We start from the raw sequence: 71,079 nt of genomic DNA on the forward strand, positions 1-71,079 counted from the left end.
TGACTATTTTCTATTTTAAAAAATAATAAAGAACATGTAATCACTTACAAAGTAAAATTTATTTTGAATCCATTTGAAAAAAAACGAATTTATTTTCCGGAAAATGATATACCTCATTAATGGGCTAGAATTGTGTACGGCTATGTATAACTTCTCTAGGATTTTTTAAAATATCGTTCTAAAATCTTTTGAATTTTGAGATTTTAAGCCAGAATACAGAATTCAAGCCACAATTCCAATCTCATTATGATGCAACAATTAGGCTAGATTCCTTGGCTAAATATTAAAACCCTAGAATGTTACAACAAAGAGAAGAACCAACGAAAAAAGCGTAATCATTCACTAAACCATAACTTAATTGTATACTTTTTGTAATTGGACAAAATTTTCAGAGGTGAGACTGAATATGGAGAATGAATCCCACCAACAGCTGGTCAGAAAACAAAATTACAATGTGTAAAGAAAATTCTGGCTTTTAAGTAAATCAGTAAAAGTAGGTCTACCCTCTAGCATTTACTAGATTATACCAATTACCCTGAGGGTAACTGAAGTTTGAAATCTGGCATGGTCAGACAGTTTTAATAAAAAATAACTACTACTGTCACGGCCGTCGTAAGAAGTGGACCAAAGCGCAGCGTGGTGAGCGTACATATTCCTTTTATTTAGAAATAACGGCAACAATAAACAATACAAAAACAACCGTGAAGCTTAAGGGCTATGTGCCACAAACAAAGTTATCTTCCCACACTGAAAGGAGGGAAAAGGGATACCTAAGTATGGTTCCCAATCAGAGACAACGATAGACAGCTGTCCCTGATTGAGAACCATACCCGGCCAAAACATAGAAATACAAAATCATAGAAAACAAAAACATAGAGTGCACACCCCAAATCTCACCCTGACCAAACCAAATAGAGACATAAAAAGGCTCTCTAAGGTCAGGGCGTGACAACTACATGTTTCTCCATATATCAATGCAGAGATGGGTTGGTACACTGGAGAAATAATTGACTGAAAGTGAGGAGATGGAGAAAGGCAACACAATGAGGGAGGAATAAGAGAAAGAAAGACAAAGAGAAATGGAAGGGCTGCTGACAATGAGAAAGGAGATTGAGACTTGTAACAAGGTAGAACACAACCGATGTTGTGTTGGAGAAAGTCAACAAGGTGAGGATGGAACCAGAGCAAGCAAAGAGAAAGGCTAATTGAAGAGTTGCTGAGGCAGATAAGGGAGACTGAGGCTCCTATTGAGGTACACCACTACCAATGGAAGCTAGAGAGAGAGTTGTTTAAGAAACAGAGAGAAAGCGTAGTGTCAGACAGAAAGAAGATGGAGCTCAAGATGGCAAAGCTGAAGGTGCAGAACATACTGAACTTGGCCAAAAGAGGAGAGGTGGCAGTGAAGAGTACTAAGCTGTTAGCTGAGAATGAAAGGGAGAGAGAAATGTTGAAGAAACAGAAAAAGCTTAGTGGCAGACAAAGAAAAAATAGAAGTCAAGATGACAAAGGTGACGATGCAGAACATACTGCACTTGGCCAAGATAGGGAAGTTGACCGTGGAGAACACGAGGCTGTTAGCAGAGAATGAAATCCAGCGAGAGGTGTTGGACAAACACAGAGAAAGTGCAGCAGCCGACACACAAACGTTGATGGGCAAGGTATCAAAGGTGAAGATGTCCTTGGCCAAGTTATGGAAGTTGAGAGTGGAGAACAAGAAGAGACTGTTAGCTGAGAATGAAAGGGCGGTGAAGGAGAGGGTGAGCGAGAGGAATGGATGGAACCTCATAAGAAATGGTTTGAAGACAGATTTGGCCAAAGCAGACCTGGAGAGGAATTAGACGCCAGTAGGCTGCAAGGAGGGCAGGTGGAGATGGCCCAAGGCCAAGGCTGGCCTACGAAGAATCTGGGATCAACAGGGGGAAAGATGGATGACGGAGAAGGAGGAGATTAATAGAAGGAGCACACAGGCAGCAGAGGAGTGGATGATTGAGTTGAGAGAAAAGGAAAGAGCGATAGAGGCTCTGGAAGGAGAAAAGATGAGGATTCTTTGCCTGCCTGTACAAGAGAAGAAGGGATGGGAGATGGAAAAGGAGAGGTTGGCACTTACAGGGTAGTGGGAAAGAAAGAATGGTGAAATTGAGAAAATGCAAAGGGAGAAAGACAGATGTGAAATAGAGAAGAAAGATATGGTGGAGAGGATGAAAGAGGCATACATAAAGCTGTACCAGATGCAGACTGCCCTGAGGTTCGGAGAGCAAGAGCAGCCCCAGGTACAGTACTCCATTTAACCAGTCACACTTCAGGGAGGTCACAAGTCACCTCCTAATGGTTATACTATCAGATTCAATAGATTAAGTTGACTGCATGCTGGAGAATGATTAATAATAATAATATCTCAGATCACTGATTAACATTTCTCTTTCTGAAGGAAGCTAAATCTGCCCAGAGAGTCAGGGCAAAGCTAGAGAAGAAGAAGAGGAAAGAAAGGGAGATGTTGGAGAAGAACAACGTGAAAGAGCTGCTCAGAGCTAGAAAAGCAGAGAGTAAGGAAGAAGTGAAGAAGAAAAAGGAGAGGGTGAAAGCCCACCTGGACGAGGTGACAAGGAACTATAACGAAAAGAAACAGAGGGAGAAAGAAAGAGAAAAGCTGTTGAAAAAGGCACATGGCAAAGAAGATCACATGGCGTACATCCCAGACAACTGAAGAAGATGTCAGAATGCAACACAGATGGAAAAGTAAATACTGTCAGCTGGCATTGGTTAAAATTTAAATTCTGTCTTTTTTCATTTAGTGGAATTCTTCATCAATAAAATATTATGAGCATTTGAGTTATTTGTTAGTATTTATTTCAAAATGTGGTTACTGAATAATGCAATGAAAGTTAACTTTACTGACATACTGAATCTATTTGAAAGACTGTACTTCCAAGTGCGTGTGCGTGTGCGTGTGCGTGTGCGTGTGAAGTTCTTATCACAGAAGGGAGGACTGAACTTTACCTCCTCCACCTGTTTGATCAAAACATTACTCTGCTTCATCCTATCTGTCTCATCTGCACCCCGAGGCACTAGTTTGTCCCACAAAGCTAATTTTTAACAACATCTATTACATGATGTTGCCAACAGTAGGATACACACAGTCTCCCGGAATGATCAGTCTGCCTGGCGGCCTGTTTGCCTATCGAGGCCTGTTACAGGCTCTCATTATAAAATATTTATATGCCCACAGAGTGTGTTGGAATTATTTAGAGAAATCTCAAAATCAGCAGCAGCTTCACACCTAGTGCACCTGCTGCCGTTCTCCATAGTGTGTCCTTTTCCATTGCGGAACACTGCCGTCAAACATAACCCGTCATAGCTGCCAAATTAGTAATAACATTTGGGTAGCTCTGTTTTGCCTCTGCAGCATTCTGTTTACCTTTCACCTTTCAAGCAGTCATTTTCTGGACTGTAATGCATTGAATGGTAGACCAATTCTTCACCCAATGGTTGTTGGGTTGTGGTAAGAGTTTGTTTCTATAACCTATGTCCCGTCATGCAGCTAACCGTGTGTCATTTGAATGGGCTGGTCCTGCTTCTTAGTTGTGTGACACAGCATTTCGCTTGAGCTACTGGCCCGAAAAGATGCAGTGAAATGTCACAATAAGGGCCTGCACTTTGAAATGCCCGAACACATGCAGTACCTTTGACGTCACAACAAGACTGTACCAAAATGTTTGATGTGGAGCATTTTCCTCATGTCGGCCATGTTCTCTTATCAAACATATGAGCAGGGCATGCAATAAAGAAAAGCTAACACATGCAGAAATGCCCAAACACATGCAGTACGTTTGATGTCGCAACAAGACTGTACCAAAATGTTTGATGTGGAGCATTTTCCTCATGTCGGCCATGTTCTCTTATCAAACATATGAGCAGGGCATGCAATAAAGAAAAGCTAAGGCCTCTACCCCTTTCCCCTGATCTGTCCATCCCGTCTTTCTATCGTTCCATGCTCCCTGGCACCATGAGAGGGGAAAAAGCCCTCACAGATTATCACTGAGAGGAGTGTTTACAAGTCTACTGCCCATAAAACAAAACACAGTGGCATCTTTTAAATAAACACCACCCAGGCAAAGCCAGAGAGAAGGGCATGGGCCATGGAGAGAATAGGCATGCAGAACCAGGGAGACTAGCATAAATATACCAACCACACCACCGATGTCATAACTCTCATGTTATTTACATAGCCCCATATTGAGATAGATGGTTGCAGACAGTTGGAGCTATATGTTGATTCATTGCAGAGCCTCTGTGTTCGTTGGAGTCCTGGGTCTAAAATTAAGTAATATGCTCGAGAAGCCAGTGTTTGGAAGAGATATGGGCACGGGTGTTGTTAGCAAATCGGCAAACCGTGCCAATATTAGCAAACTGGCAAACCGTGCCAATATATCCTCCAAACACTGGCTTTGAGGGCATTATAACTTTTATACAACGGGTTACCAACATATTGAAATAACGGTTGACATATTTTCATAAAAAATTGTATTTTGATTAATTTATTCATACTACAGTATTTAATCCTTCCTCAAGATATAGCCCCGACACAAATCTAGGGTTGCTACCCTAGATTCTAAATGTTCCATTGGCATACTGGCTGGAAATGTTCTTATCCCTTGCTTGCTAGCTAGCCAACTACGGTTAACTTACAGTCACGTCAACCAGTGCAGCCAGAATAACAACAGTAGCTGCATTTGTATTTGTTTAAGCTGTTTTCTAGTGGCATTTATTTGGATACATCCATAACAATGAGCTAATGAGGCGCGATTTTGCCTGGCATAGAAAATGTGCTCTCTCGTCAAGACACCGGTGTTCAGAGGAGCTAGCCAACAACACAGCTAACACAATCACTTCAAACTGAAGCTGGAAAGACTGCAAACTAGCTGCACTTCGTTTGAACTTTTTTCAATTTACATTTCTTTGTATATATCCGTAAAAATTCTGCCAGCTGGTTCATGATTTCGACTGGCTGAGGAAAGCTGCCTGCCTGCCTGTCTCGTCCCGACTCCTGACACATTCATTGCTATGGGACAGCTGGAGAAAGATTTTAAATATTGAAACAATGTTGCAAATGTCTGTGTGAGAGACACACAGCAAGGTTTATGCAAATGTCCTCTGTTGAAAACTAATTGCTAGTTTAAAAGAAATGTGAGATAATGTCTAGATGCATTTTATAGTGGAGATCAAGTTTATAAATTGCCTGGCTGGGCTGATGAGACAGTGGATTGCGCAGTCAGATGGAACAGAGTAAATAGGCGTTTTAACGTCACAGATTTAGCCGGTGGTAACTTGTGGAATAGACACCGGCTGGAATGCGGTTTTAACCATTCAGCATTCAGGATTAGACGCACCTGTTTTATGATGTACAGTAGCTTATGAGTAAGCTCAGGATAATGGTAGAGGTAGAGCATGTTAAACCTATGCCTGTTGCCCCAGGATCATAGGGTTTACTCTCGGTGAGGAACATGTTTGAAGAACATACTGTACATTATTGATTGGTAACTATTGATGTCTTTGGTTATTGCTGTTATGCTTCATTGGTTGAAGAACAAACAGGTTAGGTTAGTGGTCCGATGGCATGATAACAACCTTCAGCCAACATAATGTGACCGTGTGAACTATTATTTGAATTGAATCAATGCATCATGGCGACAAACCACTATGAAGTCCCTTTTGTCTTGAATTTCATCAAGTTTCACTGTTACAGCTGCCCTGGTCTGTAATGGGTTCAGTGCCTGTTTGGATACTTCACCAGAGACCAGAGGAGAAACAGAAATAGAAACGTGAAGTGGACTATTGGAAATAAACTGCGGAATTGAAGCCTTTGACAGCCATATTTTTACATTACTGACGTTAAATATCTCTCTGAAATGATTTAACAAGAGACCTGGCCTGGGATGTCAGTACTGACGGTAATAGCGTAAACACCAAAGCACTCTGTGTGCATCTCCGGTTTGGCAGCACCGCGATGATGCTCATGCTTAGCCTGGGAAAAATCTAACTCCAGAAGAATGCTGCTGTTTCTTTGAAGTCTGCTCAGTGCTCTGCTCTGCTCACTCACAGACGGTAACATCTCACCTGTGATCTGTTCTAGTATATTAAGACTGGTTTGTCATGTCCGTCAGAGAGTAGAGGTAGAAGCTAGTCGAGGTTCGCAGCAGCAATAAATACAGCAGGTCTGAGACATCTGGTGATGTCGTGCACTCTCTTATGCATGCAAGCCCACACAAGCACACACACAGGCATGCAAATTTGCGAGTACACACACACACACACACACACAAAGACAGATGTTGGTGAGCCATTCAGCCATTAACCACAACAGGAGTGTGCATTCTAATGGTATGATGCAGACACAAATGCACGGCAAGAAGTCTCTATCTCCTATCTGGCCAAGGAGAGAGCATTGGACTAGTATTGTTTATAAAGGCAGTCATCAGTCGTCAGTCCTTAACAGTCGAAATTGAGGTTGGCAATTGAGGCTAAAAAGGAATATTAGAAAGGATGTGGGAATGTGACTCAAACTGCTCCAGATGATCGCAGAGTTGTTTATGCCCTCAAACATACCTGACTGACTGGAGCTGCTTCGACCACAGACTGAAAGTCCTCTAAAGAACTGTAATTGGATTTACGTATTGTTTCAGTGACATCAGCCCAGGTCCCTTTAAGTGTGTGATGTCCCTCTATGAAATTGTTCAGTCAGAATTGATTAATTTACTTTCTAATGGATATTACAGTGGTTTCAGGGCACAACTCTCAAACGAATTAACTTTTTGGCCCAATACCTCTTTGTTTGCCACACAACCTGACCGTTCAGTACATCTGAGTTGAGTTAGATGATGAATCTAACAAGTAGCTCTAAAGGTATCACTGTTCATCATAAAGTCATGAACATCAAGTCAATTGCTTTGTCTTGGCTCAGGCATAAGCAGTGGCTGTGTTTGTTTTCTGGCCCCTGTGTTTGTTCCGTCTGTGTTGTGGTTGAGTTTAAGATAGATCCCCCGGTCTGCTAAACATTGTTTCCGTGCCTCGGCTGTGTCAGAATCAATACAGGCCCTCAGTCAAGATGGATTATGTGGCACATGATGAGATTGATTTATGAAAGGTTGACCACCTCCTATCACAGACAGACAGACAGACAGACAGACAGACAGACAGACAGACAGACAGACACACAGACACACAGACACACAGACACACAGACACACAGACACACAGACAGACAGAGACAAGTCATGAGTTTAAGATCCTTCATGGAGATGACTGGAAATTGGTTTGTTTTACAGTTTATCGTCAGTGGTCTGGATTTACTTTACCTCTCTGTGATTTTGTCACGCCCTGGCCTTAGTATTCTTTGTTTTTCTTTATTATTTTAGTTAGGTCAGGGTGTGACATGGGGAATGTTTATGTTTTGTTAGTTTTGGGTGTTTATATGGTAAATATTTATATGGTAAAGGGGTTATGGGGTGTAGTATATGGGTTTGTGTTGAGTGTAGATGTCTAGCGTTGTCTATGTAGAACGTTTGTAGCCTGTATGTATGTGCACAACGTTTGTAGCTTCACGGTCGTTTTGTTGTTTTGTTCGTTTTGTTAAAGTGTTTCGTGTTTATTTTTGTCATCTTTTAAAATAAAAGAAGATGGCTTATTTTCCAACTGCTGCGTTTTGGTCCGTCAATCCCCCACACGATCGTGACAGAATTACTCACCATAGGACCAAGCGGCATGGAAGGCGGCAACAGGACCTACCTACACAGGATTTCTGGAGTTGGGAGGACGAATTGGAAGGAGATGGACCTTGGGATCAACCTGGAGAATATCGCCTCCCTCGTGAAGAGCTGGAGGCAGCGAAAGCCGAGAGGAGGCGATATGAGGAGGCAGCACGGAGACAAGGCTGGAGACCCGTGAGTACAACCCAAAAATTTCTTGGGGGGGGCCTTAAAGGGAGTGTGGCGAAGTCAGGTAGGAAACCTGCGCCTACTCCCTGTACTTACCGTGGAGAGCGGGAGTACGGGCAGACACCGTGTTACGCAGTAGAGCGCACGGTGTCTCCTGTACGCGTGCATAGCCCGGTTCGGTACATATCAGCTCCACGTATCGGCCGGGCTAGACTGAGCGTTGAGCCGAATGTCATGAAGCCGGCCCAACGCATCTGGTCACCAGTGCGTCTCCTCGGGCCGGCGTACATGGCACCAGCCTTACGCATGGTGTCCCCGGTTCGCCTACATAGGCCGGTGCGGGTTATTCCACCTCCCCGCACTGGTCAGGCGACGGGGAGCATACAACCAGGTAAGGTTGGGCAGGCTCGGCGTTCAAGGGAGCCAGTACGCCTGCACGGTCCGGTATTTCCGGCGCCACCTCCCCGCCCCAATCCAGTACCACCAGTGCCTCCTCCACGCACTAGCTATATGGTGCGTGTCTCCAGTCCTTTACCACCAGTGTCTAAACCACGCACCAAGCCTCCTGTGTATCCCCAGAGTCCTGTGCGTCCTGTTGCTGCTCCCCGCACTAGCCCTGAGATGCGTGTCCCCAGCCCGATGCCACCAGTCCCGGCACCACGCACCAGGCCTACAGTGCGCCTCAGCCGGCAGGAGTCTGCCGTCTGCACAGCAATGACTGAACTGTCCGTCTGCCAAGCGCCATCTGAGCCATCCGTCTCCCCAGCGCCATCTGAGCCATCCGTCTCCCCAGCGCCATCTGAGCCATCCGTCTGCCATGAGCCTGCAAAGCCGCCCGTCTGCCATGAGCCTGCAAAGCCGCCCGTCTGCCATGAGCCCACTGAGCCGTCCTCCAGACAGGAGCCGCTAGAGCCGCCAGCCAGACAGGAGCCGCTAGAGCCGTCCGTCAGACAGGATCTGCCAGAGCCGCCAACCAGACAGGATCTGCCAGAGCCGCCAACCAGACAGGATCTGCCAGAGCCGCCAACCAGACAGGAGCAGCCAGATCAGTCAGCCAGCCATGAGCAGCCAGATCCGTCAGCCAGCCATGAGCAGCCAGATCCGTCAGCTAGCCATGAGCAGCCAGATCCGTCAGCTAGCCATGAGCAGCCAGATCCGTCAGCTAGCCATGAGCAGCCAGATCCGTCAGCTAGCCATGAGCAGCCAGATCCGTCAGCTAGCCATGAGCAGCCAGATCCGTCAGCTAGCCATGAGCAGCCAGATCCGTCAGCTAGCCATGAGCAGCCAGATCCGTCAGCTAGCCATGAGCAGCCAGATCCGTCAGCTAGCCATGAGCAGCCAGATCCGTCAGCTAGCCATGAGCAGCCAGATCCGTCAGCTAGCCATGAGCAGCCAGATCCGTCAGCTAGCCATGAGCAGCCAGATCCGTCAGCTAGCCATGAGCAGCCAGATCCGTCAGCCAGCCATGAGCAGCCAGATCCGTCAGCCAGCCATGAGCAGCCAGATCAGTCAGCCAGCCATGAGCAGCCAGATCAGTCAGCCAGCCATGAGCAGCCAGATCAGTCAGCCAGCCATGAGCAGCCAGATCCGTTAGCCAGCCATGAGCAGCCAGATCTGTCAGCCAGCCATGGGCCGTCCCTCAGTCCGGAGCTGCAGTCCCTCAGTCCGGAGCTGCAGTCCCTCAGTCCGGAGCTGCCATTCCTCAGTCCGGAGCTGCCATTCCTCAGTCCGGAGCTGCCATTCCTCAGTCCGGAGCTGCCCCTTACCCTGGTGCTGCCCCTTACCCTGGTGCTGCCCCTTACCCTGGTGCTGCCCCTTACCCTGGTACTGCCCCTTACCCTGGTACTGCCCCTTACCCTGGTACTGCCCCTGACCCTGGTACTGCCCCTTACCCTGGTACTGGCCCTTAGTCCGGAGCTGTCCCTTAATGCAATGGGATTAATGTGGAGAGGGGTCATTTTGAAGAAGCTAAGGAGGTGGTTAGGGACTGTGGTGAAGTGGGGACCACGACCAGAGCCGGAGCCGCCACCGTGGAGGGAAGCCCACCCAGACCCTCCCCTAGACTGTGTATGGTGCGCCCGGAGTTCGCGCCTCAAGGGGGGGGTTATGTCACGCCCTGGCCTTAGTATTCTTTGTTTTTCTTTATTATTTTAGTTAGGTCAGGGTGTGACATGGGGAATGTTTATGTTTTGTTAGTTTTGGGTGTTTATATGGTAAAGGGGTTATGGGGTGTAGTATATGGGTTTGTGTTGAGTGTAGATGTCTAGCGTTGTCTATGTAGAACGTTTGTAGCCTGTATGTATGTGCACAACGTTTGTAGCTTCACGGTCGTTTTGTTGTTTTGTTCGTTTTGTTAAAGTGTTTCGTGTTTATTTTTGTCATCTTTTAAAATAAAAGAAGATGGCTTATTTTCCAACTGCTGCGTTTTGGTCCGTCAATCCCCCACACGATCGTGACAGATTTCCATTTATGAATTGAAATGAAAACAGTAAATCAGCTGGTCTGGATCTGGGTCCATGCTTGACAAGCAGTCTTTCGTAACACTTATCTGGAAGTGGGCTTTTATGAAGTGTTATATTACCTGATAAACATATTTGTTAACACTTTATTTGGATAGTCCATCTGTAGATGCTCTACAGACTCAGTAGCGTTTCAACTAACTATCTACTAACCCTTAACCCTAACCTTAACCCTTATCCTGACCCTAAACGTAACCCTTACCCTAACCCAACCTTAACCCCTTACTCTAACCCTTATTCTAAACCTAACCCTTACATTAGCAAGCAGTTGCTTATCAACAGATAGTTTGTTGATAGTATGACCATCTACAGCATCTACAGATGGAACATTCTGACTATCCAAATAAAGTGTGACCACATATTCATAGCATATGAACATCGATTTAGTGAAAGAGTATTATGAAACTGTATGATAAAGCAATAAGGTACTATTAGCTGTGACATATTCACAGTATATTAGAACAGCCCCCAATTACTTGTTCAAGCAAATACTTCCTTGTTGATGACACATCTCTTTTTGGATGTGTACACAACATGTACTGTAGATGAGGTGACCAAGCAAGTCTGACTCAGCGTTAAATGTAATCTAAGTCCCTGGTTTACTGGGCACTTCCCTCAGCTCAATTTATTAGCTAATGTCATAAAGTGTAAGGTTTAATATAAAGAGAATCATGGTATAATATAGAGGTTTAATCATGGTTTTATATCATGGTTTAACATATTTAATATCATGCATTTCCTGATGTCACAACTAGGTAATACATCATTTTGTGAGAATGGATAAAGAACGAGTTATATTTCAACCTTGAAGAGTGTGATAGATAGAACGGAAAATGTGCTGTGTTGTGGTCCCATTGCCTCTTCTGCAATCAAAAGTAGATCGTTATTGGGGACACAGAGATAAATCTCATACAGTAGATACTTAAAGTGTCCATCATTGTGGAATATTCCAATGACAGACATTCCAGTTGGAGAGGACGTAAAGCAGTCTGTTCTTCAGTCTGTCTGGGAACTGCAGTTGGACTATTATGGACAATAATATGTTTTTGTTCAAAGACTTCCAAAAATAAATTTGATCAATATGAAGTAAATGTGGTCTTTCCCATTTCTGTGGTGAAATCGATTCTGCTGTTGAGGCTGTCCTGAAGAAAGGCTATCAGGTTGCTTAATTTGGGGAAAACCACACGATGACGTTGTATATATTTTCTTTCCTCTATTATATTTATTTTCCTGGGTTTGTTATTTGGAAGATAAGAATCAGGTTTAGGTTATAAGTAATGGAAATATTCCGTTTGAGTGTGCACACATGTGTACATGTCTTGTTGTTGCATGCATACCACGTCTCTGTGTTTGTGTTGGTGCATAAGAAAGACATATGGCCAAATGTGCTATCTTGCCAAGCCCAAAGAGAAGTAACTTCCTGTAACTGAGAAACCCCCCCCCCAAAAAAAATATATGAATGGATCTTTACCCCAAAATACATGAATGGATCTTTACGGGAAATGTTATTGCAGGCTGTGCCGCATCAGGATAAGGAGGGGAATTTCCCAAGAAATGAGGGGCAACAAACGTTTTCTGTGGCCCACTACAATAGGAGGATGGCGAAAGGGGAGAGAGTGGAGAGAATATGGCTTGTCTATTCCAAGCAAAACGATGCAGCCTTCTGTTTTTGCTGAAAATATGCTCTGGTCAGGGATGGAACCAGGGACTGAAGGAATCTGCTCTGGTCAGGGATGGAACCAGGGACTGAAGGAATCTGCTCTGGTCAGGGATGGAACCAGGGACTGAAGGAATCTGCTCTGGTCGGGGATGGAACCAGGGACTAAAGGAATCTGCTCTGGTCAGGGATGGAACCAGGGACTGAAGGAATCTGCTCTGGTCAGGGATGGAACCAGGGACTGAAGGAATCTGTTCTGGTCAGGGATGGAACCAGGGACTGAAGGAATCTGCTCTGGTCAGGCATGGAACCAGGGACTGAAGGAATCTGCTCTGGTCAGGGATGGAACCAGGGACTAAAGGAATCTGCTCTGGTCAGGGATGGAACCAGGGACTGAAGGAATCTGCTCTGGTCAGGGATAGAACCAGGGACTAAAGGAATCTGCTCTGGTCAGGGATGGAACCAGGGACTGAAGGAATCTGCTCTGGTCAGGGATGGAACCAGGGACTGAAGGAATCTGCTCTGGTCAGGGATGGAACCAGGGACTAAAGGAATCTGCTCGGGTCAGGGATGGAACCAGGGACTGAAGGAATCTGCTCTGGTCAGGGATGGAACCAGGGACTGAAGGAATCTGCTCTGGTCAGGGATGGAACCAGGGACTGAAGGAATCTGCTCTGGTCAGGGATGGAACCAGGGACTGAAGGAATCTGCTCTGGTCAGGGATGGAACCAGGGACTAAAGGAATCTGCTCTGGTCAGGGATGGAACCAGGGACTGAAGGAATCTGCTCTGGTCAGGGATGGAACCAGGGTCTAAAGGAATCTGCTCTGGTCAGGGATGGAACCAGGGACTGAAGGAATCTGCTCTGGTCAGGGATGGAACCAGGGACTAAAGGAATCTGCTCTGGTCAGGGATGGAATCAGGGACTAAAGGATTCTGCTCTGTTCAGGGATGGAACCAGGGACTGAAGGAATCTGCTCTGGTCAGGGATGGAACCAGGGACTGAAGGAATCTGCTCTGGTCAGGGATGGAACCAGGGACTGAAGGAATCTGTGCCACCTCCTCAGCTCGCATGACAAGTCGCATGACCACCTAGATAGTTTCCAGATGTGGAAGGAGCTGGAGATCAGGCTGGTGTCCAAGCAAATTTAGATGATTTGATTTCAGGACAATGGACAGCTACCGAGAGAAAACATCGCAGACTGCAATGCAGAGGAAAGAGGCGGAGACGAAATAAATAAATGCTGAAACTGATGTTGGACAATAAAATACGATATGTAAATAAACACAATTTGTTAAGGCTGCGTCATTGCCACAAACCTTATTTTACACTGCTCCAGCGAAACGAGGCCCGCCATGCATTTATCAAATCACTTGTTTTCAAAAGCTCAAATGATCTTACATTAAAATACATGTTAAATATGTTATAAAAGTGTTATTTGTATTGTAATTGAAACAATTATGGGGTTGTGCCTTGTGTGATAACAGGTGAGATATTATTAATAAGAAACTCGGTTTCCTTCTATAGGTAGTTGGCTGCATAGCAACATTGTAACTCTCCGATGCAGGGGTTAAAGTAAAATTCCCTAGGGACCTCCTAAAGTTGAAGTCGGACGTTTACATACACCTTAGCCAAATACATTTAAACTCAGTTTTTCACAATTCCTGACATTTAATCCTAGTAAAAATTCCCTGTCTTAGGTCAGTTAGGATCAACACTTCATTTTTAGAATGTGAAATGTCAGAATAATAGTACAGAGAATGTTTATTTCAGCTTATATTTCTTTCATCACATTCCCAGTGGGTCAGAAGTTTACATACACTCAATTAGTATTTGGTAGCATTGCCTTTAAATTGTTTAACTTGGGTCAAAGGTTTCGGGTAGCCTTCCACAAGTTTCCCACAATAAGTTGTCACGAACCGGCTCAAGCCCGTAACAAAAGGGAGACAACGTGGAGAAAAAGAGTAACAAAATATATATTTATTAACCTCTTGGAACTATAGGGGGTGCTGTTCCGCATTAGCATATTTGTGTCTCCAAATTAAACTGCCTCGTGCTAAATTCTTGATCGTACAATATGCATATTATTGTTATTATTGGATAGAAAACACCTTCTAGTTTCTATAGAAGTTGAAATTTTGTCTCTGAGTTGTACAGAACAATTTCTACAGCACTTTTCATGACAGGGTTCAGATTTCAAATTTTTTTACCTCTGATCTGGGGTCTGTTTTTAAGGCGACAGTGAATGCTATGAAGAAACCGACACTGCCTACGTCTTCCTCTGGGTGTCTGTACGTCATCACGCTTTCAATGGAATCGATGGGATTTTCACAGCCATTATAAAAGACCAAAATGTATAGAGACCGCCCTTTCTCGTCGTGCGCCTGAAGCGTCAAGGACATCGGACCTGCCTCGTTCCAAATCGTTTTCTAACCAGCAATATTTCTCCGGTCATGTTTTTACTCGTTCTAGGTGTTAAAAACATCATAATGTAGTTAATTTGAACCGTTTTATAGCAATTTATATCCGTTTAGTGCGATTCTGAGGAATTTATTTGTCGTGCACTCTGAAAGTTTGGACACGTTTTGGGATGTCGGTCGTTGGTGGTGGACATTTCGAAGGACAGAGGACATCTATCGACCAAAAGACGTTTATAACATAGAAAGGATACATTGCCCAAGAATCTGATGGAAGAACAGCTCAAAGTAAGCAATATTTAATATGATAAATCGTGTTTCTGTCGAAATATTTTAAACGCATATTTCGCCATTTTGTTTGGTATAGCTTCACTTGGCGAACCCTGTATTGAAAAGTAAGGATAATTTTAAAAATGTAAATCAGCGGTTGCATTAAGAACTAATTTGTCTTTCGATTCCTGTAAACCCTGTATTTTTTAGTCAAGTATATGATTAGCTATTAATTAAACTAGATCACTCTGAAAGATGGCGACCGACATTTTCAGGCTTGTTTTGCTACTATTTTCATTGTGTAACCACGGTTTTGTATGGCTAAATATGCACCTTTTCGAACAAACTGTATATGTATATTGTAAAATGATGTTACAGGAGTGTCATCGGAAGAATTCTGAGAAGGTTAGTGAAAAAATTAATATCTTTTGGCGATGTTGACTTTTATCGCTCACTTTGGCTAGAATCAATGCTGGGCTGCTATGTGCTATGTGCTATGCTAATATAACGATTTATTGTGTTTTCGCTGTAAGACACTTAGAAAATCTGAAATATTGTCTGTATTCACAGGATCTGTGTCTTTCGATTAGTGTATGCTGTGTATTTTTACGAAATGTTTGATGATTAGTAGTTAGGTAAACACGTTGCTCATTGTAATTATTCTAGTCCATTTGTGACGGTGGGTGCAATTGTAACCTATGGCAGCTACCTGAAATATGCACATTTTTCTAACAAAACCTATCCCATACCATAAATATGTTATCAGACTGTCATCTAATGAGTTTTTTTGTTGGTTAGGGGCTATAAATATCTTAGTTTAGCCGAATTGGTGATGGCTACTGGTGTTGGTGGACAAATAAAAGATGGTGGATTATGCTAATGTGTTTTTAGGTAATAGATGTACATCTTTACATATTGTGTCTTCCCTGTAAAACATTTTAAAAATCGGAAATGGTGGCTTTATTCACAAGATCTGTATCTTTCATCTGGTGTCTTGGACTTGTGATTTAATGATATTTAGATGCTACTATCTACTTGTGAAGCTATGCTAGCTATGCTAAACAGTGTGTGGGGGGTGGGGGGTGCTCCCGGATCCGGGTTTCTGAGGCAGTAGAATTAACTAAAGTAACTAAGTATAATATACAATGGTGTGTGTAATCAGTAATCAGTAGTGTAAGTGGGTGTTTTGCATGCATGAATGTGATAATGCAAGGTGTTGAAAGATGCTAAAACAAACAACCAAAAAAACACCAAAAAAACACCAAGAAACACAAACAAATCTATCAAGGTGTCTGCATGGAGAGTGTCTCCTCCATGAATGGGGAAATGGTGCATTTATCCTATGACAGTGGGCCCAGGTGTTTCCCATGTAGCTGACGACCCTCCCAACTCCGCCCACTGGCATCCTAATAAGGAAACAAGAACAAAGAAAGAATACGGCAGACAGAGTGGGAGGGTCGTCACAAAGTTGGGTGAATTTTGGCCCATTCCTCCTGACAGAGCTGGTGTAACTGAGTCAGGTTCGTAGGCCTCCTTGCTCGCACACACTTTTTCAGTTCTGCCCACAAATGTTCTTTAGGATTGAGGTCAGGGCTTTGTGATGGCCACTCCAATACATTGACTTTGTTGTCCTTAAGCCATTTTGCCACAACTTTGGAAGTATGCTTGGGGTCATTGTACATTTGGAAGACTCATTCGCGACCAAGCTTTAACTTCCTGACTGATGTTTTGAGATGTTGCTTCAATATGTCCACATAATTTTCCTCCTCATGATGCCATCAATATTGTGAAGTGCACCAGTCCCTCCTGCAGCAAAGCACCCCCACAACATGATGCTGCCACCCCCGTGCTTCACAGTTGGGATGTTGTTCTTCAGCTTGCAAGCCTCCGCCTTTTTCCTTCAAACATAATGATGGTCATTATGGCCAAACAGTTCTATTTTTGTTTCATCAGACCAGAGGACATTTCTCCAAAATGTACTACCTTTGTCCCCAGGTGTAGTTGCAAACTGTAGTCTGGCTTTTTTATGGCGGTTTTGGAGCAGCGGCTTCTTCCTTGCTTTGCGGCCTTTCAGGTTATGTCGATATAGGACTCGTTTTCCTGTGGATATAGATACTTTTGTACCTGTTTCCTCCAGCATCTTCACAAGGTCCTTTGCCGTTGTTCTGGGATTGATTTGCACTTTTCGCACCAAAGTACATTCATCTCTAGCAGACAGAACGCGTCTCTTCCTGAGCAGTATGATGGCTGTGTGGACCCATGGTGTTTATACTTGCATACTATTGTTTGTACTGATGAACGTGGTACCTTCAGGCATTTGGAAATTGCTCCCAAGGATGAACCAGACTTGTGGAGATCTACAATTCTTTTTCTGAGGTCTTGGATGATTTCTTTTGATTTTCCCATGATGTCAAGCAAAGAGGCGCTGAGTTTGAAGGTAGGCCTTGAAATACATCCACAAGTACACCTCCAATTGACTCAAATTATGTCGATTAGCCAATCAGAAGCTTCTTAAGCCATGACATTATTTTCTGGAATTTTCCAAGCTGTTTAAAGGCACAGTCAACTTAGTGCATGTAAACTTCTGACCCACTGGAATTGTGATACAATGAATTATAAGTGAAATAATCTGTCTGTAAACAATTGTTGGAAAAATGACTTGTGTCATGCACAAAGTAGATGTCCTCACCGACTTGCCAAAACTATAGTTTGTTAACAAGAAATTTGTGGAGTGGATGAAAACGAGTTTTAATGACTCCAACCTAAGTGTATGTAAACTTCCGACTTCAACTGTATATTTGCATGCGTGCACAAACATTTTTTATGAGCAAAAACATAGAATTGCATAGATATTTGGAGCTTATTTCTTCATGTTCCAAAAAAGAAGTGGTAAGGCTACCTGTTTGACAGACACAATTATGCTATCCATAATCCATGTCGGTATAGCCAAATACTCCAATACTGTCGCATGCACTGATTAAATACCTCCCTGTCTGGGAAGGGCTTGGTGTGTTTGACTAAAACCAGGGCTCGAATTGAGTGAGCGTATCACATACCCTTTGTTAAAGAAAAGGGCAAAAACGATATCTATTGTTTGCTTTATATTTTGAAATAAACACATACAACGTATCCAGATTATATCAAGCTTTCTTATCAGAACTCAGGATAAGACCCAGATGCAGACAGCTAGAGTCACCGATGTTTATTGACCCAAACATGGGGCATGCAAAAGACAGGTTAAAGGCAGGCAGAGGTCCATAATCCAGGGCAGAGTCAATAAGGCACAGAACAGCAGGCAGGCTCGGGGTCAGGACAGACAGCGGTTCGTAAATGGGTCAGAGTCAGGCAGGTACAGAACGGCAGGCAGGCCCGGGGTCAGGGCAGGCGGAATGGTCAGAACCGGAGAAACTAGGCAACAGAACTTGATAAAGCAGGGAGACGGGAAACCACGCTGGTAAGACCTGACAAGACAAGACGAACTGGCAACAGACAAACAGAGAACACAGGTATAAATACACTGGGGATAATGAGGAAGATGGGCGACACCTGGAGGGGGTGGAGACAAGCACAAAGACAGGTCAAACAGATCAGGGTGTGACAGTTCTATAACAATAGTTAACTTGTGATGTTTTATGATAGAAACAAGCTCTAATGCCTGCGAAAGACGTGACTCCGATGCATATGGGGATATATTGATTCCCCTCTATGACAATCTGTTAAACTGCAGCCTATAATATTCCAGGAGATAAAAAAAATTACTTTGCTATTCTGTTCCTATTAATTTACCTTTTCTCTTTCTGAAAATAGATTTTTGTTTAAACCCAGGCAGCTTTTAGGGAAGCACTTTTGTTGTTGGGTTATACAACGGACGAGTAGCCAGCAGTTGAAGCTTACATTTTTCTGTGTAGGTAGAGCCTCTGTCTGGGTGGAAAGGTAACTTTTGAAAGTGCCATGCTTAGATTCATAAGGATGTTTAAGATGCAATTATTTGCAAACAGCATTGCAAACAAGACACTCTGGATTGACATTGAGAAATATGGTAAGAATGTCTATTTCTCTGTCCATTACTCCCTGAAACTTCTACTTTCATTATCCACCTTTCTTTTGAGACTTTCTCAGCTCAACATTATCTTGATTGCAAACTGTTATCCCCCAATTCACACACAAAGAAATATAAAAACGAATTTAATAGAGACATTGGTGATTTTATCAATGTAATCAGATTGAAAATATTAGGCTGTTATATTTACATTGAACTGATTATATAGCCTACTAACCAGATGTGTTAAATATCGGCATATTTCGGTCTCGCCTAGGGTGGCAGAACGCCCAGGGCCGGCCCTGAGACCCATGCTTCTGATGTGTGATGGTACGCAGATTGTGTTCCTCCATTCAATACTGGCATGATTCAGCCAGGCCAGCCTCACTTGGCCATGTCTAATTCAATAGCAAAACATAATGCAATTTTTTAATACAAATGTAGCTTTCCCAACAGGCAGAATGTACAATCAAAATAACATGCCCTGTGTATAACAATGACCTCCTCTGGGAGCGCAGTTTGTTATGGACGACGACGCACAGTGTGACGAATTGGATTCCATATCACATGCTCGCCTGATTTGAAACATGAGAGAGAGAGAGAACAGGCGTGCCATTATGTAAAACCGATCCTTCCTGAGAAATTGAGGTCACAACGGCTGCGTTTACATAAACAGTCACAAATTTTATCCCACCAAAAAAATATTTTGACCAATCACGTAAAATCTTTTCACATTAGATCTTTTTCAGAGCTGATCTGATTGGTCAAAAGACCAATTAGTGAAAAAAGACCAGAATTGGGCTGCCTGTCTGAACACAGCCATAATGACCCCTTGGGTTTATAGGTTTAGGTAGGTATGTGATATGTAAGAACTGTTGGGAAATGCCAGACACATTGGCTGCGTTTACACAGGCAGCCAAATTCTGATTATTTTTCCCACTTATTGGTCTTTTGAAAAAAAAAGATCAGCTATTTTGTTAATAATAACAATGAATCCCACAGTTGTGTCAAATTGGCTGGATGTCCTTTGGGTTGCCCATTCACCCTCTGAATGTCACACATACACAATCCATTTCTCAATTGTCTCAAGGCTTAAAAATCCTTATTTAACCTGTCTCCCCTTCATCTACACTGATTGAAGTGGATTTGACAAGTGACATCAATAAGGGATCATAGCTTTCACCTGGTCAGTCTATGTCGTGGAAAGAGCAGGTGTTCTAAATGTTTTGTATACTCAGTGTATATCTCAATATACAGTTCTAAGGAATTGGAGGGGTTGTGGGTTAGCTGGAACAATATGGTTTTGGGATTTTACTATGTCTGTAGACCTAGTTGGTGATTGGCAAATATTAATTGTACACAGGAAGAGGCAGATATTAATGGAAACCTTGAATATTACTATCTGAGGAATTAAAGGAACTGAGAATTAACAAATTGAGGAGTAATGGTCAGATGAGTGCCAGGTTAAAGGTAAGGGTAAGAATAGTTGGGTTAAAGGTAAGAATAGTTGGGTTTACCGCAGGTAGTTCTTGATCATGTGACTGTATAAGGCTGCATTTACACAGGCATCCTAATGTGGATCTTCCACTAATTGGTCTTTTGACCAATCAGATCAGCTCTTTTGTCAATAACTACACTGTCTAAACGCAGCCTCTTGAAAGCACTCCTACCAGGTTCAACTAATTCATGATGGTTTAGATACTGATATTAAATGAATGGGTTTGGCTTGTTTGAAAATCATTAATGTACCATTAACACGTTATACCCTTGGGGCCACACAACACAAAGTGGAAATACTATGGCAGTGCCCTGACTTGTGCAATAGCATCCCCCGGTGGCTGCTCAACTCACACCAAACACAGTAAAAGACTTCAAGGCAGCAGCTACTCTTCATGGGGTCCAGCCAAATTAAGGCAGTTTATACAAGTTTAAAGACATTACAATACATTCACAGATTTCACAACACACCGTTTGCCCTCAGGCCACTACTCCACATATCTACAGTACAAAACCCATGTATACGTGTGTGTAGTGCGTATGCCATCGTGTGTGCATGCATGTGCCTGTTTGTGCTGCTTCACAGTCCCCTTCCATAAGGTGTTTTATGTTTTTAAAATCTCATTTTACTGCTTGCATGAGTCACTTGATGTGGAATAGCGTCCCACTCTGCGTTTTCCCGTTTCTTACGTAGGCTTGCTACCCCCGTGATCAAGGAAGCCACCTCAAGCCTATAATCCTCGGCAAGTAAACAATTTTTGCATTGGAACTCGGAGTGATCCGGTTTGTCCTGAAACAATACGTAATAAATACAGCTCCTACAGCGCTGGAACCGTTCATTTATTTCTCCAAAGAGCGCTCCATTGCCAAACTCATCTGGTACCAATTTCGTTAGCTTGATGGCTAGCAGTTTAGCGCCTCTGTCAAGTAGAGTTCAACCTGTCTGTTGAACGGGATTCCGGGACAAGAAATAGCGGTCCTAGCTGTTTAAAGTTAACCGCGTCCCGGAATCCACCCAAAAACGAGTACTGTATTAGTTCTTTCAAAACAACTGGGAACTCTGGGGGGTGGTGGGGGGGGGGGGGGGGGGGGGGGCGAGGTCAATTCAGGTCAGAAAGATGCTTCCGACTTGGAATTCCGAGTTGGATGACAGTTCAAAATAATTGATCCTAGTCGGAGCTCGTCTCGGCGTCCCCTGCTCCCAATTCCCAGTTGTTTTGAACGCGGCATATATTCTGAGGTGACACACACTGGAGAAGTGTTATTCCCTTAACCACGGTTTCCCCAAACCCTGTCCTGACCCCCTCAGGATACATTCTTCTGGCCCAGACGTTGCATGTGTCACCCTGAACCCTGGCTGCTGATGCTGTTTGGGAGGCCTATGATTATTTATTTCTAGCTTTCTATCCACAACAAGAATTGGAAGGGATGAGTAGTGCAAAAAGGAAGTGTACGTGTCAGGTTTTGTTTCAGACTGCTTTGCGGCACCAATATATAAATCACTCAAAGCAGTAATGTACAATGGATGAACCAGAAACATGGAGCCCTTCCCACCACTCATTGTGGTTGATTCAGTGATTTACTGTGTGTTTCACCACATTACCCAGCTACATACTTCAGGATACATCATACAATGTTTGTTGTTTCTCAACTGAAAGATGTTGAAATCAACTGTTGGTTACTCATGATAATTTACTGTAAACTGCCCATGTTCATACACAGGCAGCCATATTCTGATATTTTGTCACTAATTTGTCTTCTGACCAATCAGATCAGCTCTGCAAAAGATCTGCTGTTATTGGTCAAAATACCAATTGGTGGAAAACATATCAAATAGGGCTGACTAATCTCAGCCATTGCCTTTAAATTCATCGCCAAGTGTTTGCATTGTAGTCTGAAGTTGACCATGTCATCAGAACAAATGATAAACAATGATTTATTATTTTAAGAACGCTTTGACATTTTGATACAGCCTCAAAAAAAAAAGAGAAAAAAAGGAAAAGATGGCTAAATAGTTACTATTTCTGCCTAGTTATCCTCCCCTGCATCCAGTCCTAGCCCCTCTCACTCTGCCTAATGCCCGACACCACCGTCCCTAGGAGGCGTAGCTGCCAGACTCAAACAGTTTGATGACTATGGCCTCCTCTGGCTGGAGCCTCAGTGTTTCCAGGGAGGTGCCGCCCAGGCGGTTCATCCCTGTGCTGGTCACAAACACCCCAGCAGTGGGAAGGCTGGGAGCCCATGCTGGGTCCAGGGCTTGGGCCTCAGTCCCAAGGTTGAGCAGCACCAGGAAGTGGACACAGCCCCAAGAGCGCAGGAAGGCTAGCACAGGGGCTGACGGGGGGGCCAGGGTGGAGTTGGAAGAGTAGGGGGGGAGGGAGGTGGTGTTAAAGGGAAGAAAGGTGAAGCTCCCATAAAGGAGAGATTCTTCTCTGAGGCGAGAGCCACTGAGGGAGCTGAACAGAGCCAAGGCAGAGCGTTTGAGCTTCCTCTGTTCCTGAAGGAAAGAACAGGTGTCATAAACGGAGAAACAGATCAAGGGAAAAATAGGCCTGTCATTCTGAGAGACTTTGTGGTAAACATCCTTAAACCAGTTGCCAACTTTCCTAGAACCACTGAGCTCAGATATGGTAATACTGTGGGTATATGAAGACTAACAAATGTGATATTATTTGACTCACCCCAACAGAGTCGTTCAGTCCATTGGTCTTGTCTGCCTCACGTTCCCAGCTCATGTCTGCAGACACATTCTTCACCACAGAAAGAAAACGATTTCAATGGTGTTCCACTGTACTAAAGCATGAGCACATCAGATGCAGACTCAGGTCTCTTACCGGTGAATTAACTATTTCTTCTCCGTATTTGACAACAGGTGATCCAGGTAGTGTCATCATCAGAACCAGGAGTATTCTGTGCAACATCGGTGATGCTTCACCGCCCACCTGGCATCACACACACACACACCCTATTGATGTAATTTTGCCAATAAATAAGGAGTTGGACACCATCCTCACTAGCCTATACTTTGTGAAAGAATGTCGGGTCATTACCGTCCAACTGGGCCAAAGTTCGCCGTGGGATGTCGACAGGTGTCTCTCCACGGCAATGGCCACTTCCTGTCCGGACAGGAGGTGATGCTCGTGCGGCAGTAGTGACATCATAACCAGCTCCACCAATGAGCTGTTGACTGACGTGCTAGAGGTATTCAGGGCAGGTAGAGACTCTCCTGTTTGTTTCACCACTACAATCCTGCACAGATGACACAGGTTTCATTCCAACTTCAACCGCAACTACTTTGCAATAAAACATGAACAACATATTCCTCAATCCTAAAACAGATCCCTCACATATATCAACCAATGTTAGTGACTAAAACAAAGATATCCTTTTAACGAACACAAGTGTAACAGTTTGAGAGTTGTGTATCATTTGGTCTGTACTGCATGTTAGAAGTGTCACAGCACCTCTCATCATCTGATGTGCTGAACTCCTTGACCAGACCTCTCCACTCGGTCAGGGTCTAAAACGAACAGACGGCATGAATGGATAACTTTCAGTTAAACATGTGTGCTTATAACGAATTAACTTGAAACAAATTGGTCTGGCTTTGATTGGATGGCAACCAATTTTGAGCATTGCTCAACAGTCTGACCTTTTCTGAATATGCAGCATCTGTGTCACAGATTCCAAATCCTGCCACACCCTGTTCCAACCAAAATCGGAGTGCATCCTGGGGAAACAGAACAATAATTAAAACTCCATTAAAAAGTCTAACATTTGAAACCAAGATTTAGCCATTCTACTCATGGTGTCATGCAAGACCTATCCTACCTGTATTGAGCCAGTGAGGTCAGAGGGCAAAGCAGAGTTGTTGCCCACTGAGTCTTTGGGTCCGAACAGGTCCAGATCACAGAAGTCAAACACTACTTTGATGCCTAAAGGAGGGAGACCATGTGAATAGTGGACCAGAACATACAATAAGTTAAGTGCATCTTTCAAGAACTCTGGAAATGTCAGGCATTAGTCAACTTGTAAGGGCCAGACGCTCAATGTTGGTTTTAGAAGTGTGTGGGGGGGGGGGGGGGGGGATAACTGTTTTTGTATCACATTCTAGTGATAACAAAAAAACTATTTCAGAATGTGGGGGGGGGCATGTTCCCCAACCCCAGTGAAAGTTGTGCCCCTGGTAAGGGCAATGATTTCCTGGGTGCATACCTGCGTTGTGGCTCTCCATGAGCAGTTGTTGGATCTGAGGCACTGTACCCACTCGCTCATCAATCTTTCTGAGGTCCAGTGGGGACGCGTCCTGGTGAAACAGACCCTCCAGAATCAGAGCCTTCACGCCCAGGGACTTCAGGTACGGTAGCTGCTCACACGCCACTGAACAACCAGAAGAATACCACAAAACAACTCAGAAACTAGCTGTACAGATATGACGCTTCGATTCCGCTATGACAAGTGACTTTTTTTGTAGCAGGTAAGGAGAATTTACGCAGCAGCATAGCCACGGGAAGTAGGGGTCCTCAAAAGTAGTGTACTGGGCCTGTAGTCTTGTATTAGCAGACGATATAACTGTCTGGAGTGAGGACAAACAGGTTTTTCCAGCAGGTCTGCAAATTATAATTTTTTTGCAGCACCCCAAACAAAAGTATGTGGACACTTGCTCATCTCATTCCAAAATCATGGGCATTAACATGGAGTTGGTCCCCCCTTTGCTGCTATAACAGCCACCACTTCTGGGAAAGCGTTCCACTAGATGTTGCAACATTGCTGTAGGGACTTGCTTCCATTCAGCCACAAGCGCATTAGTTAGGTCGGGCACTATTGTTGGAGCGATTAGGCCTGGCTCACAGACAGTGTTCCAATTAATCCCAAAGGTGCTCGATGGGGTTGAGGTCAGGGCTCTGTGCAGGCCAGTCAAGTTCTTCCACACCGATCTCAACAAACCATTTCTGTATGGACCTTGCTTCGTGCACGGGGGCATTGTTATGCTGAAACAGGAAAGAGCCTACCCCAAACTGTTGCAACAAAGTTGGAAGCACAGAATCATCTAGAAAGTCATTGTATGCTGTAGGGTTAAGATTTCCCTTCACGGGGCCTAGCCCGAACCATGAAAAACAGAGGCTGTTTGGAACTCAGTCGTGAGTGTTGCAACTGAGGACAGAAATATTTCATGCACTACGCGCTTCAGCACTCGGCAGTCCCGTTCTGTGAGCTTGTGTGACCTACCACTTCATGGCTGAGCAGTTGATGCTCCTGGACATTTCCGCTTCACAATAACTGCACTTACAGTTGACCGGGGAAGCTCTAGCAGGCCAGAAATTTGACAAACTGGCTTGGAAAGCTAGCATCCTATGGACAGTGCCATGTTGAAGGTTACTGAGCTCTTCAGTAAGGCCATTCTACTGCCAATTTTTGTCTATGGGGATTGCATGGGTGTGTGCTCCATTTTATACACGTCAGTAACGGGTGTGGCTGAAATAACCAAATCCACTAATTTGTGTCCACATACACTATTTATACAAAAGTATATCAGTAGGATTAATCAGCGTATATCAATGTGGACACAATGCCTTTTAAAAATGTTTAAGATTGCATTGTAATTTTTAGTGCGTTTTGTGTTTAAAAAAAACATTAAATAAAGTGTTTGTACTAAAGGCGCTACTTTCCCAGCGGATGAACACTTTACATTGTGTAGACAGAGTAGTCTATATAGTGCAGCTATTGTATTCTTGGGTGTTTAGGTCCACTGACCGCACTCTTCCTTTAACTCACCGTCGATACCATCTGGCACCTCGTTCTGGGCGTCCATGAGCAGTATGGGATGTAGGCGGTAAAACAGCGCCCTCTGCCACCACAGTAGCGTCGGTGCGACAGGCCGGGGGCTCTGCACTATGATGGCAATAGAGGCGCCCAGCAAGGCCAGCCAACCCAGCCAGAAGACCACCATCAGGCGGGAGCGTATTTTCCTCCACCCCGGCCCCCCCGCTTCGAGCGCCAGCTGTTCCTTGGACATGGGCTGCCATTTCGGCGTCTCTGGTTCGGTGTCCGTGATCAGCAGTGGGACCGTCTCAGAGCCACCCAGACTGCCCGACATCCCAGAGCCCACTGCCGTGCTGCCATAGCCACCATCCATGTTCAATGGCATTCCAATTCGGCTACTGCAGTTTCAATTACAAATATTTTGAAAAATGCCATAATCCAATATTATTTACATACAACGAAACTATCAAATAATAGTTGAAAGTCCTACATCTAGGCTACAATTCATTACACTTTCAAACATTTGATGACTTTAAATCGAGGGGTTACGCACGTGCGCCATCTACAAAACAGATTTGTTTTAAACTTGCGTAAAACACGCTACACACTTTCTATTTTTGTGCACCTTTCGATAAAATATAGCAAGTTATTTTTTTTAAACAAAAGTACACCCAGGGAACTCGCCTACGAGACATGCGAAAGCTGTCAGCGTTCGGATTGTTGTGATGAGGACAGGTATGTCCTGACAGTGACGTCTCTAACGTGGCGGGTGAGTGCACACACTTGCATGTCATCTTAAAATTCCAACCGTGCGTTTTAAAAACAACCAATTAGCCAATTTACCTTGTCAATTCACTTGAATTCTAACTCCACCCATTAGCTAAATTTACCAACGTTTAATTTAACCAATATTGATCAGATGAAACGAATGACAAAAATAGACAATAGCCTAGGTTTCCTGGACAAAGCAATATTCTGATCACCTGACAAACAAAACGCAATTTCCCTACATCAATGGCAATTTAAAAAAAAGATTAATACATAAAAAATGTACCTTCCCTTGGCTCTCTCATGTCACACCCACATGTTTGTGTGAATAATTTGCTAAATGTCATGTTCAAGGCAAAAAATGCTGAATTATGTTATCTAGAATGTTGATCGATTTTATAGAAAATCTTGGCTTATTTAATTACACTGCATCATTTCTTGTTACAAAAGGAATAAACTTCTAGCAAACATTGTGACAACCAACAGACTGACATCCAACCCTGCGAATGTTTGATGGCTAATAACTCCATGTTGGAATAAGATGATGAATAAAATAAGGGTCCCATTAACACAATACCTTGGTATTTCTATTGCTATTGAAAAGAGTCTTACACAAGATTGGTGCTGAGAAATACACATCAGGGTAAAAAGTGACAAACAGCATCGGTCTCTCCTAATATCTGTCAAATCCAATGCAATCATAAAAGCATCATAACGCACCTGATAACTGGCAACCGTCTGGTCTTTGAGCGTTTGTCTCCCTACCGTTCTTTCAGTCTTTATCCTCTTCTGCTGCATGTGCTTTCTGCAGACCAGTTCTATCCAGTCGGTTGTGTTGTTGGTTTTTGTCCTTTTAATGTTTAAGGGGTATGGAGGTGAGAGGGACACTGTGAATGTCAAATGACATCTTGGCCAGAGCAATTAGGATGGAGGTGTTGAGTCTTGACACACCATGACAACACATTCCGGAGAACCCGTGCTCAAAGGTTCTGAGGTCTTGGTAGGGCTTCATTAGAGCAAGGGCTCCCTACTTCGTTTCGATCACGTGTCAAACTCGTTCCACGGAGGGCTGAGTGTCTGCAGGTTTTTGCCCCTCCGTTGTACTTGTTTGATGAATTAAGGTCACTTATTAGTAAAAAACTCCCCTCACCTGGTTGTCTAGGTCTTAATTGAAAGGAAAAACCAAAAACACGCATTTGACGCCCCTGGTTTAGATGCATGCAACTGGCCAAAAGACAGTTCTGGAATGATATCAATGGTTCGTTATGGAACTGTCTTGTATACTTCTCCCTTGGTCCTTAGTCTAACCCTGTAGTGCTGTATCTATCAAACATTTTAGGAGTAAGAGCCCACTCCGCTCTATCAAAAATCCCAGAATGTCATTTTATTTCATTGATTTATTGCCCCTTAAGGGCTTTAATGTGATGCCCATACAGTCATCAAATCACTGACATTTGTGAAGGTTCTCACGGTAATCTGTTGCGCTGCCGTATCCTCTCGGATCCCACTTCCTCCTGATTTCATAGAATTCAAACAGACATGCTGCAGCAGTGTTTGACCTCGAGTCTAGCTCGTTTTGACCTCTGACCTCTGTCATGGAATACAGCTGCCACGTTCATCCGTTTGGTATGATCCGAAGGAGGAATAAAGTAACCGTACAGCAACAGAGAGCTTTGTAAGGCAGCGCAATGACATGTATTGAAAAGAAGACATGCTAACAGCAGAACCACTTATTTTCAAAAACAGCAGAACAATTTACCTGTAGCTACACTACTCTACCTGTCACACGGGTCTAAATCGTGTCTAACTGTGAGCATCTGTGCTCTAAACTGAAAAAGGTTACAGTGTGTGTGCTAATAATCCCACAGCCCATATTATCCACTCACTAACTCACTCACTCACTCACTCGTACACACATTCACACACACTTGGTCATATGATGTTGTGTCCATCATCGTCATGACACCCATCTATTCACGTCACCTATGCTCCCTCACAGGATTATGCAGATTATCTAGTGTAGGCCATGACATCACAGGACACATGCATATCGGTGCCTTCACTGGTCTGCAATGGTTGAATGGGTGTTTTTTCAATTTAATTTGATGCGGCAGGATGGAGTTGCACACTGCTTAAACATATCAGTTGGATTTTAAATGAAATAACATGATCAGCCTTATTCGTAAGCTTCAAGTCTTGAAGGAAAGGAACTACCCAGGCACCTTAAAGTGTAAAGTAAGAAAGTTAATAAATATTATATCTAATTATCATGTATTTTAAACAATAGTTTGGGAATATGTAATTCTTCCCTTACTGGAGTAATGGTAATTATTTGATATTTTCTAATGGTACAGTAGACTTGTTGATAGACAGTGTAAATGAGGAACAGAGAAGAGATGATTGGCTAAGGGCAGGCCCAGGTCACACCCCCTCCCACCATAGTTCTTTATTTAGCTATTGGCTGATTCCTCAGCTGGAAAGCGGAGGCCCCAATTCTAAATGGTCGCCATGGATACGCGAGGCTGAAGAATACATTTCCATGGATACGACTAGTTGGACTCTTCAGATCCTCCGATGTCCTGGAATGCGACAGGTCAATTACGTGTCAGGGGGAAAAAATAACTTAGTTACTTTGTAGTCCAGTTTGCACTTATGTGTTTAGTGAGACAGAGGGCACACTCTTGCACTATGTTTGGTCATCTCCTACCATTGGTTCCAGAGATCTGAAGGGCGTTACAAACTTCTGATATGCAGAGATGACACAGTCTCTTCTGCAAAGGAAAAAGAGAAGAAGTTATGACAAGTTATGAACATTTAATATGAACAATTACTCATTTATTCACACACATCTAGGCCTCTTGTCACTTTTTGATCTCTGACTGGTGAGTCATGTGATTGAGTGACTTACTTGCTGGTGACTCCTCCCCCTGGTGGCAGGCCAGGTATGTCCTCAGAGACCAGAAACTTCATCACGTACAGCAGGTCCGGTTCCTTGTCCCGCGACTTTAGCAAGTTGACAATCTCTAAACACACAGACAGAGAGAAAGGGAGAGAGTTCCGTAATGATCGTGCCCTGTTGTCAGAGGGGAGAATTAAGCTGCTCTTGTCTCAGAGCTGTTGTTATTGTTATCAAGTTTAATTTTGATGTGGGGTGATGCCATATTACTATGAAAGCCTATTGGGAGTGAGACCAAGCCAAGATGGTTTAGAGTCGCATAGTAAGCTTAATCGCAACTCAAGCCCATCGAAATACCTACCTTCCACTTTGGCCTCGAGGATTGTCTCTAGCTCGGCCTCTTTTTGTAGGGCCTCTTGTGACACCTGGGGTGCACCAGGGAAGGTCACGATGATGATGCTCATGTTGTCCAAACTACCCTGTAGGGGGCGACAAAGAGGCAGATTGATATAGGCACAATTCTATGAGCTCTTGTAAGAGAAGCATAAGCCAATATTTTATATGAATAGGAAACATTGTTGGCGTCTGATTCATTTCAATAATGTCATTTGTTACCCCAAACATTGAAAAACTAAATGAAATGTCATGGGAGCTGTCATATTGCTGCCACTATTGATTGTTTACTTGAGGAATAATGTGATGATGAGGAATATTCTTTGCATGCTCAATGATAATGTGAACAGAAGATAAAATAAGTGTCATTGTGACATCACAATGGAGAACAGGACTATGACGTCTCAGAGTGCACAGTGTCATGTAAAAATCTTCTCAGCTGGGAAGATTTTTATATGGCACTGCAGGTGGAGGGAAATTGTGATGTCATAATGTGTGTACTGACAGAGAGCAGAAATTAGAATTTTGGAAACGGGTCACAATGGAACAGTGGGACGTAGAATTAAGAATTAGAATACCAGAATGGACATAAGTCGCTATGGATACTAAATGGCTAAAATATAATGATGGTCAGCCAATGTTTGCCAGTGCTGTGATAAGATATTGTGTAAAACTATGAATGTGAAGAATTTATCTGCACTGTATGTGTGTTAGCTAGCCAGCCAGTTTTAGAGGAGTTATTCCATTAATAAATTTTCCAATATTCCATTCAAACAATGCAGTCAATCCACAGCCATACACTGGCTCAAATCAGTTGATGATATGTCTTACACAAGTTGTAAATGCAACAAGGACTGATATTGTATCATATAATAGCACTCACAGCTTTCCCCAAAAACTAAATCTGGACATTTATGTCTGTTTACATATATTTTAGAGGCTATTCATACATTTGTATAAACCTGTATAAATGGTATTTATAATTATATGACAATATTTTACGTTGACTATAATTCCATTACACAATTTATGAAACATCACATGCCTTACATTCCAATTAAGTAAAAGCAGGAAATGCATCACCTATGTCTCTACTGCCTTTCATTCCAATTAGATTAGGTTTTGGATTTCTCCCTGATCAAGATGGCTGCCATTTCACCCCATTCTGGAATTGCGAGGGATCATGACATAGCCTCTCTAGTAATTTAATAGGATCTCTATGGGGACTAATTGGTTATTGTGATGTCATGTCACAGAGCTGAGAAGCTAGGTTCACTGTGTGCTACATCAAAACCCACCTAGCTGAAGTACAGACTCCAAAGAGGTAAGCCTGTTCTGTTGCCGTTGATAAAGTGAGGCTCTTCTTGGCCAGGTTAATAGGCCTAGCTCCCAGCTGGTGTGGCCGTGAGACCCTGACAGTCTAACACACACACACACACACACACACACACACACACACACACACACACACACACACACACACACACACACACACACACACACACACACACACACACACACACACACACACACACACACACACACACACACACACACACACACACACACACACACACACACACACACACTCAACCATAATCCACTGTGTGTGTTGCCCTCACCTCTGTCCCTCTCTCCTTCCCTCTATAGCTCCCTCTCATAATCCTGCTATTTAGAGGACAGGTACAGGTTGTGCCATTGTAAGTCCTAACCAGCCTAAGCAGACCTGAATAAGATAACTGCTTACATAATGCTTGGTACATTAGGTATGTAACGATGAGGGCCCTTCAACACACACCCTGTCCAGTGATGAGTGCCATCATGTACTCCCCTTCACAAAGGTGGTGACCCTTGTGACCTAAATCATTAGAGCCCTATTTCTAAACTTTCTTGCCTGGCTAAAATATTAGAACATTAGCACATTTATGGCCTGCTGGAGGTCATTTTGCAGGGCGCTGGCAGTGCACCTCCTTGCACAAAGGCGGAGGTAGCGGTCCTGCTGCTGGGTTGTTGCCCTCCTACGGCCTCCTCCACGTCTCCTGATGTACTCGCCTGTCTCCTGGTAGCGCCTCCATGCTCTGGACACTACGCTGACAGACACAGCAAACCTTTTTGCCACAGCTCGCATTGATGTGCCATCCTGGATGAACTGCACTACCTGAGCTACTTGTGTGGGTTGTAGACTCCATCTCATGCTACCACTAGAGTGAGAGCACCGGCAGCATTCAAACGTGACCAAAACATCAGCCAGGAAGCATAGGAACTGAGAAGTGGTCTGTGATCACCACCTGCAGAATCACTCCTTTTTTGGGGGTGTCTTGCTAATTGCCTATAATTTCCACCTTTTGTCTATACCATTTGCACAACAGCATGTGAAATTTATTGTCAATCAGTGTTGCTTCCTAAGTGGACAGTTTGATTTCACAGAAGTGTGATTGACTTGGAGTTACATTGTGTTGTTTAAGTGTTCCCTTTATTTTTTTGAGCAGTGTATTTTGATGTGTACATTTTCTGTAATTTCTGTAATTCAGGGCTCATCTGTAAAATAGACGTTTGTCTCAGTATGATTCCATGATAAAATAAAGAAAAAATAATCACCTTGAATTAAAGACAATATTTAGACTGTATTTAGAAAATGGCCATTGCCTATCGAGGAGACTCTCTGCAGTGCAGTGTAAGTCACGTTGCTGTACCAACCTGGCTGTGTCCTGCTGTTAAATCCTCTGACTGATCTAAACACTGAGTATTGGAATGGTATTAGTCTCCAGGACTACAGGAGGGGAGAGGACAGCCAAGACCTGGGGATGATATCATTGCCTGAAGATACTGCCAAAGTCCTCTTAATTAAACCTTTCACCCCCGGCACCTTCTGACTTTCCATACAATGTCCAGTTATGGTCATTGTTGCAATTTACTCACTTTGGCAATTATTGAGTGTGAGTATACCCCTTTTGAAGTTTATACTCTGGTCCTGCATATGTACCCAAATAGAGCAGGCAGAGGTTTAGGATCAGTGTGACTCTGCATGTAGTGGGATCTGATCATTTATACACTGACCTTATAGAGGCAGAGGTCAATGACCTGGTTGCAGATCTCCCTCAGGTCATCGCACACCTGCAGGCGACTGTGGACGAACGCACACAGCTCCTCGTTGCCGATGGCGTCCCACACTCCGTCACAAGCCACTATGAGGAACTCGTCTTGCGGGGACCTCTCCAGCTCGTACACCTCTGGCTCTGGGGAGACCAGCTGCTCAGTCTGGGACCTCCAGTCCACCTCCTTAAAGTCAAAGTCTCCCAGGGACCTGGACACGGCCAGGGAGCCGTTCACCCTATGCTGGGTCACCGAGCCGCCCGCGTTCTGTATCCGCTCCTTCTCCCTTGGGTTGAAGGGCTTGTGGTCCTCCGTGTAGAAGATGACCTGGCCGTCACGGCAGAGGAGCGTCCGCGAGTCGCCACAGTTGACGAAGTAGACGTACTGCGGCGAGAGCATGACGGCAGCCGCCGTGGAGCCGCTGCGCTCCCAGCATTCCTGGCGCGTCAGCGTGTGCATGTGGCTGTCAATGGCCAGGAAGCCCTCGACGATCCCCTCCTTCACGTCGTCAGGGTCCTCCTGTGCCTTTACGCGCCCTGGAGGAGAGATCAATACGAGTTAACGACCTGGCCTATATGTGACAAATAAACATAATTAGGTCTCGCTGCCTAAAATCGACATGCAGAAGTTAACTACAGTCTGGCCAACTACAGGATAACTACACATAGTTACAATTCAATTTGACCCCCAGCCTTACCAGCTTGGTTCTAGTGGACAAATGCCCACTGTGCCCTGCCAGAGCCCAAATCTCAGAGCTCAGATTGCGTTGTAGTCCTCTGAGGTGACTGTCTGTCTTGCTCGTGGCATTATTTTTAATTAATGCCATGTAGGTTAGGATTAAACGTTTGTCTTGAGTTAAGTAGCAGACACTGTAGGCTCAAGTGTCAGATTAAGTATCTCATACTTCGGGCCAAGAACAAGGATCAAAAAGTTTTCAACAACAGCTGTCAGCCATGTTGTGCTACCATGTTTAGGTTTAGAAAGTAAAACCAAGAGAGATAATGCCTTTGGTATTCAAGATCAAGATTACACTCTCCCTCATACACCATACACATAGCCTACTGCACAACGGCACCTTGTCATCGCTCAAATTGAAGACACCCATGCCTAAGACAAAGTTGTTCATGGATTTATCAAACAATATCTGTCTGTGGAACACACACTGGAAATAGGTGTTGTAAAATGCTTCCCTACTTGCCCAAATAAATGCTTGCACATATTCCCTTCAAGTGAAAATGAATTAGGCTGCCAACAATGATTATCAATCAGTTAGTCAAAGTGCGTGGCCCAATTTGGTACCTGTAGCGAGGATGTGTTGCAGCAGGTTATGGGAGCAGTACTGTGCCACCGTGTTGCCAGCGTGTCCATCAAACACTGCGTAGTAGCCCCACTCCGCCAGCTCCCCTCCCATCTCCGGCATGCAGGTGTGGGCGTCCTCCATCTGTGCCCTCCAGCCCTGCATGCTGGCCGTTGCATAGTTGACCCCCCACTGAGACCTCCCCTCGGCCGTGTGTTTATCCAGGATGGGCCGGTCCAGGTAGACGCTCGGCCCGTATTCCTCATCACTGAAGTCCTCTTCGTTCCCCTCCTGGCCATCCCTCTGTCCTCCCTTAAAGAAGAAGGTGACCATCTTCTCTGTCTCCTTGGCTAGCTGGCGGAGGAAGGAGGGCACCTCCACGGTGCTGGCCCGCCTGGCCGTCCTCATGGCTCCTCGGAGGCGCCGCTCGAGTCTCTTTCCTGACCTGGCACTGGTCCTCTTGTTCCCCTCTCTCCTCCTTCTCCCAGTCTGTGTCCCCCGCAGCAGGTCCAGGGCAGTGGGTTTAGCTGGACACGCTGAGCAGGTGGACAAAGTGTCAACTCTGGACCGTAGAGTTGTGTTCAGGTGGGCTTCACTAGATACTGGCAGAAATCGTGGTGGCCATCCTTGTCTTTGTAAACCTAGCTTGTGGGCGTAGTTTCTGGATTCCTAGCGTTTGTCTCAATGTGTATGTGCTGTGATGTGTGGAGTGTATGTGTCTGTATGGTGTCCACTCTATCTCCTTCTCTGTCTTTCTACAGTTCTTTCTCTCCTGTCCCTGGCCAGTGTTTGCCCTGTGATGCTATTGGCCTAAATATCTCTCTCTCTCTCTCTCTCTCTCTCTCTTTCTCTACTCTACTCTACTAGATAATCTCCAACATGCGAGGGATCTTAGATTAGCACTGCATGACCGAATGTACAGTATGGATGATGAGCCTGTCAGCGTTTCATAGCAGCACGGTGGACAGATAGAATGAGCTCTCCAACTCTCTGTAACTGGATCCCCGCAGTTTATTTTCAGAACTGTCAGCAATTTATTCACTGAATATAGTCCACCACTCTCTTTTTCCTTTTCTCTTTAACACGATGCCACACACATAACACACACACACACACACACACATTAGAATGGATTAGCCCATCAGTGACTCATCTGGTACGGAGGACCCAGATTATTATCCAGGTGTGTCATGATTAAACCAGTTTAACACAAGTCAGTTCACCTCCTTACTGATATAACTGAAGCATGAGGGAAATCCTCACTCAACAGGTGTGATCCGGGCCCCTAGCTATCGTATAAGTGTAGGCATTCCCCTTCCACCTCTGCTGTTTTTCTTAAGACAATTACCTGGTGTGTATTTGCAGCTTCTGACCTATTTTGGATGCAGTCGTTCTGGCGTGGTCTAGTAGATTACTGGATTTAAAGTTGTGTATACATGAGGTTGGAAGCTGATCACGCTATCTATAGATCACGCCCGTTATAGGTCGAGTTGTATGTTCAGGTTGGGGATGGGACCCGCTATATGGTGGTCAGATACAGAAGTGAATGAGTGAGTAACCTACACAGGCACTCGCCTCTGTATTTATTTGGACAGTGAAGCGAAAATGTGTACATTTGGCTCTATACTCCCACGTTTTGGACTGGAGATCAAATGTTTCAGATGAGGTGACAGTACAGAATGTCACCTTTTATTTGAGGGTATTTCTCATATGTGTTTTACCATTTAGAAATGAATGCACTTTATGTATATATTCCCCCCATTTGAAGACGTGTTTTTTACACAAATTCACTTGTATATTAAAGTAGTCGAAACGTTAATATTTGGTCCCATATTCTTTGCATGTGACTTGTGGTTCATTGTGACTTGTGGCTCTAAAAACTTGTTGGATGTCTTTACAGTTTGTTTTGGTTGTGTTTCGGATTGTACCGATGTACGCTGAGAGTCGGGAAGCAAGTTCTGGGAGGGAATACGTTTAAGAAATAAATGAACAAAACCAGAAACACAAACGCACCGACATGAAACAGCAACAATGACGACTGGGGAAGAAACCAAAGGGAGTCACATATAAAGGGCAGGTAATCAAGGAGGTGATGGAGTCCAGGTGAGTGACATTATGCGCGTAATGGTGGTGACGGGTGTGCTCCCTAACGAGCAGCCTGGTCACCTAGAGGCCGGAGAGGGAGAGGGAGCACACGTGACACGGATGATGTTTTCCCCAATAGGAACTGAATGGTGAATAATGGATTGTGTCATTTTGGAGTCACTTATTGTAAATAAGAAGAGAAGATGTTTCTAAACACTTCTACATTAATGTGGATAATCATGAATTTATTGTGAATAATGATGAGTGAGAAAGTTACAGAAGAAATGCAAATAGCCCGGGTGGCCATTTGATTAATTGTTCAGCAGTCTTATGGCTTGGGGGTAGAAGCTGCTAAGGAGCCTTTTGGACCTAGACTTGGCGCTCTGGTACCGCTTGCCGTGTGATAGCAGAGAGAACAGTCTATGACTTGGGTGATTGAAGTCTTTGACCATTTTTTGGCCTTCCTCTGACACCATGTAGTATATAGGTCCTGGATGGCAGGAAGCTTTGCCCCAGTGATGTACTGGGCCGTACGCACTACCCTCTGTAGCGCCTTACGGTTGGATGCCAAGCAGTTGCCAAACCAGGCAGTGATACAACCGGTCAGGATGCTCTCGATGGTGCAGCTGTGGAACTTTTTGAGGATCTGGGGACCCATGCCTAATCTTTTCTCCTGAGGGGGAAAAGGCATTGTCGTGCCCTCTTCACGACTTTCTTGGTGTGTTTGATATGATCATTTGTTGGTGATGTGGACACCAAGGAACTTGAAACTCTCGACCCGCTCCACTACAGCCCCATCGATGTGAATGTCATGTTCGGCCCTCCTTTTCCTGCAGTCCACGAGCATCTCTTTTGTCCTGCTCTTTTGCCACACTGCCAGGTCTCTGACCTCCTACCTATAGGCTGTCTCATCGTTGTCAGTGAGGCCTTCCACCGTTGTGTCGTCAGCAAACTTAATGATGGTGTTGGACTTGTGCTTGGCCCCGCAGTCGTGGGTGAACAGGGAGTACAGGAGGGGACTAAGCACGCACCCTTGAGGGGCCCGCGTGTTGAGGATCAGCTTGGCAGATGTGTTGTTACCTATCCTTACCACCTGGGGCGGCCCATCAGGAAGTCCAGGATCCAGTTTCAGAGGAAGGTGTTCAGTCCCAGGGTCCTTAGCTTAGTAATGAGCTTCGTGGGCACTATGGTGTTGAACGCTGAGCTGTAGTCAATGAATAGCATTCTCACATAGGTGTTCCTTTTGTCCAGGTGGTAAAGGGCAGTGTGGAATGCGATTAAGGTTGTGTCATGTGTGGGCGGTATGGGAATTGGAGTGGATCTAGGGTTTCTGGGATGAGGGTGTTGATGTGAGCCATAACCAACCTTTCAAAGCACTTCATGGCTCTTCATTTAGGCAGGTTACTTTCACTTTCTTAGGCACAGGGACTATGGTGGTCTGCTTGAAACATGTAGGTATTACAGACTCGGTCAGGGAGAGGTTGAAAATGTCAGTGAAGACACTTGCTAGTTGGTCCGCGTATGCTCGGAGGACACGTCCTGGTAATCCGTTTGGCCCTGCGGCCTTGTGAATGTTGACCTGTTAAAAGGTCTTGCTGACATTGGCTACGGAGAGCGTGATTACAGAGTCGTCCGGAACCGGCTGGTGCTTTCATGCATGCTTCAGTGTTGCTTGCCTCGAAGCGAGCATGAAAGGCATTTAGCCCTTCTGGTAGGCTCGCGTCACTGGGCAGCTCAAGGCTGGGTTTCCTTTTGTAGGTGAAGGGGAGGAGACAAGTTAAAGATTTTTAAGCCTTGAGACAATTGAGACATGGATTGTGTATGTGTGCCATTCAGAGGGTGAATGGGCAAGACAAAATATTTAAGTGCTTTTGAACGGGGTATAGGTAGGTGCCAGGTGCACTGGTTTGAGTGTGTCAAGATATGCAATACTGGTGCACGGTGTTTCCTCCGACACATTGGTGCGGCTGGCTTCCGGGTTGGAGGCGCGCTGTGTTAAAGAAGCAGTGCGGCTTGGTTGCGTTGTGCTTCGGAGGACGCATGGCTTTCGACCTTCGTCTCTCCCGAGCCCGTACGGGAGTTGTAGCGATGAGACAAGATAGTAATTACTAGCGATTGGATACCACGAAAATTGGGGTGAAAAGGGGGTAAAAAAATAAAAATAAAATATATGCAATACGGCTGGGTTTTTCACACTCAACAGTTCCCCTTGTGTATCAAGAATGGTCCACCACCTAAAGGACATCCAGCCAACTTGACACAACTGTGGGCAGCTTTGGAGTCAACATAGGCCAGCATCGCTGTGGAACGCTTTCAACACCTTGTAGTCCATACCCTGACAAATTCAGTCTGTACTGAGGACAAAAGAGGGTACAACTCAATATTAGGAATGTGCTGACACAATGTGTTGTACACTCAATGTATTGCACCTGTCAGAAAGTGCACTTTATAGCCTCATTAAATGTGTGTTTTCTGAATGGATAAAATGTCTATATATTTTATGAAATTTCCCCCTTATATGTTGTCCAAGTCTGAACAGTCAGTGATGTACATGAGCAGGATGATTTAGCTGACACATCATGTGACTACTCATTTGCAGAAGTAGCTTCAGGCAGCACACCAGGGGCTACAACGAGCTGGGCTATAATATGTGCTGCTGCTGCTACGGCTGCTTACTGCCGCCAGGCGATCGACAAATGCACCCTTCTGCTTTACCTAGCAGTCTCACACATGGTGAGACCCAGTAAGACATACAGTATGTCTGTCTGTGTGTGGGAGGGTGCAAAAGGATATGTATTTGTAATGAGCTCTATGTTTCCCTTTGTCATGTGTATGCAACAAGGTCATGCCCACTATCACTACCACTACCAATCATCTTGGATCCCAGGAAGGGGATCCCTAATGAATACAAAATACAAATAAGAAATACAAAGCCCCGTAAAATGCAGACAGAGATATACTCCACTCGGCTGGATGCACACATTAATGATTAGTCATGAATGGAAGGAGGGAAACACTCACACTCACGCTCACGTATGCACACACACACACACACACACACACACACACACACACACACACACACACACACACACACACACACACACACACACACACACACACACACACACACACACACACACACACACACACACACACACACACACACTCTCTTTCTCTGGCTCTGCCCTGCCTGTGCTGCTCCCCTGTCATTATAGTGATGTGAGAGCAGGAGAGGGAGGGAGGGGAAAAGAGAGAGCAGGAGAAGGAGGTAGGGAGGGGCCGTGAGCCAGAGAAGGAAGGGGAGGGTGCATAGAGGGAGAGCCAGAGAGAGAAACAGCAGTGCTGCATCGGTGGAACAAGGAAGGGAGGGAGGGAGGTGGAAGAGGGAGAGAGCAGCGAGAGAGAGAGAGAGCGAGAGATCCAGAGGAAGAGAGGGGGGCTTCCAGACTGGATGGGCCCAGCAGTGCCTTGATGGAGCATGGGCCAGGTTCTAGGATTCTCCCACTGCAGTGAGTGTGTCGGCTTTTGTCTGTCTGTCTGTCTGTCTTTCGCATCCCCATATATCTGTACAGCATCTGTAATAGCCATATGCGTGGCCATCGATCTCCCCTCTCTTTCTCTCGCTCCCTCCCTTGATAAACACATGGTTTAACGGATGGATTGATGCAGTGTTATAGCAGACGTACCTTTTTCTTTTCCTTTGTAGAGACCTATTGCAATTGTGTGTGTGTGTTCTTAGGATGTGTAGGCTGTGTGTGTGTGTTTTCATTGACTGAGCACCGGTTATATATATGTGTGTGTGTGTGTGTGTGTGTGTGTGTGTGTGTGTGTGTGTGTGTGTGTGTGTGTGTGTGTGTGTGTGTGTGTGTGTGTGTGTGTGTGTGTGTGTGTGTGTGTGTGTGTGTGTGTGTGTGTGTGTGTGTGTGTGTGTGCAGGTGTTTTCATTTTAGCCAGGGCTTCTTTCACAGTTACCAGCTGCTTGATATATTGGATGATCTGAGGCGGCAGGCTAGCTAATGTAGTTAAGGCCTCCCCCATGCCTGCTCTGCCAGAGCTGATCAGTACTGTAGGAGAGGGAACATAGTTAGCTGTTAGCATAACGTATACAAACACCAATGAAATTGCTTTTAAAGAATGGGTAATGGCTTAGAAAAAGGCTACTCAAATGCCTGGATTCGAGCTATGGATTCTCCTAAAGAAAATACAAATGCAACCATTTTATTTATTCTCTCAATCTCATCTCAATGTATTGAGACACTATAGAAACGCATTTACATGATTGGAAGCACGTAATCTGTCTGAGAATAGGCTATGTGTGATAATGCTTTTGTGCACAGTGTAATGCTTTTGAAAGTGATACAATGCTTTATATTAAGAGGAAAGCGTATCTTGATAGTGTCTGCTCTCTAGCCTTACATGCAAATAGGCCTTGGTTAAAAGTTGCAGACATAGAAATAGAAGGAAGAGAGGAGTTGTAGACATAGACGGTATAGACGCGTCTCCAGTTTCACATAGAATGGTCAAACGGCAGTCCTTAATCAGTAGTTTTTTTAAGATACAAATTGTCTGTTTTGTACTGTACATTTCACAACTGTGGTTGTGATAGGTTCCCTAGCCAATGGTAATAGACATGTCTCTGATTAATCTTGTTATTTTTCTTCCAGAGGAATACGGTTCTGTCTCCTCCACACCTGATTCAACGCCTCCCTGCACTGAAGGTAACATCACACAATGCATACATACGGTACAGGTTTAGAAATGGACTATGTGAAGGATTGGACTTTGTGTGTGAGAATCATCATTTGAAAAAATCCTACTATGACATGTCTACAAAGTCTACAGGTCTAACCTGAAGTTGATTGTGTCCATGCTTTTGTAGCCTTTCGGAATAATGAGATCTGGAAAGATTACTCCCATCAAAAGTGTTTTGCACCTTTTGGATGTTGCCCTTTCATTCAGGCAAAGCACGTTGTGCTTCATTGGGCTTGCAACTCAGCGCTCAAAAACATCAGAGGACATGCAGACGAGAAAGCAACGTCAAACGGCTCCTCCGTAGACATTAACGTCACACAACATGTGATATGTTTATGGAATAATGTTGTGTACTTATATTGCTTTCTCCTAGGATGAAAGTTTTCGCTGTAGTTTATAGCTAAATGTATAGGTTTTCTGTAATGAAAGTCTACACAATTTTCAACATATAACATTGACACAGGACAGAATAATAAATATAAAAATACTTAAATCAATATAAGTTTTACTTTAAGGCTTTTCCTATGCCTGTTCTCTCCAGGTGGGAATGAGGAGTCTGAGCTGTACGACCTGCAGACGGCCAGGGAGTGGTCTGACGAAGAAGACGGGAGTCCGGAGGATGATGACGGTGAAGCTTCATCCCCCTCCATTTGGGGGACCCCGAGACAGAACTCCTTCGAGCCCACCTTCTCCTACATCGCCATCGCCGAGGCAGAGGCAGGCGGAGCCACACGACATCATCGTGACTCATCATCAGGGAGCCGGCGGAGGGGCGGGGCCAGGGGAGGCCGCACCTCTCTGATCCGCACCGACACCGTGGAATCAATCCTCCCCCTGGACTCCCCTGACGTGGAGTGGGACCCCCACACCTTCCTCACCCTAGAGGATGAGGAGGAGAGGGAGAGGGAGGAAAGGGAGAGGGACGTCCACAGACAGACTGTGACAGTCCAGGATTCTCTCCTAGATACTGAGATTGAACCTCAAGAGAGGGACACAGAGACCCAGAGAGAGGAGACAGAGCCCCTGGAGCCCCAGCACTACAGTCCCTCTGACAGCCACCAGGGTGAGCCCACTATGGGGCAGTGGGGAAGAGGTGGGGCTATCTAGATGAGTGGGTAGATGGGATCAGGGTAGATATACCTGCACGGAGCTACATTTATAAAAGCAGGAGATACTGCATCTTTTCAGGCTTTCTAGACCCTGAAATCACACTGTGGGCGAGCATATTGCTCCAGGGTAAATGGGTGTAACCTCCATGTTTGAAAATGGGAAGTGTGTCCCATTTGATAGTACATAACTGTGACAGGCTTACGCACAACACAACCGAGTTGAGCTAATACTGCCTGTGTGTGTGTGTGTGTGTGTGTGTGTGTGTGTGTGTGTGTGCGTGTGTGTGTGTGTGTGTGTGTGTGTGTGTGTGTGTGTGTGTGTGTGTGTGTGTGTGTGTGTGTGTGTGTGTGTGTGTGTGTGTGTGTATCGCGTGCGACCACAGATGAAGTCAGACACCACTGTGCTTTAGACTCCGTGGACAGCATGCTCTCTCCTGTTGTTTAGGATCAGGATGAGCACTTTTGTTAATAAGATTGCTAAATCACTGCTCATTGTAAGGTAGGTGAGGCTCAGGTAAATAATGACGTCGTCAGATGAATTACATTTCCAGTTGATCTAATGCGACCTGCCTGTAGACTAACTTGATGCAGGGCGAGGACATTTTCACAATTACCTTGTTTCCTGTTTCTCAGCAGCATCACCGCCCCCTGAGCCTGAGTCCCTCGTAACCACGGAAGCCACCGTCCCACTGCTCACGGCTGTGCGACCAAGAGGCGCCCTCACCGATGACGTGTCATCCACTTCCTCCACCTCCATTGGTCGAAACACTCAGGAAGAGCTGGTTAGCGAACAGTGGTTTTCAGTGCTCAACCTATCAGGCCCTACGATATGCACCCACATAGCAGGTAACGTTCGTAGCACATCTTACCTATTTTTATGTGACTTTCCTATCTTGGAACTACCTTTGCATCTACCATCCCCTTGCCCGAACCATTCTATTTGACTTCTACGACATTATCTTAGATAGTGCGTCTGCACTGATAGGTCATGGCAACGCGGTCGTGTTAGAATGACGCCATCTGTCGGAAGACAATCACCACCTACCCTGTTACCTCCCTCTCATTTCTGTCCTTGATATGTTGCTGAGAGCACAAAGCCTTCCTCAATCAATCCTTTTCGAACAATAATGAAAATAAAGACGATACACATTTCCCTCTCGGTGCCTGAGTAACATAGACCCTGGAATATATTTTGCTGTGTGTCTCCATGGCAAAATTCCCTTGGGATTCCAAGGGGTAATGGGCTAATTCCACCAGATAATCATTCCTGCTCTGTGTGTGTCTGCTCGGACATACACGCTGACACCCTCATCTTTCCGTATCCCTTGGATCACTGTACACATGATAAAGAGAATGTGAGACAGGGCAGTGAAGGAAAGAGGGAGGGGTGGAGAGAGACCAAGTGTGAGAAATGAAATCTATCTTCTCTGGCCTCCATGGTCGATATGGATGACTCTTCAAGGGGGATGCCATTCAATATGGACCTCCGCCATATCCTCCAATCTTATTATAGTGGGTGGTCTGGGGTGTGGCTGGCCCGGCGGCTGGGTGGACTGGGTGTACTGTACTGTCCACCCCCCTCACACTGACCCTGGGTGATTAATGGCTGGTCAAGCTGTTGACAGGCTTTAAGGGTTTCTAGATGTCATGTAAAGCAAACCATCTGGTTTCTGTTTCAGAATGGGGCTGAATGAGTCAGAACACATTTGACTCCTCGTGTTTATCGTGAGGTTAGACTAGCTGGTTACAGGTTAGACTACCGCTATGCATATCTGAATATATATGAGGTTATTTGAGCAAACATGCCATCTAGAACCTAAAAGGGTTATTTTGCTGTCATAACAGGAGATCCCTTTGAAGAAGCCTTTTTGGTTCCACGTAGAACCATTTCCACAGAGGGTTCTACGTGGAACCCAAAGGGGTTCTACCTGGAACCAAAAAGGGTTCTCATATAGGGACAGCCGGAGAACCCTTTTGGAACCCTTTCTTCTAAGAGTTTGTACCTACTGGTACTGTCTGTATCTCACAATAATGTGTTTTTACTTAGCTCCTTTGTTAGCTATTGTCTGTCCTGTCTCTGCTTACATAAGTGTGTTATGTAATTCTCTGTCTGTGTCCATGTCCGTTTCCGTCTCTGTGTGAGTGTTTTTTCTCTGAATGGGCTTGTGTGTCATCGTTGTCTGTGGTTATGTCTCTTTGCGTCTCTATGTTATCCACTATGGCTATCTATGTGTATGCCAACGTGTGTGTGTGTGTCTCAAGGTTTGTCTCTGTCTCAGGTCAATATACAGTATATGCATGTACTACATGTGTGAATATGTGAATATATTTGGCATCTATCTTATCTCTGTATCTGTCTGTCTATCTACGTTGTGGTCTACATGAGTCTTGAGGGGGGCGGGCCCTATTGGGCTGATTATTTTGGACTGAAAAGTCTCTGTACTGCTGACGGGGCAGGGGAGGCCAAAAACAGCTCAGCGTGGCAGGGAGAGAGCAGGGGGACTGAGAGAGAGACAAACAGAGAGAAGGGGGGATCGCCTGAGCAGCAACCAAAATGGCCAACATTAACGGTAAGACCCTGGGCTCAGAGAGACAAGATGGAGATATTATGAGACGGTGTCCGTCGGCACACAGATCTATCAGGGAATTGACTAGGCGGGGAGGCAGGTGACCTATTGAATGGGCAAAGCAGTGTCTCGTTTCAGACACCGGCAAGATCAGGGCACAGATAGAATTACAGTACCTGTCGTCCTCAGCCGTCGGGGCGTTTCCACATGTAGGGACTGACCCCATCTGTCCAGTGTAGAGCTGTGCATTTAGTGTCCGTGGCTTTGGAGAGGAGTCTGAACGTCAGCAGACCAGCTACAGCCGAGGGTCTTTGGGGAGATTCTGACCACTCACCGACCAGGAGTGTTTGAGACCGTTTGAACTCTGCAGAGGTGTGTGTGTGTGTCTGCCTGCTTATTGATGGGATTGTTTCAGGCGGGTTAAGAGTGTCCTAAGGAGTGTTTTAGATGGTGGCGACTAGGGTTTTGATGATACCAGTATCGCAATATTTTTTCCATGGCAAATTTTTTCAACTCTTTGCTCCTTTAAAAACCTGCTCATCCTGGCCTTAGTGGGGACCATCCAGAGTTGTGTTATAGCTTGTTACAGCATGTAGGGACCATATATGTCATCACTTATGTGTACGTAAGAGGCTAGTAGTGTGATGAGCTGGTCTGTGCCCCATCTGACAGGGTTACCTCTTTGGGCAGCAGGGTTGGCAGAGCCAAGGTGTTTCACAGGGCTACTCTGGGACTTCCTGCATGCCCCGTAGTGTTAAAATGGCTGGGTGGTGGTTTTGGTTGTGGTGGTAAATAGGTCAGGCTGTGAATTGGTTGACTGGTGATTTTATTATGTTGTAGTAACGATTGAGTCAGTCCGTGTGTGTGTGTGTGACTCCCCTCTTCCCACTTCATATTGTCTGTACTATTCTCAGAGAGTTCATTATATCACTATATTAACATTAACCAATATAGTCGTGGCTTAGTATAGAGTCAATCTATTGGACCGTCACATGAGGGGTTTGTTTTGCCCCGGCGTTAGTATAACTTGCTGTGGTATGTCTTCCTTTTCTTAGTGCACTTAGTCTGTGCATTTAACAGTGTTACCATGTGCTGGTCAATGTCGCAAAGTGCCAACACATCAGAGAGCTGTATGCTACTGTACTGTAGTTCCACCTGTTGAGACAATGGGCAGATGTGTGTGTGTCCTGGAGGCTTTGAGGGTATTAATAATGTGTGGTAATGTTTATAAATAGTCCTCCTGCTGGTCAGGTATATCAGTGCACTCTATTCTAATTCCCAGGGCCAGGCTCACACATACACTGATAGCCATGGAGTAACGACCACATGTCTTTGTCACTACAGTTTACCACCTCCGAGTTCAGCTTCATTACACTGTGCTATCAGTGTTTTGGCTGGAATTACTCTGTTGGTTGGGAGCTACTGCTACATATTCCATGGAGGGATCAGGCCAGGGGAGCCTCCATTTTGGCTCTGAGAGGGCCCAGTAGCAGTGGCTCCAGTTGCTGGGTGACTATTCGAGGGAGACGGACAGAGTGCAGAAAGGGGGTGGAAGCGGGCTTGAAGATTGTCAGCAGGTGCTCTCCGAGGCAACATTTAAATTCAGGGTTCCTGCTCCCTCCTCTCCTCTTTTCTTTCCTCTTTTCTCTCCTCTCATCTATACAGTGCGCAGGCTATTTTAAGCCCAGGCTAGACTTGGCCTCTCCCCCTGCTCTGTGTTTTCTCTCTGCCTGGTGATCACTGTCCCTCTGCTCTGCCTCCGCACAGCTGAAAGGCCTTCTGGCCCGCTGAGCACTGCAGAGTCAGAGACAAACAGGGACTGACTGGCTGGTGACGCTGTGGGGGGTTTGTAAAAGGCACATAGGCGGAGGAGAGACTCTTGCAGCTCTGACTGTCCCTGCTGCCGTTAGCAACCAACTAAAATAATCAGAGGCAGTGTCAGATGCATGGGCTTGTCCCCTCCCCCACCCTGCTTCAATGAAAACCATCTTGACTTATTGGTTTCTCATTGGTTTATACTTGAAGTGAACATGTAGACAATGCATCTAACGTTCTTATTTTTTCACCTTTTCTCCCTCTTGTCAATTCCCCTCTCCATCCCTCTTACCGTCTATCCTTCTCTGCTCTCCCCTCCTCTCCTCCTCCTCTCCTCAGTGATGGATCTGATCTACTGGAAGGACACAGAGCGTACAGGCATGGTATTCACAGGGCTAGTGGTGGGTTTGCTGTCCTTGTTCCAGCTCAGCATCATCACAGTCGTCTCCACCATCTCCCTGGGCGCCCTGTGCTTCACCGTCTCAGTCAGCCTCTACTATAAAATCCTCCACGTACTCAACATGGGAGACGGAGTGCCCCCCTTCAAGTGAGTGGCTGCCCACCTGGCATGAGATGGGGTAGAATGGGGGTGGGAAAGTGTTCCTATTAAACCTGGAGGGGGTTCTCTTCTCTCAATGTAATCATGTTCTCTCCTCTCCATTCTCTTTGTCAGTCCTCTTCTCTGCTCTTTTAAAAACATTTCCTCTTTTCTCCTTTATTCTTGTCTTCTTCCTCTCGTCTCCCCTCTTCTTTTCCTATTTCTTCTCGCCTTTCCTCTCCTATTTGCTCTCATCCCCCACTCCCTTCCACTCTTGTTTATCTCCTCTCTTCTCTAATAACATTGTGGGAGTGGCATTCAGGAATAGGTTCTTAATTGGCTGGATTCCCTCACCTCCCAAAATAAATCCTGCCTGGGATCACAGTCCAGTGGGCTTGTCTTTAAAAAAACGGCCGTGTGTTTTTAATGATTTTATTTTTTAGATTAACCACTGCTGTTTGATAAACTAGTTGATAGACTTCATCCATCATGATCTGAAAGGACATTTCTATTTGAATATCTGTGCTGATGGAAATCACTGATGGAAATCATCCTTCCCACTGGTCCTGAACTCTATCTCCCTCTCTTTCTCCATCACTCCCCCTCTATCACTGTCCTTTTCTACCCCGCTCTCTTTCTGTCCTCAGGGCTTATCTGGATCTGGACATTAGTTTCAGTGGGGAGCTGGCGGACCAATACATGCAGAAGGCCATCGTTGCAGTCGTCTCTGCTGCTAACTCACTCAAGAATCTCTTCCTGGTTGGAAGCCTCTTCGACTCTCTCAAGGTGAGACTGCCTAGGTGTTGGACCTCGTCGATCTTCGTCTAGAAAGGGCCAGAATATGGCAGTACCTTTTTTATATGCTCTCCTTCAAGAGCTCCTCTCAAGTCTCATTCATTCACTTAAAACTTCGTCAGGATTGGTGGGTCGGTTGAGCTAAAGCGATGAGCATGAGGTTGTAAGTAACAAGAACATTTCCCAGGACATAGACATATCTGATATTGGCAGAAAGCTTAAATTTTTGTTAATCTAACTGCTCTGTCCAATTTACAGTAGCTATTACAGTGAAAGAATACCATGCTATTGTTTGAGGAGAGTGCACAGTTTGAAAACATGAAAAGTTATTAATAAACAAATTAAGCACATTTAGGCAGTCGTGATACCAAATGTTGAACAGAAATGCAATGGTTCATTTGGTCAGTCTAAATCTTTGCACATACACTGCTGCCATCTAGAGTCCAAAATCTAAATTGCACCTGGGCTGGAATAAGACATTATGGCCTTTCTCTTGCATTTCAAAGATGATTGTACCAGATATTTTACGAGATCTATTATGTTATATTCTCCTACATTCATTTCACATTTCCACAAACTTCAAAGTGTTTCCTTTCAAATGATACCAATAATATGCATATCCTTGCTTCAGGGCCTGAGCTACAGGCAGTTAGATTTGAGTATGTCATTTTAGGCGAAAATTGAAGAAAAGGGTCCGATCCTTATTAAGGTTAAAATAACTTTTTACACAAGGAAGCTCTTCAGAATGGCATAGACCTTTTGTCCCTCAAAACATGCCCTTTCTCTCTCTGCCTCTCTCTCTCTCTCTCTCTTTTCATCTCCTTCCCTTCTCCTCCTTGTCTCTTGAACCCTGTCCATGACTCTGTTTACAGGAGGCCATCAACTACATCTAGCTGTCTGGGCTCGACTCTCTTTCCTTAGAGCAGACCATCCCTCCCTCCTCTTTTTCTATCCATCTTTTTTCTCTTCTTCTGCTCTCTACCGGCATCAGCCTGGCTCCCCGTTCACTGGAGATGACGACGGTGTCATGCCCGTCAAATGACAAATGACGACTGTGTTTCCTAACAAGACCACTATCAAAGACCGCTGCCGTCATAACCACAACTCACTGTGGTTCATATGATTGTGATAATCATGTACATATAGTCCCGCAACTTTAAGCGTTCCCTTGTTTTTATTCGCATTCGAGTGTGATGCAAGCAAACTGGCAGCAAGCGCAATTGCAAGTTTGTAGAACTTTGGGATTTTATTGAATTGGTATCGGGGACGATGCGTCACATCGAAAGGGTAACAATAAGAAAGGAGTACAACTGTATCGTCCCCTTGCCAGTATACCTGAGAGCTCTCAAAGCATTGCAATGGTGTCCTTTTTTTATGGGGGCTAAATCAACATAGTACTCAAGCAAAGGTTACTTTTAACAGTATGCCAAAGATTCTCGTCCTTTCCCTCTCCTATGTATGTGTTTCATACAGAACATGTATGACATTTCTCTGTGTGTATTTCAGTTACACTCTAGGTCAGTCCTGACATATTGATGAAGCATGTTCCCTTGTCATAGTCATACAATACGTACGGCAAACTTTGACTAATAATTCAATCAAATTCCATTCTAATCTCAATCTCAATTCGTTATCAAATGATAAAACGTTTCTGCTAGAATCCTTCCTTTTAGACTTCCTCTTCATTTTCTCTCCAGTTTACCGGGACAGTAGAAGGACAACATTGGCACGTTGAATCAACAACAGTCATGTGGCTTGCACCATAATGCTTTAGGGTTAAATGTACATTTACAGCAGGAGTACTTAGTGTGACTTATCACAGTTAGTGAGAGCCAGTGTGACTGTACCACGTAGCCTTTAAGCCTGAGCCCCAGAAGCCGCAAAGCCCCTTGGTCTCAACCCTGACCTGGCCGGTATGTGACATGGGACACAGGTGGCTGTTAACCCAGTTACAGGGTACGAGAGGAGTTTCGTCTTCTCTGAGAGGGGGGTGTCCCGTTTCAGGATGGGGGTATGGGCCCAAAGTGACAACCCACTGAGCTATATTACACCAACTCCACAAGGGTTATGGTGGATGATCTGGGAAATATGTACTCATTCATTTGTCAGGGACCATGTGCAATTTTGACATGTGATGCGTGCATTCATTGACATTTTACATTTGGGTCATTTAACAGACGCGCCTATCCAGAGAGACTTACAGTTAGTGCATTCATTTTAAGATAGCCAGGTGGGACAACCACATATCTCAGTCCTAGTAAGTAAATGTTTCCTCAATAAAGTAGCTATCAGGAAAGTCAGAGCTAGTAAGGAGGGGGGAAAAGTCAAGTGTGAGTGTTAGTTCACGAAAGGTTTTGGGGGGGGTGGGGGCTTGGTGTGGGATTATTTAAGATACTCTTTGCAACACATTTACCACAAGCTTATGCATTCTAAGTCTTTGGCGGTCCTGTACCACTCAGTTGGTAGAGCATGGCGCTTGCATCGCCAGGGTAGTGGGTTCAATTCCCGGGGCCACCCATACTTCAAATGTATGCATGCATGGCTGTAAGTTGCGATGGAGAAAATATTTTGCTAAATATATTTATATTTTGATGGAATTTGCAATGCTTATTGCAGAGTACATTTATATTGTGCATTGTGTGTGTGTTTCCTCCCGTTCTTTTCAGCTCCTGGCTCTGATTTACCTGGTGACCTTCCTGGGAGACCTGTGTAATGGCCTTACTGTCCTCATCATGGGTGAGAATCACAGACACAGTTAGAATCAGTATTCGAATAACTTTATTGAATTGCCATTCAGTAATCATGATGGCCATTTGTCCTGTAGAGACTGATACCGTTGGTTGATGCATGCTGACATTGTCGAATATTGCACTTTGAGTATTTCAGTTGAAGACTGTGCTTATATTGTTTTATCAGCAGCCTTTTGATTTGAATGACAGGGCATGCCATGTTGTTAGTCTGAAGAAGCTATTTACTCAATCAGAAAGCTTAACACATGCCATCTCCTCCCCTTCGGTCTTCTTCTCCAGGTGTGATCGCTCTATTCTCTCTACCGCTGTTCTACAGGCAGCACCAGGTAAAATCTCCCTCACGCTGCTGTGACAACTGCTCTCCTGATTTATTCAATGAAAGAAGGTACTTCTGTCAATTGTTCACATGAGATGTGTTTCTCGCCAATGCCTCTTTTGATGTTCCAGGCAAAAGTGGACGGCTTCTTTGCAGGAATTCAGGCAAACGTGGACAACGTCAAGGACATGTGAGTATGGCGCCATCTTTTGGCCCAACGGTGGAATGGAACATTCCTCTTTCCTTCCTGTAGTTTTCCATTGCAGCTCTGCAGACCCTGAACAGATTTCAGAATCACTGTGACATTTAGTCAATTTGTAATGGCTGGCAGTATTGGAGAAATGGTATGGAAAAAGCCCATAACCTTTTGTCCAATGACCAATGTAAATGAGATCATGTGATATTGACCCCTCTCTTTAATACAGTCTCCACAGAATTGCCCAAGGTGGTGGCCCCGCCGCTGACACCACCCCTGGCGGTGCCAAGCCCAAAACACAATGAAGAGTCATGGCGGACAGGAGAGGAGGATGAGGAGCAGAGAAGAGGAGGAGTTACAGGCTGTCACTCAGATGTCTTACTCAGCAGTCTGTACTCAGAGCTCCAGAAGGCGGAGCTTCTGAGATTGGGGGGGGTTGTATAGGGAGTCAAACCGTGGGGTTGGGACATGATGATACTGTATGCTGTATGGTGGGATAGGGTAGGTTGCTAGTGGGTGAGGCTGAGGGAACGGGAGTGATATCTGGACGGGAGTTGTTGCTGTTTCGAAGGAAGGTTTAAGACACAACTCATGATTGTTGGTACAGCGTTAAATGACCTACATGGGTGATTGTGGCTTGAATGATAGAGACAGTGGCAGTCCAGTAAAGTAATAAGACTGATTGGAACCTCGAACGCTAGGAGACCTGTGTGTTCCTTATTGACAGCTGTATATCTGAACAGAGGGAAGTAAAAACTTCAGAATAGAGTCCAGCGGGACTGGAGTTCACCAGGAGCTAGGACAGGGTCAGTCCCGGGTCAGAGGTTGGAGTTCATCAAACTAGAGTTCATCATTATTCATGGCAGCCTAACACTTGGAATCAGGGTGTGTGTGTGGTAGAGTGTGTGTGTGAGGGAATGATGGCACTTTTGTGCTCATGACGTGTGTGTGTGTGTGTGTGTGTGTGTGTGTGTGTGTGTGTGTGTGTGTGTGTGTGTGTGTGTGTGTGTGTGTGTGTGTGTGTGTGTGTGTGTGTGTGTGTGTACACAGTATGTGTGAGTTGACATGCAGCTTGCTGATCTGAACCTGTTACCTGAGAGCTATTAAAACCACAATTTGTTCTTTTAATTTCAAATGTTCTGTTTCTTTTTGCCCACATGAATCATCCACACGTCTGAGATTTGTATTCAACAACGTTGAACGTCTTCCATTCTCATTTCACCAGTCTATAGAACCAGTCAAGTTTCTAAAATTAGCCCCACCTTCAACTGTAGGATGCAAGATCACAGTCAGAACCAGGCCTCTAAATGCTTTTCTGAATGAATGAATGAATGATTGAAAATGTACACAAATATTGAGGTGAATTTGGGTAATACAGTACTGAGTATTGAAGGTTAAACCAGATCTCTAGTGATGGAGTATTGAAACAATTATATGAATCTCCTTCATCGCAGAGGCGCACACATGTTCTTCTGGTCATGCATCAGAAGTATTTATGCAAAGGAGTTTAAAATATAAAAGTTTAGATGGATAATCTGAAGACCTATGAAGGGGGTAGTATTACCCAAACATTGAACCCCCATCACCCACAGAGGGTACCTCTAGCCTAACATCTCATGGACAGATGCACGCAACATAGGATGGTATCGTAGAGTCTGTCAACAGACATTACATTACATTTAAGTCATTTAGCAGACGCTCTTATCCAGAGCGACTTACAAATTGGAAAGTTCATACATATTCATCCTGGTCCCCCCGTGGGGAATGAACCCACAACCCTGGCGTTGCAAGCGCCATGCTCTACCAACTGAGCCACACGGGACCGTGGGATGCAACGACTTACGAAGAACTATGTTCCAGTGTGCAGATTTTCTCATCATTGATAATTTGGACAAATCAAGACTTCACAGGTGTTCGTATCTTTCAAATTTTGGAAGGGGAGGGGACATTTGGCCCATGCTTGAGCTGAGAGTTTCCGTTTAGGGGTGTGGAGGCTTGTCTCAGTATCTTTTCTCATAAACTCAGCAAAAAAAGAAACTTTTCCCTTTTTCAGGACCCTGTCTTTCAAAGTTAATTCGTAAAAATCCAAATAATTTCACAGATCTTCATTGTAAAGGGTTTAAACACTGTTTCTCATGCTTGTTCAATGAACCATAAATAATTAATGAACATGCACCTGTGGAACGGTCGTAAAGACACTAACAGCTTACAGACGGTAGGCAATTAAGGTCACAGTTATGAAAACTTAGGACACTAAAGAGGCCTTTCTACGGACTCTGAAAAACACCAAAAGAAAGATGCCCAGGGTCCCTGCTCATCTGCGTGAACGTGCCTTAGGCATGCTTCAAGGAGGCATGAGGACTGCAGATGTGGCCAGGGCAATAAACTGCGATGCCCGTACTGTGAGACGCCTAAGACAGAGCTAGAGTGAGACAGGACGGACAGCTGATCGTCCTCGCAGTGGCAGACCACGTATAACAACACCTGCACAGGACCGGTACATCCGAACATCACACCTGCGGGACAGGTACAGGATGGCAACAACTGCCCGAGTTACACCAGGAACACACAATCCCTCCATCAGTGCTCAGACAGTCCGCAATAGGCTGAGAGATGCTGGACTGAGGGCTTGTAGGCCTGTTGTAAGGCAGGTCCTCACCAGACATCACTGGCAACAATGTCGCCTATGGGCACAAACCCACCATCGCTGGACCAGACAGGACTGGCAAACAGGGCTCTTGGTTTTGTCTCACCAGGGGTGATGGTCGGATTCGCGTTTATCGTTGAAGGAATGAGCGTTACACCGAGGTCTGTATTCTGGAGCAGGATCGATTTGGAGGTGGAGGGTCCGTCATGGTCTGGGGCGGTGTGTCACAGCATCATCGGACTGAGCTTGTTGCCATTGCAGGCAATCTCAACGCTGTGCGTTACAGGGAAGACATCATCCTCCCTCATGTGGTACCCTTCCTGCAGGCTCATCCTGACATGACCCTCCAGCATGACAATGCCACCAGCCATACTGCTCGTTCTGTGCGTGATTTCCTGCAAGACAGTAATGTCAGTGTTCTGCCATGGCCAGTGAAGAGCCCGGATCTCAATCCCATTGAGCACGTCTGGGACCTGTTGGGTCGGAGGGTGAGGGCTAGGGCCATTACCCCCAGAAATGTCTGCTAACTTGCAGGTGCCTTGGTGGAAGAGTGGGGTAACATCTCACAGCAAGAACTGGCAAATCTGGTGCAGTCCATGAGGAGGAGATGCACTGCAGTACTTAATGCAGCTGGTGGCCACACCAGATACTGACTGTTACTTTGGATTTTGACCCTCCCTTTTTTCAGGGACACATTATTCAATTTCTGTTAGTCACATGTCTGTGGAACTTGTTCAGTTTATGTCTCAGTTGTTGGAATCTTATGTTCAAACAAATATTTACACATGTTAAGTTTGCTGAAAATAAACACAGTTGACAGTGAGAGGACGTTTCTTTTTTTGCTGACTTTATATCTCTCCACGAACCTAATTGAGCATCTGGCACAATTTACGTGAGATATTAGTTCTGGGTTTCCGAGATTACGTCTAGCCTGACTGTGTTTGGGAGCAATGACTCAATAGGTGCCCTTCTAAGAACAGTTGCATTAGTGCGTGAATGACTTTGCTTGGCTACCCAAACTCCTTGCTCCGAGCCAAACACTACGCCACTACCACAGATGTTAGTTTCTTCTCCGGAATGAGTACCTCCCCGACAATTTTTAGAACCTAAACACATTCTAACCATTCTGATTGGTCCCAGAAACCGATGGGTTGGGCCAGAGCCAGAACACATGTGGGTAAAGCGGTGTTTGGAAAATGTGTCATTGACTTTGATACTGGGGGTTCGAGACGATCCAATCGCTGATGACTTTGTTTTGTACAACACCCCTCGTTTTGAAGTCACCACAAACGACTTAAACGACGGCAGTCTCAGACTGAAGTATGTAGCGAACACAGAGCAGCGGAACAACTCAATTTGAATTGTCAAGGAATGAATCACTAGCTAGATAACTGCTTCTAGACACCTTCTGTAACAAGCCATTCAATTTAGACTAAAACCAATACTTTTTTTGAGTCATTTCACAATAATGTTAAATCATCATCATCCATTTTGGTGTAAAGAAATATTTCAGAATATGCTGCCACTGAAATGCCCACCTCTTAACATCTATTACTTTAAGATCCTCACCACAGCTTGGCAGTGTGCTTTAGTCGTGCACTAAACCTGTCAGGTTTTTTATGGGTACATTTTCTTCTGCCTTATAATTCATGTATGTTCTGACTCTGTGTGCAATAAAGTTTTACTTGTATGTTAAGAGTTAGAATTAACTTTATCCCAGGACATGATTAGATGTGGCTGTTCACCTACACTTGACATCGCCCTCCCTTCTATAGTATGTTGCACTGATCTCACTACACAGTCCTAGGGATGCCTGTTGGCCCAGAGACCTGAACCCTTGGTAGATGGTGAATTGGAGGATGAGAGGTGAGATGGGTTATGGTTCACAGGAAGACTTTATTAACTAATCCCTTAGAAGAGGCAAGGACAGGAGAGCAAGTCTTATCAAACCTCAAGTTAAATGTCATTACTTTTATTATATATAGACCAACATTAATTATTTTGTATCATCAAAAATCAAATGGGTACCCAAACGTTTAATCTTGCAATAAGATATTAAACACAAAATCTTGACAATTAAATGAACATTTTGACGAGTCTAGTGTTTGACTCCTTTATGTGTTTCCCACCACGTTGTGTGTGTGTGTGTGTGTGTGTGTGTGTGTGTGTGTGTGTGTGTGTGTGTGTGTGTGTGTGTGTGTGTGTGTGTGTGTGTGTGTGTGTGTGTGTGAGAGAGAGAGAGAGAGAGAGAAAGAGAGAAAGAGGATAAGACTCAGAGTTTTTAAATAAACGTTTTTAAGCTAAACTTTAAGAAAAAGGGAGTGTTATCGTTGCCATTTGATGACTAGCTTTTTACCACAGGGAGGCGACAAAAGCCAATCCATGTACTGCAACAGTAATACCGTGTCACAGATTAATAGTGAAGGTGTCACTCCATTTTGATTTTGAATACGACATTTACACTTGATCGACTGTGACTCTGCAGAACTGAATATGCAAATATCCGCGAGGCCGAGATATCTTTAGAATTGGTGATGGTAAAATTAACCAGAAATTACAGAATTGACTGGAAATGCAGAACTGCTTGCTCAGGCCTCAAATATAGTGCAGTAGGCTACATAATGTATGGGCCGAGAGCAAACTCGACCATGTGCCTCACTGGCGTTTCAGTTTGTGCATTTCTAAAGAGTCGACACGTGACAGAAGGAAATTGGGTCATTTAAACTGGTTTACCTTGACAAGTCTCAACATGCCCTTACCTCAAACTAGGCGTTAAATGTGTATTAGTTCCGGTTTGTAGGCATATTGGCTCTGTCTTTTTGTTTAGTCTGTCTTTTTGTTTAGTCTCACTGTAGGACATCGAAATAATATTGCATCAGCCTAAATCTGTTAAAGGTGTGCCACAACTCACTTTCAAACCAGCTGCTTGACAAAGCCCATTAATGTGAACAGTTGAAGGGTTGGGCCTCATTTTTTGTGGAATTATGTTTTGTTTTACTGGCCCTCATTTTAAATAGTTAGTAGGTAAATTGCCAAAGGGGAAATGCGTGTCAAAGTCCTCCAAAAGTTGCCTTTCAAGTTTTTCGCTTCCTGTTATATATTCTAAAATGAATAGGAACAGGGAATGGTGGGCTACACAACGCATGCCTATTAATTATTTGAGGTGTTCAATATGCTATATTTGAATACAGTACACCAGGGTTGTGAGCAAAAAAAAACATGTTAATTTTTATAATTTTCGTTGTTGGAGATAAAGACTGTAAAATCACCAGGAAATCAGCTCAAAGTTATTTTAATTTAGAATATTGTTCCCAAGTATTCCCACGCATAAATAAAGAAGCATATGTGATCATATCCCATTGTAGTCAAGATTTGAAATAATTGTGTTTTCGTCTAATCTGTTTTTGTCAAATACTATATTTGTTTGGATTCTTGCGGTCAATTTGCAGTGTACAAATTATTGTTAACTATGTCCAGAGCCCCTGGTTGAATAAAATTGGAGACCAGTGCAGTACAAAAACTGCCAGGTAGATAACATGTGCAAATTTTTCCACTGGCAGAAGGCGGGTCCATCAACTCGCTCCTTTCAAAACGCAATAGTGGAGGAGAGGGGAGGGAATAGTCAAATCACGCTTGATGTTATAAAGCAGACCATCCTCCTCCAATGTCTAACAGATTAGAGTAACGGATTGGAGTATTCAAACCCGGGAGAAGTGACTGTTTTTAACTTTTTACACATAGTTATTATTTGTTCTTTGGGAGATCACAAGACCACTACTTTGATTTATTTAAAAAAATAAATGCTATAGACAAATATATTATAGGCTACAGAAGACATTCTCATGGTGCTCTCTTTATTTGCTCCTACTGGAGTAAGGAAAAGGTGTTTGTAACAAGTGCTGAATGTCACCTCCAGTTCCAATGGATTATAACAAGACCATGGCTCCTCCAGTGCCGCCTCACAAACACCAAACTACCCGGCCAGGCGAGGCTCAGGAGCGGGTGTTGAAGTGCGTACTACTCGGCGATGGAGCGGTTGGGAAGACCAGCCTGGTTGTCAGCTACACAACAAATGGCTATCCAACGAAATACGTCCCCACCGCGTTTGATGACTTTTCAGGTGAGCCAGTTTAAACCATTTGTGGCACTATTCTTGGACAAAAATAATGATACATTTTCCTCCTATAGACATGAAATCAGCAACTTCCCAGCCAGATAAAATAATAAACATAAAACATGTTTTCTGTTGCACATTGCTACGTTTTGATTTTGATTATGGGTCAACACCCTTATATTGCACATTGCAATAAAGCCTTAATTGACCATAGTGAACCTTTGTTATATTGTAAAGGTGAAATGCGCTGGCTCTCCCTTGCAGCCACCCATTCTGCGGTAACTAATCACCGAACTTTACTTGCCCAGGAGGCTAACAGCAGCGACTGTCTGTTGCAGGTCTTTGTATTATTGCACGCAAACTATACGCCCTGGTAATTTTATACGTCCTGGCTTGTTGTATGTTCCAGTTGGCAGAGTTCCATTTTCCAAAATGCTGCCACCAGTGAAGTTTTGTCTAATGTACAAAACAGTGGAAAAGTTCAACAGTATACTAGTTGAAACTAACCTCCGTTGGCAAGTGATGAAAACCGCGGCACACACTGACGTTATCGTGTCATTATCACAGGAGAGGCCTATCCTTCCTTTTGAAGTTTTCCCTATAAACTTTGACTCAGGAAACCTCCACCAAAACACAATGTCTGAATTCATCTAAACTTGCATGACATGATGAGGCTTGATTAGGAAAATGTGACACCCTCTTTATGCCCATCCAAAATGATAATTAGACACAGCTGCCCTTATCCGTTCATCAGCAATATACATCTATTATAACAATTCTATTACTCTGAACACCTTACTAGACTTATTCCAACTGCCATGGAAGGTTTTGAATCAGAATATTGCATATTTTGATAGACTTATACACACTAATATCATTCATATTCATCCCTTCCTCGCTGCCCTCAGAAATGGAAGTTGTAGGCCTAAACTGAACAGAACATGCTTGTTGAACATGTGCAGGCATGGTTTTGGATTGCACAACTCTGGCCATTGTTGTCAGCCCTTGACCCAAAAGCCACGTCTCTGCTATACTGTAATGGACACATCTGTTGCAATGGCTCTGAGCTGAGATTGTCTTTTGCCCCAGTGACAGAGAGGGATTGTGCAGTTGGGGGCCCCATTTGATGATGTCATGTATCTGTCCCTGGAATCAGAGCCCTCTTTTGAAAGCTGATTTCTGGGCAGTTATGCAATTTCACAGGTGACACTTGGGGTAGAGGAAAGAGAGGGGGGGGGGGCAGGGAGTTTTGGGCCCAAGTAGAATTCAAGGCAGATCATATGTCAGGGATTTGGGAATGATTGCACACTGGGCGCTGGGTTTAATGAGGAGAAGTCCCTGCAGCTCTTTGATCAGGGGGCGTGACCGTATGCCCCGGGCGCGTTGTAAACGCTTCCATAAGCTTCACCACATTGGGCTCTTTTGAAACATGGCCTATAATGAAACTGCAGGTGGCATGACTCATAGCACTCTTCCAATCTGGAGAGGGTAATTGGGAGAGTCACTAAACAAACAAATCGGCTTTGTTTTCCTCTGTAGACAGCTTGGCAGGGCTTTCAAAGCTTGAAAGAACACAGAATATGATATGAAAGAGTAGTGATTGCCTTTACTTTAACTGGGCGAGTGGGCGGCCGAGACAAGGCCGCCACTCTGAGTTGGGGGGATGGGTGAGGTTTCTGTCCACTGTGTCCAATAGGTATGAAGTATGTCAAACTGACTTGTCAGAGGTCTCTCTCTCCCTCGCTGTGTGTGCATGTTTGTTTAAAGTGTCTGGTGGAGTAATGGGGAGGCAGATGGGACAATAGCTCTGCTGACAGCAGGTGATTTAGCTCTCTCTCTCTCCCCTACAGCGGTGGTGCAGGTGGATGGACACCCTGTGAGACTACAGCTCTGTGACACTGCTGGACAGGTGAGAACAACAGCCTCATATTCGACATGCAGCAGAGCAACCCTCCACATACTACATACTACTTCCACATAGTATGCTTTGCCAGTTGATGCTGCATCGCTCCGTCCATCATTCTCTGTCACATGCATGTATGCCCAGAGGAGAACGGATGCTGAGCCCCACTGAACTTCCCCAACGGCCGTTCTCCGTCTTCTGCACGGTTCTCATACATGTCACATGATTTTAGTGTCAGAGACAGTGTTGGCCTTTGTCCACCACTCTTGCATGCGGATATTGCTGGCGGGTATTGCTCAGGGCAGAATTCTGGGGCACCGTCTTATTTCCCAGGCTTTCCCACAACTCTGTGGCAGCTGTGGGGCCCGCTGGTGTCTCCTGGGAATGTCTCTCTAACACCCCCCCCTAGAGAGAGATGAATTCCTGGGCTCTGCTGCAACCAGGCAAATTCATTGGCCTAACTTTTGGGGATGGGGGTTGAGAGGAGGGATTTGGGATTGGTGAGAGGCGGTAGAGCGGCGTGAACTCATTAGAACAGAACCGATCTGGGGTGAAGCCACGTTGTGTGGCAACCGCTAGGAGGGAGGGAGACGACGCAGGTAGCTGTTTTTTAAAATCTCCTTCTGCTCTCCCTCTCTTCCCCTCACCCCTCTCTGTAGTTGTGCAGGCGTAGGCAGGCACGGTTGGTGTAACTGAGAGTTGTGCCCCTGAGCTCTGAGTGTCATGCCAAGCCTTTTTAACATGGTTAGATTGTTCTAGAAAGGGAACAGCTTGTGAAAGTCCTGGTGTTTTCTCTCTGGGCATGGGTGGTGTCGTAATCTCATTCTATAGCTACAACCCAGAGAGCATAGTTTAGTTTACTTTATTGGGATCCCCATTTGCTACTGCACATGCAGCAGCTACTCTTTCTGGGGTCCACGTAAAATGTACAAATACATGATGAAGTACCAAACCGTAGTAGAGAAGAACAACATAAGATATACATTTTGAATTTCATATAATATGTTTGGACACACCTACTCATTCCAGGGTTTTTCTTTATTTTTACTATTTTCTACATTGTAGAATAATCAAAACAATGAAATAACACATATGTAATCATGTAATAACCAAAAAAGTGTTAAACAAATCAAAATATCAAAATATATTCTTCAAAGTAGCCACCCTTTGCCTTGATGACTACTTTGCACACTCTTGGCATTCTCTCCACCAGCTTCATGAGATAGTCACCTGGAATGCATTTCAATTAACAGGTGTGGAATTTATTTCCTTTGTGATGCGTTTGAGCCAATCAGTTGTGTTGTGACAAGGTACGGGTGGTATACAGAAGATAGCCCTATTTGGTAAAAGACCAAGTCCATATTATGGCAAGAACAGCTCAATTAAGCAAAGAGAAATGACAGTCTGTTACTTTAACCTGTCTAGGATCAGCGTGGCGCTAGCGGCACACCCCCCCCCCCCCCCCACTGAAAAACCAGTGCCGCGAAATTCAAAAAAAATATTTTTTTTAAATATTTAACTTTCACACATTAAAGTCCAATACAGCTAATGAAAGACACAGATCTTGTGAATCCAGTCAACATTTCCGATTTTTAAAATGTTTTACAGGGAAGACACAACATGTAAAGATGTACATCTATTACCTAAAAACACATTAGCATAATCCACCATCTTTTATTTGTCCACCAACACCAGTAGCCATCACCAATTCGGCTAAACTAAGATATTTATAGCCCCTAACCAACAAAAAAACTCATTAGATGACAGTCTGATAACATATTTATGGTATGGGATAGGTTTTGTTAGAAAAAAGTGCATATTTCAGGTAGATGGCATAGTTTACAATTGCACCCACCGTCACAAATGGACTAGAATAATTACAATGAGCAACGTGTTTACCTAACTACTAATCATCAAACATTTCGTAAAAATACACAGCATACACGAATCGAAAGACACAGATCCTGTGAATACAGACAATATTTCAGATTTTCTAAGTGTCTTACAGCGAAAACACAATAAATCGTTATATTAGCTTAGCACATAGCAATTAGCAGCCCAGCATTGATTCTAGCCAAAGTGAGCGATAAAAGTCAACATCGCCAAAAGATATTAATTTTTTCACTAACCTTCTCAGAATTCTTCCGATGACACTCCTGTAACATCACATTACAACATGCATATACAGTTTGATCGAAAATGTTTATATTTAGCCACCAAAATCATGGTTAGACAATGTGAAATGTAGACAAGCTGGTAAAGAAAAAGTCCTTGCGCCACTTAGACAGTGATCTACTCTTATACATAAATACTCATAAACGTGACTAAAAAATATAGGGTGGACAGGGATTGATAGACAATTTAATTCTTAATACAATTGCGTTATTACATTTTTTAATTTATCCCTACTTTTCAATACAGTTTGCGCCAAGCGAAGCTACGTCAAAAAACATGGCGTCCTAAGCCACTAAAATGTTTCGACAGAAACACGATTTATCATAATAAAAATGTCCTACCTTGAGCTGTTCTTCCATCAGTATCTTGGGCAAAGGATCCTTTCTTGGGAGAAATCGTCTTTTGGTGGAAAGCTGTCCTCTTGCCATGTGGAAATGTCAACTGCGTTCGGGATGAACTGAAAAGCGTGCCCAACTTTTCACATCGTTGCAAAAATAAATGTCCCAAAATCGCACTAAACGGATATAAATTGCTATAAAACGCTTTAAATTAACTACCTTATGATGTTTTTAACTCCTATAACGAGTGAAAAGATGACCGGAGAAATATAACAGGCTAAACTAACGCTTGGAACAGGAGAGGGTCGGTGTCTTCCACGCGCGTTACGCTGCAAGAAAAGACTTGCTAGCTAAAGGTTTTTTTCATTTGTAGTGCCTGTGAACGCGCAATCGACCCCATTGTAATCGTCATCACGTAAAGGCATCCAGGGGAAGACGTAAGAAGTGTCCGTGTAGTCATAGCAATGACAGTGCCCTTTTAACTGACTTCAGAAGAGTGGCCAACATTTCTCAAATCTGACTCCATGTCAGGGAAATTGCTGTAGAATGGGCTCTGTTCCACTTAGAGACAAAATTTCAACTCCTATAGAAACTATAGACTGTTTTCTATCCAATAATAATAATAATATGCATATTGTACGATCAAGGATTTTGTGGGAAGCCGTTTCAAAAATTAGCCAAATTAGCATAAATAGTCTAAACAGCGCCCCCATCCCCAACAGGTTAAGACATGAAGGCCTTTGGTCTGATTATTTGTTTCACATGATTCCATATGTGTTATTTCATAGTTTTCATGTCATGTCCTCATCAATGCCTAAGAAGACTTGCCTGTGTTTGATTGAGTGTAGAGTTCACAACCATTGGAACGAACACAAGGCCCCAACACTTCACAGCGTACATGCACTGTAGTGAACTCCACACTGTTGTCTTAGGGCTGCACGGATCTGCCCACTTCGTACACAACTTCTAAATCCCCCACTCTCACAGTCAGAGACCTGGGGGGAAAAACAAGCAGATAAAGTCAACTAAAACCTACTGTACATATATGTACTTTCATAACAGGAGAACAGATACCACACCCTGAGAAAGCCTGAGATAAACAATAGCAACGTGGCTATTTGGTCATTCTCGCGAAACGGTAAACAAACAAAAAAACATCGTGTCATTTTTTACAAAATGTCCTCTTGAATCACTGAGATTAGGATCTGTACTTATCTATTTCATAATTATTATGTTTTTTGATCAGATATTATGCATTTTACCCACATTTTCACACAAAAAGTCCCAAAAAGTAATAAATAAATCAATATTTCTGATATTTTTTAACATTGCTCCCCTAATGAAAATACTTGCGTTAAACATAACACTGAAGAAAAAAATAGGTCTAAAGAAATTATACAATTATTATAAAAAAATATATAAATTTGAGCTCTTTAGCCATTTCTTTAATGAGAAGGCCAAGTGGGGTATTTTTTTTTTTTTTTGTAAACTTCAACTTGTATACCATTTTTATGATTTATCGACAAACTAGAGCAACATATTGTGTTTTATTCAAATAATGTTTTTCTAAATAATGTTTTAAATAAAATTACCTGAATTTAATCTGGATGCATTTCGGTAATGTGAATTTGGGGTGAAAATGTACAAAGTTCAGGCGAAAATGTCTAATGTATTTAAAATAAGACCCTTTCCCCAAAACTAAACATCTTAGTCCTCAGAATGATAGTTGATTCTTGCAGATGCATCATGGTTTTGTAACTCAATTTGCTACAGACATTTTATAACTGGATTCATAAGAATTACCCTGTTAATTAAACAGTCACTCCCCGCTCCGAAAGATTGATGCGTTTTGTATGTTAGCCAATATCTCTGCGCCATCACCTCAGTTTGCAAACACTAAAGGCGAAAGTATGATTTGGAAAGGAAAAGTGTGTAGAAAGACTTTCACTCAGAGGCTCCTGAATATAAAAAAGTGCCTTTCCATGTCAGGCTTCTGAAAGTGGATAAAGAGAGAGGGGTTTGTGTCAAGTTTCTGCCAGCCTTAATCTGTGTACTCAAGGATGTGGGAGGCCCTTGTTATCTAATGTTCTGTGGCTCCTCAATGTTAATTTGGGAAATCAGTTGGACTGCTCAACATAAACAGACTTTTCTCACACAGTTTGTTATCGAGAGATTATCTCCACCATTTATTTTCAACTGACATTCTGCCTGCTTGGTTTGCATTGACCTATAAAGCGATTACTGGAATGTGTTGGTTTGAAGCTGGTTTGTTTGTGTGAACCTTGACGCGAAATACATCGCACACAAGAGTTGGTAAATCTCAACTAACTAGGGATTAGGTGCTTTGGAAAGTGTTTTTAATACCTTGATGGATTTTATATAACATCATCCGTGCTTGGATCTGCAAAACCTAAAGACGATTAATTTCAGTATTTTTTTAAAGAGTATTTTAGAAGTCACTGCTGGTCTATCCACTCTCCCACTCCATCGGTCTTCTTCAGTCTTCTATAAACATACATTTTGGGGGGGGGGGAAATATAGTTGCCTAAACAACTTCTCCGCTTTTTTCCCCCTTCTGCACTTGTTTGTCAATGTTTATGCCAAGTCAACTTTTTTCAAGATACTTAGTTCACCATTTGTTTGGGTTCCCATATAATGACACTGGCCCTGTGTTACTGCTGAATGTCAACCTCTCACTAACCCCCCCATGTCCCTTGTGTGTCTCTCTCCCTCCTCTCTCTTCAGGATGAATTCGATAAGCTCCGTCACTTCTGCTACTCACGCACTGACGCCCTCCTCCTCTGCTTCAGCGTGGTCAGCCCTGCCTCCTTCCAGAACGTCTGGGAGAAGTGGGTCCCAGAGATCCGCCGGCGCTGCCCGCTCGTGCCTATGCTGCTGGTGGGAACCCAGTGTGACCTGCGCGAGGACGTCAAGGTGCTGATCGAGCTGGCCCGCCGGCGGGAGAGGCCCGTGGCCGAGGTGGACGCCCGTACCCTGGCGGACAAAGTGGACGCCGTGGCGTACGTGGAGTGCTCGGCGCTCACCCAGAAGAACCTGAAGGAGGTGTTTGACGCGGCCATCGCCGTGGGGATGAAGCACGCCGATAGGAGGGCGCGGCGGGAGAGGAAGGTGCGCAGCACGGCCGATAAGATGAAGACACTGTCCAAGTCGTGGTGGAAGAAGTACGTCTGTATCCAGTAGAGAGAGGAGAGGATATTGACTATGAAACTGGGACTGGAAACGTGTTCCGACAAGCCTATGTTGTTCATATGGATTGAAGGACTTCTGTCTTAGCTCCGCTCACATGACCCCACTTTGGTCAAAATTAGGGTTGCAAAATACCAGGAACTTTCAATAAATTCCCTGCTTTTCCCGAAATCCCAGTTGGAGGATTCCCGAAATCAGAAGGGAATAAGCAGGAAATCGGGAGTCTTCCAACTAGGATTTCTAGGAAACCAGGGAATTTATTAAAAGTTCAGGGAATTTTGCAACCCTAGTCAAAAGGAATGACCAAGGACCCAGGGCTTAGGAGAGTGAGGGGATGGACTGGGGACTGGGGGTGAGAGACACTGATTGATGGATTGTAAAGAGACTGACAGGACTGGGCTCCAACCACTCCCTTTCTGCTTGAGCTAGTCTGAACTCTAACGTCTGAGTAGTATCGGAGAAGATCAAGGTGTAAACCCATCAGCATGATTGTCAATATAATGGAGCAAAGAGCGAGTTGAACTCTGAGCAATAATGACTTCTATATAAACTAATGGCTGGGGAGGGGAAAAGACTGGGATCTTCATGTACTTTTATACTCCCTCACATGAATTGGCCAAATACAACAAATACAAAAAAAATAAAAAATACTATATCCTAATGTGCGGCATGCTGTATGTATTCATCCTGTCCTTATACCTTATACATGTTCATTTCTTTTATGTTATCCACCACTCTGTAATCAAACAGCCAGCAGATCTCATTGGCAGACTAAAATAAACTGAGGGATTAACATGAAATTAAACTCAAACCAAATACCGCTACACTACTAATACAGCTACAATACATTCATATCTACAATCAACTACATTTTATAGACTTTAAAGATATTGATAAGAGACTTTTCCACAGATTCCATCTGGCCCTAATCGTCACTGTCAGCAGCATGACCTGGCCCCATGGTCCTCTGGTGGTGGTCATTAAGTCAGGTGGTGGAGGCTTACGCCTGGTGTGTGTGTGTGTGTGTGTGTGTGTGTGTGTGTGTGTGTGTTTAACCACATGACCGACTGAGGTCCCTAGCCCAGGTTGTGCATGTCGGCCTGTCTGCTTCAGTGCTACATTTAAGTGTGTGTTGATACAGCTGCGCTCCACTGTCAGCAGACCACACAGTGAGGGACTGGGCTCCCCCAGACAGAGAAGAGCGCCTCATCAATACATGTTAATGGTCAGACCTTTTGGAGAGCTTTCAACCTTTTGGAGAGCTTTCAACAACCCCCCCCCCCCCCCCCATTGATCTCCACTCAACCTACTTGAGCTGGAGAACTTTGATCGTCATGAGCTCGGCGATTTCCATCCAATAGCCACTCAACTCAACTGATGGGAGTCTAAGAGCTGCCGAGAGCGTTGTCTCACTCTGTCGGGTTGAGGAGATTAGATTGAGGAACACATGGTCATTGAGTGGTGCCCACTGTAAGTTACACTTAACCCAAATACTTTGTTGGAGTCATGCCAATGATGCCATCCAATGTCCTTTAGACTGTGCATGGTCTGATGTCTCTCTTTGTCATTTAAAACTGTAGATGTTCACCCTTCCATGAGAGTCGCAAGGTTTTCACCCCACGGTTGGTCACTATATTTTTGTAATTACAGAACTGTAAGCTCAAATATTGAGTTCACGGTACTCGTTCTCCTCTCCAGCAACCGTATGATGACAGGGCGAATTGCCGAAAATACCGATTTGTATTTGCTTCTTATTTTTCAGAAGCCTCTCTGTATGCTCTCTTTATGTATCCCTTTATTTGGGGCATCAGCCATAAAATGCACAGCCACTGATCAACCCTACAAACAAATGTATGAGAAATGGCATGTATATTTTGTATGACAATGTTTTTATAATGTGATATCTATCAGGGTAATTTTGTGTACATTTTGGTCTGTACCTGTCACAAGCTGTCCTGAAAACACCCTCAGTGGTACAGAATGACAGATGCGTGTCACTTGTCTGATACTGTCCAGGACTGTTTATAAATCAACAGATCTAAATAAATGTGAAATCTTAACAGAAACATGCCGTGTATCAGTGTTTGTCAGCGTTTTAATGAGAGAAATGTGATCTTTCACCCTGTGTGGAGTACGTGAGGGATTGAATGAATCCGATCTCCCATTGAGTCTAAAAATGAATACTGGTGACACTCCGTGTGAGGTCAAAGGTAAGAACACTATGTAAATGTATACGTCGAGGGAGCATTGTGTAAGTCGTCCCCCATCACACCTTCTGTTTCGAGAATGTGCTGAGTTGTGGTGGACGATCATTGGCAATCGTGTTTCAAAGGAATAACTCTGGTTCTCCTGAACAAACAAAGATCTCCAATATTATCTATGACAATCCATCAATAGATCCTATTACAACTGTTGGTAGTCATCAGTGTGTTTGGTGCTGTCTATTATAAATGGAGGAGAATTGCAAGAAGAGAAAGTCTTCCTTCACATCACCACAGTGGAGATAACGGGCTGATGATTACATCTGGCTATAATCTGTTTTAATGCCGTAATGATATCTTGAGAGTTGTTGTGTTCGAACGGCAGTTAGGTGTGCATGCAGATTCTGGTGACGGTGTGGGTGAAACGGAGGTAGGCATTGGGCCAGTGGTTTAATTATAATGGTTACAATGTTTCCTGGGCGCTGCACTGGTAGTTTGACACAAAGCTGTTGTTTTTGTACCTCTCAGAAGGAGCCATTGCATTGTTTCCAGCCTTTGGTCACGGTGATAAGCAGTATGGTAGAGACGAGGCAGTACTTACACTTAGCTGTAAAATCGACCTTTCTGATATATAACTAGGCTTGGGCTCCCGAGTGGAGCAGCGGTCTAAGGCACTGCATCTCAGTGCTAGAGGCGTCACTACAGACCCTGGATCGATTCCAGGCTGTATCACAACCGGCCATGATTGGGAGTCCCATAGGGCGGCGCACAATTGGCCCAGCATCGTCCGGGTTAGGGTTTGGCTGGGGTAAGCCGTCATTGTAAATAAGAATTAGTTTTTAACTGACTTGTGTAGTTAAAGGTAAAATTTAAATTAAAAAAGGCCTTCTCAGATAGGAATCTTGAATCCAAGTGTCGGTCACAACGAAAACAAAGAAGATTTACAGTGCAAGATGAAACACCCTTTCAATTTTCAGATTTTACTGTTGTTGACGGATGGTGTGCAACTGTCCGGTTTATAAGATCTCTGAAGTATTGTGAAAGGAGAAAACATGTTTGATGCCAACTGGAATATCTACAAGTCTGGCATCATAACAGGCAATATATACAATGCCTTAAAGTATTCATACCCCTTGACTTATTCCACATTTTGTTGTGTTACAGCTTGAACTCCAAATGGATTAAATATATATATTTTCTCACCCATCTACACACAATACCCCATAATGACAGTGAAAACATGTTTTTAGTAATTTATGCAAAAAAAAGCTGTGCATTCGGAAAGTGTTCAGACCCCTTCCCTTTTTCCAGATTTTGTTATGTTACAGCCTTATTATAAAATGTATTACTTTTTTTTTTAAATCCTCATTAATCTACATACAATACCTCATAATGACAAAACAAAAACTGATTTTTGCAAATGTATTAAAAATAAACAACTGGAATATTATTTACATAAGTATTCAGAACCTTTGCTATGAAACTCAAAATGAGCTCAGGTGCATCCTGTTTGCATTGATCATCCTTGAGATCAATCAATCAATCAAATGTATTTATAAATCCCCTCTTACATCAGCTGATGTCACAAAATGCTGTACAGAAACCCAACCTAAACCCCCCCAACAGCAAGCAATGCAGGTATAGAAGCACGGTGGCTAGGAAAAACTCCCTAGAAAAGCCAGAACCTAGAAAGAAACCTAGAGAGGAACCAGGGGTGAGGGGTGGCCAGTCCTCTTCTGGCTGTGCCGGGTGGAGATTATAACAGAACACAAGATGTTCAAATGTTCATAGATGACCCACTCAAGTGACGCACCCCTCCCAGGCACGGCATGGAAGAGCACCAGTAAGCCAGTGACTCAGCCCCTGTAATAGGGTTAGAGGCAGAGAATCCCAGTGGAGAGAGGGAAACCGGCCAGGCAGAGGCATCAAGGGCGGTTTGTTGCTCCAGTGCCTTTCCCGTTCACCTTCACACTCCTGGGCCAGACTACACCCAATCATAGGACCTACTGAAGAGATGAGTCTTCAATAAAGACTTAAAGGTTGAGACCGAGTCTGCGTCTCTCACATGGGTGGGCAGACCATTCCATATAAATGGAGCTCTATAGGAGAAAGCCCTGCCTCCAGCTGTTTGCTTAGAAATTCTAGTAATATGATCATTTTTTGGTTCTAGTCAAGATTCTAGCAGCCGTGTTTAGCACTAACTGACGTTTATTTATGTTTCTACAACTTGATTGGAGTCCACCTGTGGTAAATTGAATTTATTGGACATGATTTGGAAAGGCACACAACTGTCTGTAAAAGGTCCCACAGTTGACAGTGAATGTCAGAGCAAAGACCAAGCCATGAGGTCGAAGGAATTGTCCGTAGAGCTCCGAGACAGGATTGTGTTGAAGCACAGACCTGTGAAAGGGTACCAGAAAAATTCTGCAGCATTGAAGGTCCCCAAGAACACAGTGGCCTCCATCATTCTTAAATGGAAGAAGTTTGGAACCATCAAGACCGCCCGGCCAAACTGTGCAATTGGGTGAGAAGGGCCTTGGTCAGGGAGGTGACCAAGAACCCGATGTTCACTCTGACAGAGCTCCAGTTCCTCTGTGGAGATGGGAGAACCTTCAAGAAAGACAACCATCTCTGCAGCACTCCACCAATCAGGTCTTTATGGTAGAGTGGCCAGACGGAAGCCACTCCTCAGTAAAAGGCACATCACAGCCCACTTGGAGTTTGCCAAAAGGCACCTAAAGGACTCTCAGACCATGAGAAACAAGATTCTTTGGCCGAATACCAAGCGTCACGTCTGGAGGAAACCTGGCACCATCCCTGTTCTTCAGCGGCAGAGACTGTGAGATCGAGGGAAAGATGAACGGAGCAAAGTACAGAACGATCCTTGATGAAAACCTGCTCAGGACCTCAGACTGGATTGAAGGTTCACCCTCCAACAGGACAACGACCCTAAGCACACAGCCAAGACAACGCAGGAGTGGCTTCGGGACAAGTCTCTGAATGTCCTAGAGTGGCCCAGCCAGAACCC

The 71,079-nt window shown here is 44.3% G+C and overlaps 4 protein-coding genes across 6 annotated transcripts; 2 read left to right on the forward strand and 2 right to left on the reverse strand.

Annotated features, from left to right (window-relative positions):
* Window positions 1-22,157: 22,157 nt before the first annotated feature.
* si:dkey-202g17.3 (4F2 cell-surface antigen heavy chain) lies at window positions 22,158-26,998 on the reverse strand. The gene is made up of 10 exons (XM_055880992.1): window positions 26,778-26,998; window positions 26,106-26,491; window positions 24,546-24,710; window positions 24,162-24,265; window positions 23,983-24,060; window positions 23,795-23,850; window positions 23,381-23,579; window positions 23,165-23,272; window positions 23,012-23,080; window positions 22,158-22,827 (listed from the first exon to the last, which is right to left on the reverse strand). The coding sequence occupies exons 1-10, from the start codon at window positions 26,885-26,887 to the stop codon at window positions 22,426-22,428; spliced, it is 1,677 nt and encodes a 558-aa protein (XP_055736967.1). The 5' UTR covers window positions 26,888-26,998; the 3' UTR covers window positions 22,158-22,425.
* Window positions 26,999-28,293: 1,295 nt separating this feature from the next.
* LOC129822629 (protein phosphatase 1A-like) lies at window positions 28,294-35,411 on the reverse strand. Its single transcript, XM_055880993.1, has 5 exons — window positions 34,543-35,411; window positions 33,208-33,779; window positions 30,119-30,236; window positions 29,770-29,884; window positions 28,294-29,632 (listed from the first exon to the last, which is right to left on the reverse strand). The coding sequence occupies exons 1-5, from the start codon at window positions 34,946-34,948 to the stop codon at window positions 29,548-29,550; spliced, it is 1,296 nt and encodes a 431-aa protein (XP_055736968.1). The 5' UTR covers window positions 34,949-35,411; the 3' UTR covers window positions 28,294-29,547.
* Window positions 35,412-39,966: 4,555 nt separating this feature from the next.
* On the forward strand, window positions 39,967-56,209 carry LOC129821848 (reticulon-2-like). 3 transcript variants are annotated; one of them, XM_055879540.1, is made up of 10 exons: window positions 39,967-40,137; window positions 41,293-41,346; window positions 41,922-42,443; window positions 43,123-43,335; window positions 47,211-47,418; window positions 48,057-48,195; window positions 50,871-50,940; window positions 51,234-51,280; window positions 51,402-51,460; window positions 51,696-56,209. In XM_055879540.1, the coding sequence occupies exons 1-10, from the start codon at window positions 40,107-40,109 to the stop codon at window positions 51,769-51,771; spliced, it is 1,419 nt and encodes a 472-aa protein (XP_055735515.1). In that variant the 5' UTR covers window positions 39,967-40,106; the 3' UTR covers window positions 51,772-56,209. The 3 variants fall into 3 exon arrangements, with proteins under 3 accessions (XP_055735515.1, XP_055735516.1, XP_055735517.1); XM_055879541.1 differs by lacking the exons at window positions 39,967-40,137; window positions 41,293-41,346; window positions 41,922-42,443; window positions 43,123-43,335 and adding an exon at window positions 44,950-45,059; XM_055879542.1 differs by lacking the exons at window positions 39,967-40,137; window positions 41,293-41,346; window positions 41,922-42,443; window positions 43,123-43,335 and adding an exon at window positions 45,307-45,428.
* A 1,541-nt stretch (window positions 56,210-57,750) lies between these two features.
* LOC129821849 (rho-related GTP-binding protein RhoU-like) lies at window positions 57,751-67,916 on the forward strand. Its single transcript, XM_055879543.1, has 3 exons — window positions 57,751-58,233; window positions 60,078-60,136; window positions 65,389-67,916. Exons 1-3 carry the CDS (start codon window positions 58,017-58,019, stop codon window positions 65,842-65,844), a joined length of 732 nt encoding a protein of 243 aa, XP_055735518.1. The 5' UTR covers window positions 57,751-58,016; the 3' UTR covers window positions 65,845-67,916.
* The last annotated feature ends 3,163 nt before the right edge of the window (window positions 67,917-71,079 follow it).

The sequence above is a fragment of the Salvelinus fontinalis genome, chromosome 24 (assembly GCF_029448725.1).
Source record: "Salvelinus fontinalis isolate EN_2023a chromosome 24, ASM2944872v1, whole genome shotgun sequence".
Taxonomy (NCBI): domain Eukaryota; kingdom Metazoa; phylum Chordata; class Actinopteri; order Salmoniformes; family Salmonidae; genus Salvelinus; species Salvelinus fontinalis.

Excerpts from the sequence above, each read along its gene's own strand:
- si:dkey-202g17.3 (XM_055880992.1), bottom strand. The coding sequence starts at position 26,887 with ATGACATGCAAGTGTGTGCACTCACCCGCCACGTTAGAGACGTCACTG. Across the intron at positions 24,711-26,105 it reads GGTGCCAGATGGTATCGACG|TGGCGTGTGAGCAGCTACCG; the intron begins GTGAGTTAAAGG and ends CTGGTTGTTCAG. Across the intron at positions 23,851-23,982 it reads ATGCTGCATATTCAGAAAAG|ACCCTGACCGAGTGGAGAGG; the intron begins GTCAGACTGTTG and ends TGTTCGTTTTAG.
- LOC129822629 (XM_055880993.1), bottom strand. The coding sequence starts at position 34,948 with ATGAGGACGGCCAGGCGGGCCAGCACCGTGGAGGTGCCCTCCTTCCTC. Across the intron at positions 30,237-33,207 it reads TTGACCTCTGCCTCTATAAG|GGTAGTTTGGACAACATGAG; the intron begins GTCAGTGTATAA and ends CGCCCCCTACAG. Across the intron at positions 29,633-29,769 it reads GGGGGAGGAGTCACCAGCAA|AAGAGACTGTGTCATCTCTG; the intron begins GTAAGTCACTCA and ends TTTCCTTTGCAG.
- LOC129821848 (XM_055879540.1), top strand. The coding sequence starts at position 40,107 with ATGGGCCAGGTTCTAGGATTCTCCCACTGCA. Across the intron at positions 43,336-47,210 it reads GATATGCACCCACATAGCAG|TGATGGATCTGATCTACTGG; the intron begins GTAACGTTCGTA and ends TCCTCTCCTCAG. Across the intron at positions 48,196-50,870 it reads GCCTCTTCGACTCTCTCAAG|CTCCTGGCTCTGATTTACCT; the intron begins GTGAGACTGCCT and ends CGTTCTTTTCAG.
- LOC129821849 (XM_055879543.1), top strand. The coding sequence starts at position 58,017 with ATGTCACCTCCAGTTCCAATGGATTATAACAAGACCATGGCTCCTCCA. Across the intron at positions 58,234-60,077 it reads CGCGTTTGATGACTTTTCAG|CGGTGGTGCAGGTGGATGGA; the intron begins GTGAGCCAGTTT and ends TCTCCCCTACAG. Across the intron at positions 60,137-65,388 it reads TCTGTGACACTGCTGGACAG|GATGAATTCGATAAGCTCCG; the intron begins GTGAGAACAACA and ends CTCTCTCTTCAG.